Source organism: Triturus cristatus, chromosome 7 (assembly GCF_964204655.1).
Source record: "Triturus cristatus chromosome 7, aTriCri1.1, whole genome shotgun sequence".
In the NCBI taxonomy this organism is placed as follows: domain Eukaryota; kingdom Metazoa; phylum Chordata; class Amphibia; order Caudata; family Salamandridae; genus Triturus; species Triturus cristatus.
The window spans coordinates 704,214,823-704,286,911 of NC_140590.1; the positions used below are offsets into that span (position 1 = coordinate 704,214,823).

General features: G+C 46.7%; 1 protein-coding gene across 1 annotated transcript; it reads left to right on the forward strand.

The window, feature by feature from the left end:
• Positions 1–46,868: 46,868 nt before the first annotated feature.
• Positions 46,869–57,182, forward strand: RPL38 (ribosomal protein L38). Its single transcript, XM_085617357.1, has 4 exons — positions 46,869–47,109; positions 48,132–48,192; positions 56,751–56,873; positions 57,106–57,182. The coding sequence occupies exons 1-4, from the start codon at positions 47,107–47,109 to the stop codon at positions 57,129–57,131; spliced, it is 213 nt and encodes a 70-aa protein (XP_085473483.1). The 5' UTR covers positions 46,869–47,106; the 3' UTR covers positions 57,132–57,182.
• Positions 57,183–72,089: the final 14,907 nt, after the last annotated feature.

A 72,089-nucleotide genomic window follows, 5' to 3' on the forward strand; every position in this document is an offset into this window, starting at 1 on the left:
AGTGGAGCCGGATGGTCCACCTCTAATAAGCGGTCCGGGCAGAACCAACTACCAATCAGTGGGGAGAAGATAGGCATGACGGGTTTCAATGGGGACAAAAGTCAGCACTACCTATCTTTTCACTGCTTGCAAAGACTAGACAGAATATCTCTATTCCTCGTTATTTGTAAGCAGAGAATACCTCCAAAGAACCAATATCGAACAACTAGTGTTCGGACAATCAATCAATCAATCAATGGGGAGATAAAAATAGGCACGACGGGTTACAACGGGGACAAAAGTCTGCGTTACCTACCCTTCACTATTTGCAAAGACTAGACAGAATATTTCTATTCTACGTTATTTGCAAACAGAGAATATCTCAAAGAGCACTATTCTTCAAAACAATCAATGTTCGGACAATCAATCAGTGGGGAGATAAAGATAGGCACGACGGGTTTCAACGGGGACAAAAGTCTGCGTTACCTACCCTTCACTATCTGCAAAGGGAGAGAGAGAGAGAGTATTTCTACTCCTCCCCGTTTGTAGACAGCGAATATCTCAAAGAGAACAATCAATGAGCAATACTAGTATTTTCAAAACTTCAAACAATCAATCAATTATTTCGCAATTTGTCGTGTATCACGACCTTACCCGGACCGCGTGGACAGTTTCTCGTCTTCCGCCTCCAGCGCCCGATCGTCCTCTACTCTCCGTTATTGCTGCGGCACTCCTGATTGTTCCCAGTCAGGACCGTAGATCACTCGAGAGAGGTCTGCTCGGAACCAGTGAAGTTCGGATGATCGGCTGCCAGACGAGGGTCTATCGGGCAGGAGCTCTCCCGATCGTTGCAGTCGTTCACTCTGTCGTCAGGACCTCTCCCACTGGATCCACGTGTCTCTGATGGGCCCCACGCTTGGGACGCCAATTGTTAAATGGTAGCGGCAATTTCAGTCGATAACCCTTCAAGTATTGCCCGGCGGTAATCGCCTCTCATACCACTCGATAATTTACCAATGAAAGAGGCAGGCGCCGGAGACTGGAAGGCAGGAAACAAAGTTTTATTCCGTCGGAGCAGAACACATCAGATCAGACAGCAAGGTATCGTCACGAGGTGCTCTAACTGCATCTCTGAGGCCTGGCCTCTTATACACAGGTTTATTGCTTTATTACACATGGTACATTCTTATTGAGACTTTGATGTACAGAAAGACATCCTTGGAACCCCCACTTCAAGCTCGTTCCCACACATATCTACAGTAGAAGTCCCCACCTCATCTACAGTAGGAGATGGCTATCACGCAGCTGGACATTCCGCCAATTCCCGGGGGTGTGTGCAACCGGCCGGGTCTCAGGGGGTAGGGGCTTTGATCCACTGTAATCCCTTTGATGTGGGGTGTTTCCCTTACAGTAGGGGCAATAAACTGCATCCGCAGGGCTAGGTGATGGCCTGGGATCGGTTCGGACAATGGGGCGCAGAGGAAGGGGGTTATCAAAGAGAGGCATGACCATGTATGGGATGTCGGTCAGGCGTGGGATGTGGTTCCATGGCAGGGTCGCGCAGAATGAGAGGGTTTATGGCCCGTGTATGAGAGAGCGGGGGTGGCCGGCGCGCGGGGGATGCTCGCAGCGCCAGGGGAAAGCGCTGGCGATCGAGAATGAGCGGGGAGAGAGTGGGGTGCCTAAAATGGCGGCCGTGCATTCGCTGTGCGTGGCGCTGGGGAGAGGCAAGATGGCGCAGATAATGTTCAGTTACAAGCTAAATTTCCACAGCTTCCCACTCATCTGAGTTTTGTACTGTTTGCGTGACTATGGTTTCCGCTAGTAGAGATGGTGTGTTCAGAATCTCTGCTAGGACTTCATCCCCAAATGAGAGTTCGGTGTCCATCTTGAAACTAGGGTGGTTGTAGACGTGACTCTTAGTCAAATCTTGGACTCGGACCTTAGTGCCCAAGAACAGACACACAATTTGTCTGTTGTAGTTTATTCTATTAACAGAAGGCTGTATAATAGAACAAATCCCTTATTATAGGGAGAGTACCCCTTGGTTTGTTCCCACAGCCATCAGCTGTACATAATTTAATCACAAGAGAACTCCACTGGATGTGTGGAGGAGGGAACAAGAGGCATGGGGTTCTAGGAGCTCACAAAAAGATACGGACTGGTCACAGAAAACTTTTTTCAGTATGAACAGACCATCTACCATCAAATAACAGGTACTTCAATGGGGAGTACTTTTGCCCCCAGTATGGCCTGTCTGTACGTCCAACAATTTGAGGATGACTTCATTAACAATCCGGTGAACCCGTTTCTAAGTCATCTCAAGATTTGGAAACGGTATATAGATGATGTGCTGATTGTGTGGCATGGATCAGAGGGGGATGCAACCGCTTTCGTACATTGGGTGAACTCCCAAGACAGACATCTCAAGTTCACACATTCCATCCACAAGGACCACGCTATCTTTCTGGACTTGGACATTACACTCACCGGTAGGGGGTTAACAACTAAGGTCCACAATAAACCCATAGACAAGAACAGCTTACTTCTATATGAAAGTTATCACCCGAAAGCCCTCAGACAGAACCTTCCGGTAGGTCAGTTCCTACGAATAAGAAGAAATTGTTCTGAAAAAGAAACCTACAAAGAACAGGCAAAACATCTCGAGAACAAACTCATTGCACGCAACTACCCCAGAAAGATGGTGAAGAGGGCCAATAAAAGAGCAAGCAACAACCCCAGAGAAGCATTATTGGAAGATACTGAGCAAGTAAAAACAAATAGACCAGTATGTGTCACTACATTCACACCAGCATCGAACTTCATTCAAAAAATCATCAAAAAGAGATGGCATATACTGAACAGCGCAGGGAAACAATGGGAAACCCCCCTTTTTGCATTTAAACGCAACAGAAACCTACGGGACGAGTTGGTACATGCCCAGATGACTACAATGGAGGACACTGAACAATCTAGACTCTGGGACCAACCACGTGTAGTGGGTCATTTCGCCTGTGGTATGTGCAACTCATGTAACCTCACCAAGAACACCAAAGAGGTAGACATAGGCACTGGAAAACCCTGGAAACTCAAAACATTCAGTAACTGCAACACGGAGAATGTTGTGTATCTTCTAACATGTCCCTGCACGCTCCAATATGTGGGAATGACGACTAGGAAGATAAGAACTCGTATCAATGAACATCGAAGTACGATCAGGTGCAAAAAAACTAATACTAAATTGACTCGGCATTTCACCGAAGCAAACCACAAAGAAACAGACCTCAGTTGGACTCTACTTGAGGTCATGAGAAAAGAGAAGTCCAACCTCACCAAAGACCTTCATTTTAAAGAGCAACGATGGGTCTACCGCCGCCGTTCCCATGAGAAGGGTCTCAATGATGATATCCCCTGGCTACAGCTGATACGATAAAAGGAATAATGACCTTAGAATATACCATCCCTCGACCACGATATATACATGTTTTCGCCCAGACTCACGTTATATGCATGGTCCGGGCCTATACACTAAACTATAGTTCCTCAAGCCCTCCCTCCACACTCAATACGTTATAACCACGTACTGTGTACCTGAATTGAGCATAAATGAGATGTAAGACACACACGCTTTAATTTAACTTAAGGATGAATGACCGTCCATTCCAAGACCATTGATATGCCATTCAAAGGGCTTTAAACTCACTACAGCGCTTTTTGGCTGTTGAATGTTTCTCGTGGTATGGTAGTGTTTTATTGATACTGGAGAATGCTCATTGCACAGAGGAGTGTTTCGGGTTTGTGATCACACAAGCATCCAATGACAGAAGGGATCTGCCTTCCTCTAATGGCTCTCCACTACTCGTACGCGCCGCTCACCATTATTGTTCAGAGCCTCCATTATACATGCTCCAGCATGAGACCATCATAGCCTCTGTCTCCATGTTAACAAGCCACGCCCCAGCACAGAGTAACTTCCACTTCAATATCATCATCTGGACGATCGCGCCACTACCGCACGGGTACTAACTATGCATGCGTTTCCATGCCAACGATATAGTCACGAGTTAATTCTGAGGTGATCTATCCGTACTCGCCATTCAAACACACCCCCCGCCGTAGCCCTACCAATCAGAGCGGGCCTAACAGTCTCGCATACTGCTCATCCAATGACATTAATCTCCCTCTCTTTCCATTCCACAGCGCACTATCGCCTGCTCGAGCCTCTCGGTACCGCCCATTGGCTAATATCGTTTACCCTCCTCTTAACGAATAAGGCTCGCTTCTTCGAGTACTTCACACGCCTCCAACCGACATCTTTTCTCCAGGCAGTAGAAGCCCGGGACACCGGGAAACGCTCACATGTTAACAATTATTGCGAGTTGCTCCATTTACCTCCATTAAGCACCCGTAACTAACCTTTAAATACTCCGCCCGCTCCCTGCCATTTCTACCTTCGCGAGGACCGGGAGCGGACGTATAGGTTTTGGGACGCATCGATCACAAGTTACAGTAAGAGTGTGTTTGAACTGAAAGGCTGTGGAGTGTGGAAGATAGTGTGGGTATGTGCAAAGATGTAATAATGTTCACTCATCATATGAGATTGGATAAGATCACGACTTAGTTCGGTTTGGGAAATTTTTCTCAAACATAAACGCTTTCATCAAGAATTTATTTTTTTCATGTTTTCTCTTTCAGAGGAGACACAACTGTGGTTTCTCTCCCTCGCCCCTTCCCCCATGGGACAAGTTGTCCAATTAACTAGGGTGAGCCTGGTAGCAGCATCGCCTGCCACCATATTTTCACACTAGTGTACACAAATAGAGTGCCACGAAGTCACGTACACACTTTTTTCACGCACAACAATCAATGCATGCATTGTCTTTCTTCTTTCTTTTTTCCCTTACAGGTACAAATGACCCAGCGAGTTACACTATTGTCTTCCATAATCTTTATTTCAGGCTTCACTATTGGAAGCAGCTCAAATACGGTGAAGTGTGACCAAAGGTAACACCTTACCAAAATTGGTAAGAACGGAGCCCCCTCTTCTTTACTTTTAGGTCCTGATGAATGCCACGGACCCACCTGGGCCAATTAGGCAGAAACATGTCGACTATCCCTAGACGGTTGGGAACAATAACCATCCCAATCACCGTCACACCTTTATTTTAATATCATATAGTTTTCATTTCACATTAAAAAATCGCTACTGACTACTATAATGATTTTTAACTTCACTCACATAGTCACGGGCCCCCACTCAATCACTTAGAAGTGCATCCTTGTCGTCAAGTGTATGCCCGCCCTCCATCAAACGAAGGTTTTGGAGGGCGAGGACTGGTCAATGATGAAGCATGACACCAGGTGGTGTGTGAGACCAGTCCGTATCTTTTTGTGAGATGCCCACACTTACGACGTTCTTGTAACTCGTTTGGGTTATCACACTAGGAGCAGCTCTTTTGTGGTAAACATCTCTGCAAAAGCCCCAGGGCCAGACGGGGTACCCCTAGACATGTTTAAGGGCAATCTCCAATTATTGGCTCCATTTTTGGCAAATGTTTTTAAAGCAATAATAGTGGGTCGCATCCCTACTACATGGAAAGAGGCCGTGGTGGTGCCGATATATAAGAAATGAAAAGGTAAAGTGGGACAACCCAATACACTCTTGGAGGCTTGGGCAATTCTAGAAATGTCAGGTAAAGTGTGCAAACAAGGGATTTTATTCAAAAATGTCTTATGAGTTATATTCAAAACAATTCTTTGATAGTTCAATGTTAGCAAATCCTGAACCAAAAATCAAATAGATTGAATAACTTGTGCAATGAATGCGCAGAGGAACAAAACAACAGAAAAAACAGGGGAATATCTTGTAGCCAATTATAGATATATTTTCATATGTAAATCAAAATTAGCAGGGTACATTCAGAATTGAAATTGATTCAATGCATACACATGAAAAAGGTACAGTACAATTTAACCTATAATTCATGGGTAAAAACATCCATTCCTCGTTCAATCAGACAAGTGACTAATATCCTCATAAATAAAACAGTCACTTAGAATACATCAATTATTGGGGAAATGGACGGTACATATTAGTCACTTATCCGATTGAACAAGGAACTATTTTTGAATATAACTCATAAGAAATGTTTGGATATATAAGAAAGGCAACAGGAATGATCCTGTTTGCTATTGGCCCATATCCCTAATTGATGCAACATGTAAAGTGCTGGGGAGGATAATTCTCGCCCGTCTGGAAACCTGGGCTAATGACTCTGGTCTTATATCTCAATCACAATATGGTTTCCGGAAGGGAATGGGAACGAATGAACAATATCTCAACCTGTCCCAAGTTATGGATAAGTCCATGAAGGCCAAGGGTGGGTCAATCCACCTGGCCTTCATGGACTTATCTAGTGCCTTTAACACAGTCAATAGAGGGAAGTTGTGGACATTAATGGAAAGAATGGGCTTTGAGGAAGCACTTATTACTTTGTTGTGTAGATTGCACTCGACAACCTCTGTCTCTATACGCTATGGACCAGGGGGCGAATAAACTAGGCCTTTTGCGTCTACTGAGGGTGTCAGACAGGGATGCATATTGGCCCCCTTTTTATTCCTTTTATATACAAATGGGGTGGAGAAATTTTTATTGGATCAGCAGCTGGACTATCCGAGCATTGGAGGAAAGCGGGTTCCCCTTTTATCATATACGGATGATACGGTACTGATGACTTTAACTGCTAATAGCCTACAAAAAGCTTTAATGGCTTTTACTGACTTTATGATGGCACTGGATCTCAAAGTAAATTTTAGTAAGTCTTTTATTATGGTGTATGGCCCAAAACAAAAAAAAATTAGGACATTTGTGGTAAAGGAAAATACTGTAGACAAAGTACTTAATTTCACATATTTGGGGAACGTCTTCAACAATAAACTGAATTGTGATCATCTGATCATAGTGAGGGCCCAACTCACTTCACTAGCAGAATCATAGCGGGCTTGTTCCGCTTTGCATGCAAGTTGGGTCATAAGCCGGTCACGGAAATGCTTAGCTTGTATAAATCAAAATGCCGGTCAGTCACAACTTATGGGGCAGGAGTATGGGGCTATCAAAAATGTAGCAGGATACAAATTCTGGAAAACAAATTTTTAAAAAGACTATTGATGGTCCCTATTAGTTCTCCTACAAAATGTTGTCACTCCAAATTTGGAGTGGATTATGTTGAAGACCGAATTAAAATTGCCCCATTTATTTTATGGGGGAAAGTGTGTTCTTCAGAGGAATTGTCATTTACTAGAGAGATCATTAAGGACTGTATGAGCCTGGAAAATGTATTGTCCATTCCTTGGCTCTGTTACGTTAAAAATGCATTCAATAAGATTGGTCTGGGAAATTATTATGACAATCCCGAAAGCATACCAGCTAATATGAAACCAATCATAAAAAATGCTTATTACAAAGAATTAGGAATGCTTGACTCGGTCGACGAGCTTTTAGTTTATAGGCAGCCAAGAGACCAGGAATTTTATCTAGCTTTTAGCACCCATACACAATCACGCTTCATTTCTGCACAGTGCACTTTCTTCTGGCTTTTCCTAACCCAGTGAGCTGGTGTGAGAGACTGACTCCCTGTTCATGTAATAATTTAGCCAAAGAAAGCACAATGCACTTTATGCTCTTTTGCACATTGTATAAGGATATAAGGGCCCGTTTTATTGGGCCAATTTTGAAGGAAATGTGTCCTAGTTCGCATCAAGAGGGTTTTAATTATTTATTATCTTTATCTTCGATTGCCTTATCAATTAGGAAACTATATGAATTGTGTTAGGAAATCCAGGTAATGCGATTGAAGGGTTTAAATCCATGCAGTTATTTTCGAATAGTGATAGAATACGCTGAAAGCTTAAGATCATGTTTTAAATTTTTTATATCGTGAAATCTAAATATTTATCCACCCCAAATGTTGTATTGGAAAATTTTAAAGATGTTTTATGTATGATGCTTACTTTTATGATTCAATGAATCGAATAAAGTTTATTTGATGATGATGAGTGCTGCCTTTTCTTTGTTGAAAGATTGTGTACTCAATGCCCCTTGTTTAAAACCTTTTGTGGTTGGCAAACCGAGCATAGTGATAGTTGATGCCAGCAACAGTGGTTTGGGTGGTGTACTCATCCAGAAAGACAATGGCAGAGAGTGGGTAGTGGCCTATGCATCCAGAGCTTTCCGTGATGCAGAAAAAAAGTATTCTGTTATAGAAAAAGAACTTTTAGCTTGTATTTGGGGTGCCGAACATTTTAGGACTTTCTTATGGGACACCAAGTTCATTATAAAAACTAACCATAAACCATTGGTATATATGATGGCACCAGATGGATGGCGCACAATGTCTGCTAGGTTGGAACGTTTAGCTTCTAGGCTACAAAATTTCCGTTATCAATTGGAATATGTGAATGGAAAAAGAATGTACACGCTGATTGCTTGTCAAGGTTGCCGTTAGCCACTAATTGTTCTGAGAAGGATGACAAAACTGATTGTGAAGTAGCAGTCACATGTAATGATATTAATTTTTTGGGCAATTTTTGTCCTATTGTTCAAGAGGATAAATGGCTGGTTGAAATGGAAAAAGATCTTGAACTAAAAAAAAACTGCATAGTATATACTCCAAGGATGGCCAGAACAAAGGAAAATAAATAATGAATTGGCTGGTTTTTTTTTTAAAGTTCGTGAGGAATTAGCAATTATAAATGGCATAGTTGTAAGGGGAGATAAATGTATTCCTCCGTTTAGCTTAAGGAATTCCATTATTGCTTTAGCGCATGAAGGACACTTAGGGATGTCCAGCACTAGAAGGAAGGTGAAAGAATGTTTTTTGTGGCCAGGTATTGATGCTTGTATCGAACTGCAGATAAGGTTATGCCAACAATGCGCAATGAGTGACAAATCTGCTAGAGCTTTTTGTGCTGAGCCACAACCGGTGCAGTTACCTGATGGTCCACGGCAGAAATTAGGCCTTGATATCATTGGACCGGGCGCTGTTTTACCTAAACAAGAGGCTTATGGGTTAGTGCTCATTGATTAATATTCCAAATGGCCCGAAGTCAAGATGGTGAAGGATTTGCCCTCGGAGGTTGCTCTAAAATTCTTAGATAGTATATTCTGTAGGGAGGGTATTCCTCAAGAGTTGGTCACCAACAATGGACCACAGTTTGTTAGTAAACTCTTTCATGATTATCTTTCCATCTTTCCAATTGTGGTGTGCTACATAAGATAATAGCGGTTTCCATCCTGAGGCCAATGGTCAGGTGGAACGCTTTAACAGAGTTGTCAAGGAAGCTATACAACTGAGTGTCAAGGGTGGTATTAAGTGGGAAAATAAATTACGTTTTATGCTTTTGGCTTATAGAACAGCTCCTAATACTATTATTTTAATTAACCCTTTTTTTTTTTACCCAACCCTGTTCCTCAAATCTGCTTTATCAATTAGCCCTTTTGAACTTCTCAGGGGACGCAAACTTGGATCCAAGCTTGTGCCATGGTGGTTAAGGAACAAGTGTAACACTACCATTGATAGCTGTGAGTTGGATTTCAAGGAACTTAGACGCAAAATCAAGGATTATAAAACTATATCCTAGTCCGTGTCATTCAAATTTTCAAGAATGCTGTTCGTGTGGGGGGGGAGGGGGTTGTGTTTGGAATTTTAACAGAGTGTCTTTATTCAAGGGTAATATTGCAAAACGTGATTTCAGTGAAAGCAACGTATTTTTAGATGTAACTAGACCTCATCAAAGCATGGATGTGGATCGTATTCAGGTTGGTGATATCACTAGGCAAAGAATTGATAGAGTAAGACGCCCTCCTGCCAAGTTTGCTGATTGTGCTGCGTGTGTGAGAATGTTTCAGCCCTGTTTGCATTTGAAGTAGTAATAGAGAGGCGCAAGGGCATGTGTCTCTGTTACCTTTTGAAGGGACAAGTTGTTGTGGGGCTCGTGGGTGTTATGTTTTAAGAATGTACTACTGTATATATTGAGGGTGGTTGTGCAGGTTTGCATTCTACTGCAGAGACAGACAACTTGATGTCCATGTTACTGTAGGCTCAAATAAAATAAGAAAACTTCACATTACAGCCCTGCGCTTCGTATTCTTTTGTGGATTTATCTGGATTGCACTTTCCAACAGTTCCTTCAAAGAGAAAACAGGTACTCTAAATAATGAGTACCAGTACTTCTGTATTTCGATTTAAAGCATTGTACACAAATCATTTTATTCAGGTGTGTTAGTTCAATTCATGTGATTGAGCTAAAGGGAAACTAAAACTCCCAGAATGCTCAATAAAAAAATGAGGTGTCCCAGTAACACTAAGGGGCCGATTCCGATTCCGGCCGCAAAACGAACCGACCAACACGGACCCGGACCGAATACCGACTGACACGGACCAGCGCCGTACGACCCGTGCAGTACGATGCAACGCGAGTGAATTACAACCGACACGTACGGAATACAAGCCGTATGACCGAGCCGGAGGGAAAATAGTGATCCGGCCGGAAAAACCGACGCGATTTTCACCGACCGACACGAACCCGGAATCAACCCGACCGACCCGTACCCGCGATGTACGATTAGCGCAGTACGATGCAATGTATGTAAAACTAGACCGACCCGCACGGAGACCAAGCCGCACGACCGACACACACAGACAACCCGGCACACAAGCAATACAGACCGCCGCGAACAACGCCTACCAAACACAGAAGACAGGCAGCATGAACGAGGCGGAGAAGGCCGCACGAGACAACAGCAGCGTCCGTTTCTATCACTTGAACGTCTCCTTCATGCCTACAAAACACAAAGGAAAAAACACAAAAAAAGGACCAAACAAGCAATGACTAAGCCAATAAATACCCCCAAAAATGTAATTGGACAAAGACACACCCACAACTTCAACTATATAAAGGACTACAATCACTACCATCATCCCTTGCAAACAGGAGACACAGCCAGCAGCAAACACCAGTACACAGCAACCACAGACACACTCACACCTCACTCATCCCACAACTCGCACACCATCAGAACCTCATACAAAAGCACACACACATACACACAGCAAAACCAACACCAACCCACCCTCACCCTCACTTGCACCCTCACACACACATCCCCCACCACCACCACTCATCACCATGCCTCCAAAGAAGAATCCAAAGTTCACAGATAGTGAGTTAGAAGTGCTGGTAGACGAGATCATCAGAGTAGAGCCACAGAAAACCAAGATGTGGGCGAGGATTGTGGACAAGGTGAACGCACAAGCACCAACGTTGCGCACAAAGGACGATATCCAGAACAGGTGGTATGACGTGCGTAGGAGGGTCAAGAAACTCATCGAGAAAGATCACGCCTTGAGTCAGTGCACCGGCGGTGGCACTCCTGCCAAACCAGTCTACTTCAGGACCTGGGAGGAGAAGGTGCGGGACATCCTGCCACCAGAGAGCATCCATAGCCTAACAGACATCCCAGAGACTGGTGAGTACACAAACAACATACCCAAAATTGTGTGGCAAGGGGACAGTGAAACCATGCACAATAAGCAAAGCTACACTAACCAATAGATAATCAACCCAGGATGTGTATGACAGTCACACAAACACAATACCTGCCATCTCATAGTGACTGGGGACTGTGTCATGACATGCACCAACCTACAAACAAATAGAGCAAGCCAGTGGCACTAAGCCAAATACACCCAGCCAGACACTTTGCCTCCACAAACACACCACCTCACAGTGCAGCTGACTGTCAGGAAGGAATAGTGGGGATGCAGGTGAAGTGAGTGTAGACAAACGCATGATGGGGCCTTTAGTCACAGATAATGCTCCCCCTCCTGATTGGCCCATCAAGACCCCTCTGAAATATGCCCACATCACAGGGAGTGGAAAATGACTGACAAGATGGCTGACACTGGGTCCTGCTGTGGGGAGCACAATTCCCTGCTAGGGCTTGTGTGCAAATCAGAAGCAGGACACCACTGACTGACATCCTGAAAGACAACTTGCACGTCCTACAATGGAAGCACGTTTCATGATGGGAAGGAGAACTGACAGCCCTGACCATACTAATCAGCATGGGGAGACACCCCCCCCCCAACACAAACTCCACACAACTCACCGGTTACAATGCATTGACACACACCTCATTGAAATATCAGCAAAAGATACCCCGTACTGGGTGCTGCTGTGTGAAGCACAGGGGCTCACTTGGGACTTGTAGCCAAACAAACACCAGGATCTCACAGTCAGCCATCTTGCCATTGATCTCACACCCCCTCACAGGGAAGTAGAGTCAAGAGGGAGGAAGCATGGGCATGCTGGGAAGGGGGGTGTAGCCAAGAGTATGATGGGACTCGCAGTCACAGACAACCTACACCCTCCCACATGGCCCAGCAAGATCAAACTGAACCATACTCGCCTCACAGGGAGTGGCAAGGGACTGACAAAATGTCTGACACTGGGCTCAGTTGTGGGGAGCACAAGGCCATGCTGGGACTGGTAGCCAAACAAACACCAGGATCTCACAGTCAGCCATCTTGCCATTGATGTCACACCCCCTCACAGGGAAGCAGAGTCAAGAGGGAGGAAGCATGGGCATGCTGGGAAGGGGGGTGTAGCCAAGAGTATGATGGGACTCGCAGTCACAGACAACCTACACCCACCCACATGGCCCAGCAAGATCAAACTGAACCATACGCGCCTCACAGGGAGTGGGAAGGGACTGACAAGATGTCTGACACTGGGCTCTGTTGTGGGGAGCACAAGGCCATGCTGGCAAATGGCCAACAACAAGATCAAACTCTGTCCGTGACAAGCTGGGAAAAAGCAGTGTACAGGCAGGCATCTGTTTGAAAAGTAGAAAATGTCATGTTTGTGAACCAACAATGCATGTAGAAACATAAATCACATTGTGTGTCTCTTCCAAACACAGGTCGTGCTGGGCAACCAGCGCCAAATGACGAGGATACCCAGTCCCAGACTCTGGTGGACACTGAGCTCTCTGGTCTGACTCTCTCACTCTCCTCTTCGGATGACAACGACCATCCTGGCCCCTCCGGTGTGAGCCATCATGCAGCAGCAGCAACATCTGCCCCCCCTGTACCCACGCCTCCAGCATCTGGACACTGACCGGGCACCCCCGCCAACACGGACAGACCAAGGACAATCAACACCCACAGTACAGGGACACAGGACCCCCCGGAAGCTACAGCCAACACCACCAGCAACACTGCCCAAGGGGTCCCTGTGTCACCTGTGCGTACCGCCGCTGGTCCTGCCCGTGTGGAGAGGGGTGCTGGGAGGGGTGGGAGGCACAGGGCGCGCCTTGCAGAGTGGTCTGGACTGCATGATGACCCCCAACTGGCACGCATCTTAGATGCGTACCAGGATAGCACCGGGGGATTTGGCCAGGTAGTGGGGATCCTCAAGGACATCCAACACGAGCAGGTTGCCCACCATGCCCGCATGGAGGCAAAGTGGGATGCCCTTACTGCGGTGCATCGGGACATACTACAATGCCTCCGCCAGATCAACACCAACCTGTCCACACCCCCCTGTGTGCCCACAACATCTGTCGCAACACCATCTGCCAGCCCCACAGGGAGGGAGGACTCTGGCGGAGAGTCTCCTGCACCGCAGAGGCCTGCACATGAGGATCCTTCCCCCCCGGAAGAAGAGCAGTCGTCCGAAGAAGGACATGTGAGAGGCAGATGTCCCAGCACATCCCCCAGGGACTCTAAACCTGTTCTGGACAATGATCTTTGTGCGCAACTCGTTCACCTTGTCCAATCGCACACAACTCGCCCACATTACATGGAGGGTTCATGTTGGGCCAATGTAGCAGACCACTGTACAGCACCCACCATCCTGTGCACTTCACTCACACATGATTGTAAATAAACTCACCAGTACACCATACTTGCCTCTTTTGTTATTCCAACGTGTCATGTTCAGGGCGAAGTTGATCTGCTACACAACACAGAGCATGCCAAATACTGCAACAATGTGACCAACGTAAGGTGAGTCATGGGGATGTGACACATGTGAGGGAGACACACCACTATGGCAACACAAAACATACTCAACATGGCCATGTTACTCATCACACACAATGATGTTGACCTGAAACACATTGGCATGCACAGACACAACACCAAGCACAGTCAGTGGTAACAAGTCCACAGGTGAGGTAAGCAGATGTCACTCAGATGTGGGAAGACAGACAACGCACATAACAAAGCATAGCACAGGTTCATTACACATCAGCAACACGTTTATTCCACACTAGTTGCACGGTAATTCTACGTAACAGTGGACACATGCTCACAATGTGTTGGAGAATGGAAGTCCAGGGATGTGTGGTACATCAGTTGATGGGAATTGTCAACATCAACACTGGTGTTGGCTTCTGTGTGTTGGGTGTCAGTGTTGACCACACAACAGGCAAAGGACCCTGGGAAGGACAGACAAGATACAGTCAAAAGCACAGACGAACAGGGGAGAAATGCAATACACATGCACAAAACATGTTGCAAAACACCTACACAAACACTAGTTAGCAGGACAACCCTATTGTGGAGTACACACCACCTGAATGAACACATCACAGCACGCATCCAGTCAAGTGGCACACAGACACACTCAGACAGCAACAAAGCTGGCTCAACACATTCCAGGCTACCTCCATACATTCACATAACAACCCTGGAAACTCACATTCAGGTGAAGAAGTTGTTGATGAGCTGGGAGCGGACGTCACCATCATCTTCATCATCACTGGCATCTTGGCCCAGGCCGGGATCCTCCACAGGTGCCGGACGTTGGTCGTCGTCATCGTCATCCGGGATGAGAGGCACCTCCTTACACACCGCCATGTTGTGTAGCATGCAGCAGACCAGTATTAATTTGCACACGTTTGCAGGCTCATATGGGAGGCCCCCTCCGGTCTTGTCCAGGCAGCGAAAGCGGCTTTTCAGGAGGCTGAATGTCTGCTCAATCCCCCTCCTGCTCCGACCATTTGCCTCATTGTAGCGCAGCTCGGCTGCTGTCACAGGGTTCCTGAGGGTTGTCAGCAACCACGGCATGTTGGGGTATCCAGAGTCACCTACATACACAAACATGAACATGTAGCTAAGTTTTGCAGGAGTGCGGAATACAACACTGACAAACACACACAATGAGAAACAGTCAGTACACACCGACAAGCCAGGCATGCTGAGTTGGCATCTGTGACATCAGCGTTGCAATGTGACTACTCCTCATAATGTAGGCATCGTGCGCCGAACCAGGGAACCGTGCACACACATGTGTGGTCAACATATCAGCAAGACAGACCACCAGAGCATTGATCGAATGGTAGTGCTTCCTGTTACGGTATGCCTGCTCATGTGCCTGTGGTGGTATCAGGGCAACATGTGTCCCGTCAATGGATCCAGTGACGTTTGGCATCCTCCCCAGTGTATAAAAGGCATCCTTAATTTCAGGGAGTTCATCTTGGCTCGGGAACTTGATATACAGGTCGAGGAATTGCAACATCCCCTCCAAGACATCGCGCAGCACCCGACTAAACATCGTTTGCAACATACCACCAGCAGTAGCCACAGTGTACTGGAAGGTACCAGTAGCAAAGAAGTGCAGGGCTGCCATCACCTTCACCTCTGGGGTCAGTGCTGTAGGGTATGCCCGGCCAGGTAGCAGATGTGGCGCCAACTGCTCTGCAAACTCCTTAATCAGTGGCCTGGTGAAGCGGTACCGTCTGATGCAGTCGCGTTCCTGCATGGTTGCAAGGTCTGGGAACGGACGATGGACAGCTGGTGCACTGCAGAACAGAGATGCACAAAGGAAGATTGTCAGTACATTCACCCATGTGGCCATGACCACTATCACTATCACATGCTACTTCATGACATCACACAATGTACTGATGTGGGTGCTGTTGGGCATGGACACATATGTCACCTACAAGACCACCACCTCACATCTCAATTCCACATGTCCACATGCGTGCCATGTAGTGCAATGGGCCAATCATCTGGCTGTGTCACCCAACCTATGTGCTGCTGCAACGTTCAAAAAACACACCCCAGTGACAATTGAGGCCTGATGTATCCCAGGCATCACAGATCTTTGCCATGCAGAAACCCACAACACAGCAATGGACATGGCGTAGCACGTACACACCACAAGGCAAGCGTAAGTCCCACAGGTAGTGGCCACTGTTGTTCATGCCGGCCCTACATGTACGTCTCTTAGACACACACCCCATCAAGGTTGATGCATTTACCACAAGGATGTGGAGACTGTCACCCATTGGTAATATGTGATCAGACACATCTGAGACACAACATGCACACAGACTGTGGGTGCACATCAGTATTGGAGCTACAGGTCTCACTGTGACGTACATGCCATCACCCCCAGGACTCAGGGTGTATGGGAAATGTCTTAAACATATCCAACCTGACACTGTGGCCTTCACTCATGCCCATTACTGTCCAATTGCACATCACAGTGCTAATGTGCACAACACACAAAGGACTCTGGCCCCATGTACAAGATAACAGCCTGGGAGTGGCTGCACAAAGTGCCAGCCAAAAAATCACATGTGGCCCCCTCAAACACCCAGGGAATGCAGCCTCACATGCCATGGGACACTGTGTGGCCAATGCTATCGTGTGGCAGGTGTGTGCAGGTGTCCATGGCCAGTATATGTGTGTTGCATCCGTCTAATAGTCACACTAATGAGGTCCGACGCGGTTGACAATGTGTACGCATTGCACGGTTCATGACCGAGCTGTGCGTATGCCTTGTCATTGAATGCAATGAGGTCCGACGCGGGTGACAATGCGTACGCATTGCACGGTTCATGACCGAGCTGTGCGTATGCCTTGTCATTGAATGCAATGAGGTCCGACGCGGGTGACAATGCGTACGCATTGCACGGTTCATGACCGAGCTGTGCGTACGCCTTGTCATTGAATGCAATGAGGTCCGACGCGGGTGGCAATGCGTACGCATTGCACGGGTCATGTCCGAGCCCTGCGTACGCCTTGTCATTGAATGCAATGAGGTCCGACGCATGTGACAATGCGTACGCATTGCACGGTTCATGACCGAGCCGTGCGTACGCCTTGTCATTGAGTACACACCACCTGAATGGACACATCACAGCACGCATCCAGTCAAGTGGCACACAGACACACTCAGACAGCAACAGAGCTGGCTCAACACATTCCAGGCTACCTCCACACATTCACATAACAACTCTGGAAACTCACATTCAGGTGAAGAAGTTGTTGATGAGCTGGGAGCGGACGTCACCATCACCTTCATCATCACTGGCATCTTGGCCCAGGCCGGGATCCTCCACAGGTGCCGGACGTTGGTCGTCGTCATCGTCATCCGGGATGAGAGGCACCTCCTTACGCACTGCCATGTTGTGTAGCATGCAGCAGACCAGTATTAATTTGCACACGTTTGCCGGCTCATATGGGAGGCCCCCTCCGGTCTTGTCCAGGCAGCGAAAGCGGCTTTTCAGGAGGCTGAATGTCTGCTCAATCCCCCTCCTGCTCCGACCATTTGCCTCATTGTAGCGCAGCTCGGCTGCTGTCACAGGGTTCCTGAGGGGTGTCAGCAACCACGGCATGTTGGGGTATCCAGAGTCACCTACACACACAAACATGAACATGTAGCTGAGTTTTGCAGGAGTGCGGAATACAACACTGACAAACACACACAATGAGAAACAGTCAGTACACACCGACAAGCCAGGCACGCTGACTTGGCATCTGTGACATCAGCGTTGCAATGTGACTACTCCTCATAATGTAGGCATCGTGCGCCGAACCAGGGAACCGTGCACACACATGTGTGATCAACATATCAGCAAGACAGACCACCAGAGCATTGATTGAATGGTAGTGCTTCCTGTTACAGTATGCCTGCCCATGTGCCTGTGGTGGTATCAGGGCAACATGTGTCCCGTCAATGGATCCAATGACGTTTGGCATCCTCCCCAGTGTATAAAAGGCATCCTTAATTTCAGGGAGTTCATCTTGGCTCGGGAACTTGATATACAGGTCGAGGAATTGCAACATCCCCTCCAAGACATCGCGCAGCACCCGACTAAACATCGTTTGCGACATACCACCAGCAGTAGCCACAGTGTACTGGAAGGTACCAGTAGCAAAGAAGTGCAGGGCTGCCATCACCTTCACCTCTGGGGTCAGTGCTGTAGGGTATGCCCGGCCAGGTAGCAGATGTGGCGCCAACTGCTCTGCAAACTCCTCAATCAGTGGCCTGGTGAAGCGGTACCGTCTGATGCAGTCGCGTTCCTGCATGGTTGTAAGGTCTGGGAACGAACGATGGACAGCTGGTGCACTGCAGAACAGAGATGCACAAAGGAAGATTGTCAGTACATTCACCTATGTGGCCATGACCACTATCACTATCACATGTTACTTCATGACATCACACAATGTACTGAGGTGTGTGCTGTTGGGCATGGACACATATGTCACCTACAAGACCACCTCCTCACATCTCAATTCCACATGTCCACATGAGTGCCATGTAGTGCAATGGGCTAATCATCTGGCTGTGTCACCCAACCTATGTGCTGCTGCAACGTTAAAAAAACACACCCCAGTGACAATTGAGGCCTGATGTATCCCAGGCATCACAGATCTTTGCCATGCAGACACCCACAACACAGCAATGGACATGGCGTAGCACGTACACACCACAAGGCAAGCGTAAGTCCCACAGGTAGTCGCCACTGTTGTTCATGCCGGCCCTACATGTACGTCTTTTAGACACACACCCCATCAAGGTTGATGCATATACCACAAGGATGTGGAGACTGTCACCCATTGGTAACATGTGATCAGACACATCTGAGACACAACATGCACACAGACTGTGGGTGCACATCAGTATTGGAGCTACAGGTCTCACTGTGACGTACATGCCATCACCCCCAGGACTCAGGGTGTATGGGACATGTTTTAAACATATCCAACCTGATACTTTGGCCTTCACTCATGCCCATTACTGTCCAATTGCACATCACAGTGCTAATGTGCACAACACACAAAGGACTCTGGCCCCATGTACAAGATAACAGCCTGGGAGTGGCTGCACAAAGTGCCAGCCAAAAAAACACATGTGGCCCCCTCAAACACCCAGGGAATGCAGCCTCACATGCCATGGGACACTGTGTGGCCGATGCTATCGTGTGGCAGGTGTGTGCAGGTGTCCATGGCCAGTATATGTGTGTTGCATCCGTCTAATAGTCACACTAATGAGGTCCGACGCGGTTGACAATGTGTACGCATTGCACAGTTCATGACCGAGCTGTGCGTATGCCTTGTCATTGAATGCAATGAGGTCCGACGCGGGTGACAATGTGTACGCATTGCACGGTTCATGACCGAGCTGTGCGTACGCCTTGTCATTGAATGCAATGAGGTTCGACGCGGGTGGCAATGCGTATGCATTGCACGGGTCATGTCCGAGCCCTGCGTTCGCCTTGTCATTGAATGCAATGAGGTCCGACGCAGGTGACAATGCGTACGCATTGCATGGTTCATGACCGAGCCGTGCGTACGCCTTGTCATTCAGTACACACCACCTGAATGGACACATCACAGCACGCATCCAGTCAAGCGGCACACAGACACACTCAGACAGCAACAGAGCTGGCTCAACACATTCCAGGCTACCTCCATACATTCACATAACAACCCTAGAAACTCACATTCAGGTGATGAAGTTGTTGATGAGCTGGGAGCGGACGTCACCATCACCTTCATCATCACTGGCATCTTGGCCCAGGCCGGGATCCTCCACAGGTGCCGGACGTTGGTCGTCGTCATCGTCATCCTGGATGAGAGGCACCTCCTTCCGCACCACCATGTTGTGTAGCATGCAGCAGACCAGTATTATTTTGCACACCTTTACAGGCTCATATGGGAGGGCCCCTACGGTCTTGTCCAGGCAGCGAAAGCGGCTTTTCAGGAGGCTGAATGTCCGCTCAATCACCCTCCTGCTCCGACCATGTGCCTCATTGTAGCGCAGCTCGGCTGCTGTCACAGGGTTCCTGAGGGGTGTCAGCAGCCACGGCATGTTGGGGTATCCAGAGTCACCTACACACACAAACATGAACATGTAGCTGAGTTTTGTAGGAGTGCGGAATACAACACTGACAAACACACAATGAGAAACAGTCAGTACACACCGACAAGCCAGGCACGCTGAGCTGGCATCTGTGACATCAGTGTTGCAATGTGACTACTCATAAGGTAGGCATCGTGCGCCGAACCAGGAAACCGTGCACACACATGTGTGATCAACATGTCAGCAAGACAGACCACCAGAGCATTGATCGAATGGTAGCTTTTCGTGTTACGGTATGCCTGCTCATGTGCCTGTGGTGGTATCAGGGCAACATGTATCCCGTCAATGGATCCAATGACGTTTGGGATCCTCCCCAGTGTATAAAAGGCATCCTTAATTTCAGGGAGATCATCTTGGCTCGGGAACTTGATATACAGGTCGAGGAATTGCAACATCCCCTCCAAGACATCGCGTAGCACCCGACTAAACATCGTTTGCGACATACCACCAGCAGTAGCCACAGTATACTGGAAGGTACCAGTAGCAAAGAAGTGCAGGGCTGCCATCACCTTCACCTCTGGGGTCAGTGCTGTAGGGTATGCCCGGCCAGGTAGCAGATGTGGCGCCAACTGCTCTGCAAACTCCTCAATCAGTGGCCTGGTGAAGCGGTACCGTCTGATGCAGTCGCATTCCTGCATGGTTGCAAGGTCTGGGAACGGGTACCCTGCAGAACAGAGATGCACAAAGGAAGATTGTCAGTACATCCACCCATGTGGCCATGACCACGATCACTATCACATGCTACTTCATGACATCACACAATGTACTGAGGTGTGTGCTGTTGGGCATGGACACATATGTCACCTACAAGACCACCGCCTCACATCTCAATTCCACATGTCCACATGAGTGCCATGTAGTGCAATGGGCCAATCATCTGGCTGTGTCACCCAACCTATGTGCTGCTGCAACGTTCAAAAAAACACCACAGTGACAATTGAGGCCTGATGTATCCCAGGCATCACAGATCTTTGCCATGCAGAAACCCACAACACAGCAATGGACATGGTGTAGCATGTACACACCACAAGGCAAGCGTACGTCCCACAGGTAGTGGCCACTGTTGGTCATGCCGGCCCTACATGTACGTCTCTTAGACACACACCCCATCAAGGTTGATGCATATACCACATGGATGTGGAAACTGTCACCCATTGGTAACATGTGATCAGACACATCTGAGACACAACATGCACACAGACTGTGGGTGCACATCAGTATTGGGGCTACTGGTCTCACTGTGACGTACATGCCATCACCCCCAGGACTCAGGGTGTATGGGACATGTCTTAAACATATCCAACCTGACACTGTGGCCTTCACTCGTGCCCATTAATGTCCAATTGCACATCACAGTGCTAATGTGCACAACACACAAAGGACTCTGCCCCCATGTACAAGATAATAGCCTGGGAGTGGCTGCACAAACTGCCAGCCAAAAAAACACATGTGGCCCCCTCAAACACCCAGGGAATGCAGCCTCACATGCCATGGGACACTGTGTGGCCAATGCTATAGTGTGGCAGGTGTGTGCAGGTGTCCATGGCCAGTATATGTGTGTTGCATCCGTCTAATAGTCACACTAATGAGGTCCGACACGGGTGACAATGCGTACGCTATGCACGGGTCATGTCCGAACCGTGCCTACGCCTTGTCATTGAATGCAATGAGGTCCATCGTGGGTGACAATGCGTACGCATTGCACGGTTCATGACCGAGCTGTGCGTACGCCTTGTCATTGAATCCAATGAGGTCCGACGCGGGTGACAATGCGTACGCATTGCACGGTTCATGACTGAGCCGTGCGTACGCTTTGTCATTGAATGCAATGAGGTCCGACGCGGGTGACAATGCGTACGCATTGCACGGTTCATGACCGAGCCGTGCGTACGCCTTGTCATTGAATCCAATGAGGTCCGACGCGGGTGACAATGCGTACGCATTGCACGGGTCATGTCCGAGCCGTGCGTATGCCTTGTCATTGAATGCAATGAGGTCCGACGTGGGTGACAATGCATACGCATTGCACGGGTCATGACCGAGCTGTGCGTATGCCTTGTCATTGAATCCAATGAGGTCCGATGCGGGTGACAATGCGTATGCATTGCACGGGTCATGACCGAGCCGTGCGTACGCCTTGTCATTGAATGCAATGAGGTCCGACGCGGGTGACAATGCGTACGCATTGCTCGGTTCATGACCGAGCTGTGCGTACGCCTTGTCATTGAATCCAATGAGGTCCGACGCGGGTGACAATGCGTACGCATTGTACGGGTCATGTCCGAGCCGTGCGTACGCCTTGTCATTGAATGCAATGAGGTCCGACGCGGGTGACAGTGCGTACGCATTGCACGGTTCATGACCGAGCTGTGCGAACGCCTTGTCATTGAATCCAATGAGGTCCAACGCGGGTGACAATGCGTACGCATTGCACAGGTCATGACCGAGCTGTGCGTATGCCTTGTCATTGAATCCAATGAGGTCTGACGTGGGTGACTATCATGCATACGCGTCGGACAGGCATGGTCCCAGACAGGCGTACGCCTTGGCCATTGAATCGTATGGAGACGGGTGCATTTGTATATTCAGAATACGCGTTGTACAGTCAGTTGAACGACCCGGGTGCACCCATTGGCTCAGGACTGTCATGGAGACCGATGCGGATTCAAAACTTGTACGAGTTGTGCACTGGAAATTCAGTTGGATGCCTACAACAATGTTGCAATTTCAAGTGTTCCATGAAGGTGAAGATTTGAACGATGCGGAAGGCGTGGACGAGTCGTACTTTTAAATGGATTGGCCAGATTCATAGAATGCAACCGTGTTGGACCTATAACTTGGGACACATGGCACAGAGTCTGCCTCTGCAGCACAGATATAAGGCTGGATGGCCCCCAGGGAGCTCACTTGCCTGCACTACATGCTACTGGACCACATCCCTGCTACCACTGCTGCTGTCTATGCATCCTCTGGCTCCTGCTATGGCCTGTACACTGGAGAGGGGCCCAGCCTGCACTAAGGAGGAGAACCAGGCCCTGCTGGACGGGCTCCTTCCAGAGTACAGAAAGCTCTATGGGACACCAGGGGAGCAGGTGAGTGTGCTGTCCACTGCCTTCCTAATTATGCATGTTGTCTGACTAGCAGTACTAGCAGTGTGTACATCAGTGGCAAGCATTCTCACTGACTACTTTCATCCACCAAAGTGTGTAGGTACATGTAATGAATAGTTTTCCTGCTGCTAAAGTGCATTATTGCAAGCTTAAACTATCCAGGCATTGTTAACATGTCAGACATGCATGTGAGTTTTCATTCCCCATGGTTGCACTACCTGTGTAATTTATTTCCCTTTGTGATGATGACATGTATATCCAATTGTGAGCTGCACAAATCTGGGTCATGTGTGTTAATGTACTTTTCACTTTGTCATCCTCACAGGTTGATGCCCACCAGAAGCAGGAGATCTGGCTGACCATCGCCCGGGCTGTTCGTTCTGTGGGGATCTACCAGCGCCGCATCCGCAACTGCCAAAAGAGGTGGCAGGACCTTCGGGGCTGGACCCGGAGGATAGCTAGAGTCCAGCTGAAGCTGTCACCTCCACGCAGGAGGGGCGGACACCGGACCCTGACTCCCCACATGCTCTGGATACTGGCGGTGGTCTTCCCGGACCTGGATAGGCAGCTGAAGGCCAGACAGCAGCAGGAAGGGGGTAAGTCCATGCCTGATCTGTGTACTATGTCTGACATGCAAATAGCAGTCTTTTGTCCGGGTCACACTTCCACATTACGTAGGTCTTGTAGTCCCAAAATCAGGTCCCTCATCTGTGTGATGCACCCTCCTCATTTGTTCCACAGGTGTGGCCCCTACAGTCTTTTGCTTGTGTCACTAGGGCACTGTGTCCCTGCAGTCAGCTATGTATCAGGTACCAGTCAGCATCAGTTCCCTTGACTCTGTTGTGCGTTTCATGGGTGGTTCAATTGTTTACACAATGCCTGAGATCTGACATATGAACTGTGTGTGCCCTTGAGATGTGTACCAATTGCTGGTCTGACTCGCAACATGTTTCTGGGGTATTCAAAACAAAACCATGCAGCAGGGGACTCCACATTTTGGGCATCAGGAGTATGTATATCAAGTATGCCACAATTGCTTAGCCACCTGACTACTGTCCGGGGCAAAACACTGTTTCACTTAGTCCTGCCCAGTCATGCCCCCTCATGGGCATTCTGAAACACTCTGTAATCCCATTCCTGTGTATGAAATTGCAGGTTGTGCTTCGTGACATGTGCCCTCAGGTGTGTGCCTCTGTGTCATTAGGGTGTGGCTTGTTGCTACGTACAACTGGGGTGTCCATGATTCTGAGGGTCAGCATGACATCTGCAATGTGACTGTGTGAGACAAGACCTGTGTGATATATAGGTGTGTGATCATCTGACTGCGCACAATGGTGTATGCAACTCTGTCCCTCATGAAGCTGGGTTATATGCATGGCAGACTGTGATGTGTTAATGTACATGGATTTGTGTTTGCTGAGACTCATATGAATGATTTGCATGATGTGGGGTCTTCTGGGTTCTGGATATGTTGTTTGCATGGGATGGGCAAGTGCGCCGGTCATCTGCAGAGTCAGATTTACCCCTGAGCTAGGATTGTGAGTCAGTGCATATTGTTGTTGTCTGGATGCCCTGCCCCTGTGACAGGAGACAGTGTTGACTGACTTTCAGGGCATCCCAGTGCCATGGCATTGAACTTGCTATGTGTGAGCCTGCGTTGTGTTCAAGTGTGCACCATGCACCCCATTGCGGCCTTGCCCATCAGGACATGAGTACATCATAGTGTGTGTTGCTGGCATGTATCCCAAGCAACTGAACTTAGTCTCTGCCCATCCCTTCGTCCGGACACCTGTACTGAGTCAGTCACAAGAGATGTGCTGTGGGTCTAGCGACATACTCCTACATGTTCACTTGCATGTACAACTAATGTGTGGGTGGTGCATGTTGACACATTGGTGTGTTAGCATCCAACATGCAACGGACATATGTCTGAAAGTCAAGGAGGGATATGTGTGCCATGGTTGATGTTGAGAATGACATTTGTCTCATCCTAAACAGTGTTGGCACTTTGAGCTGTGTTCAGCTGATGATGCCAGGGCTTGCCCTGTGATGTGATGTACTCACTGTGGTGTGTGCAGTTGGTGCAGGTGACTGATGTTGTTCTGAATCCAATTGGTCGCACACTGCTCGTCCTACCAGCGTGTTACCCCAAAGCATTGTGGTCCATGAAGTCAGCATCAGCGAGTGCGCCTCTGCAAGGGTATTGAGCAAGAATCAAAGTCGCGTTGGCCATCCCTGGACACGTGTTTTGAGGTCATTACCTCTCGTCAGCAGGGAATAGGCATGTGTGTAGGGTTGCTGCGTAGGCTGCCAAAAACATTTCTCAGGTCCGGTACCGCTCGTGGCACGCAGGTGCGTAACCATGAGCTCGTCAGCCCCACCGGCTCAAGTGAGCCTGAATATAAACATGAATCCAATTGGTCGCACACTGCTCGTCCTACCAGCGTGTTACCCCAAAGCATTGTGGTCCATGAAGTCAGCATCAGCGAGTGCGCCTCTGCCAGGGTATTGAGCAAGAATCAAAGTCGCGTTGGCCCTCCCTGGACACGTTTTTCGAGGTCATTACCTCTCGTCAGCAGGGAATAGGCATGTGTGTAGGTTTGCTGCGTAGGCTGCCAAAAATTGTTCTCAGGTCTGGTACCGCTCGTGGCACGCAGGTGCGTAACCATGAGCTCGTCAGCCCCACCGGTTCAAGGGAGCCTGAATATAAACATGAATCCAATTGGTCGCACACTGCTCGTCCTACCAGCGTGTTACCCCAAAGCATTGTGGTCCATGAAGTCAGCATCAGCGAGTGCGCCTCTGCCAGGGTATTGAGCAAGAATCAAAGTCGCGTTGGCCATCCCTGGACACGTGTTTCGAGGTTATTACCTCTCGTCAGCAGGGAATAGGCATGTGTGTAGGGTTGCTGCGTAGGCTGCCAAAAATCGTTCTCAGGTCCGGTACCGCTCTTGGCACGCAGGTGCGTAACCATTAGCTCGTCAGCCCCACCGGCTCAAGGGAGCCTGAATATAAACAGGAATCCAATTGGTCGCACACTGCTCGTCCTACCAGCGTGTTACCCCAAAGCATTGTGGTCCATGAAGTCAGCATCAGCGAGTGCGCCTCTGCCAGGGTATTGAGCAAGAATCAAAGTCGCATTGGCCATCCCTGGACACGTGTTTCGAGGTCATTACCTGTCGTCAGCAGGGAATAGGCATGTGTGTAGGGTTGCTGCGTAGGCTGCCAAAAAATTTTCTCAGGTCCGGTACCGCTCGTGGCACGCAGGTGCGTAACCATGAGCTCGTCAGCCCCACCGGCTCAAGGGAGCCTGAATGTAAACATTAATCCAATTGGCCGCACACTGCTCGTCCTACCAGCGTGTTACCCAAAGCATTGTGGTCCATGAAGTCAGCATCAGCGAGTGCGCCTCTGCCAGGGTATTGAGCAAGAATCAAAGTTGCGTTGCCCTGGACACATGTTTCGAGGTCATTACCTCTCGTCAGCAGGGAATAGGCATGTGTGTAGGGTTGCTGCGTAGGCTGCCAAAAATTGTTCTCAGGTCCGGTACCGCTCGTGGCACGCAGGTGCGTAACCATGAGTTCGTCAGCCCCACCGGCTCAAGGGAGCCTGAATATAAACATGAATCTAATTGGTCACACACTGCTCGTCCTACCAGCGTGTTACCCCAAAGCATTGTGGTCCATGAAGTCAGCATCAGCGAGTGCGCCTCTGCCAGGGTATTGAGCAAGAATCAAAGTCGCGTTGGCCATCGCTTGAGCCGGTGGGGCTGACGAGCCCATGGATCAGCACTTGCGCGCCATGAGTGGTACTTTACCTGAGAATACGTTTTTGGCAGCCTACGCAGCAATTCTACACATATACCTACTCCCTGCTGACGAGAGGCAACTACCTCGAAACACGTGTCCAGGGATGGCTAACAAGACACATACTTTCACTTAAAACTTTGGCACAGGCGTATTCGCCGACGCTACTTCATGGACCACAATGCCTTGGGGTAACACGCTGGTAGGACGAGCAGAGTGCGGCCAATCGGACTTTTGTTTGTATTCAGGCTCCCTTGAGCCGGTGGGGCTGACGAGCCCATGGATCAGCACCTGCGCGCCATGAGTGGTACTTTACCTGAGAATACTTTTTTGGCAGCCTACGCAGCAACTCTACACATATACCTACTCCCTGCTGACGAGAGGCAACTACCTCGAAACACGTGTCCAGGGATGGCTAACGCGACACTTACTTTCAATTAAAACTTTGGCACAGGCGTATTCGCCGACGCTACTTCATGGACCACAATGCCTTGGGGTAACACGCTGGTAGGACGAGCAGAGTGCGGCCAATCGGACTTTTGTTTGTATTCAGGCTCCCTTGAGCCGGTGGGGTTGACGAGCCCATGGATCAGCACCTGCGCGCCATGAGTGGTACTTTACCTGAGAATACTTTTTTGGCAGCCTACGCAGCAACCCTACACATATACCTACTCCCTGCTGACGAGAGGCAACTACCTCGAAACACATGTCCAGGGAAGGCTAACGCGACACTTACTTTCACTTAAAACTTTGGCACATGCGTATTCGCCGACGCTACTTCATGGACCACAATGCCTTGGGGTAACACGCTGGTAGGACGAGCAGAGAGCGGCCAATCGGACTTTTGTTTTTATTCAGGCTCCCTTGAGCCGGTGGGGCTGACGAGCCCATGGATCAGCACCTGCGCGCCATGAGTGGTACTTTACCTGAGAATACTTTTTTGGCAGCCTACGCAGCAACCCTACACATATACCTACTCCCTGCTGACGAGAGGCAACTACCTTGAAACACGTGTCCAGGGATGGCTAACGCGACACTTACTTTCACTTAAAACTTTGGCACAGGCGTATTCGCCGACGCTACTTCATGGACCACAATGCCTTGGAGTAACACGCTGGTAGGACGAGCAGAGTGCGGCCAATTGGACTTTTGTTTGTATTCAGGCTTCCTTGAGCCGGTGGGGCTGACGAGCCCATGGATCAGCACCTGCGCGCCATGAGTGGTACTTTACCTGAGAATACTTTTTTGGCAGCCTACGCAGCAACCCTACACATATCCCTACTCCCTGCTGACGAGAGGCAACTACCTCGAAACACATGTCCAGGGATGGCTAACGCGACACTTACTTTCACTTAAAACTTTGGCACATGCGTATTCGCCGACGCTACTTCATGGACCACAATGCCTTGGGGTAACACGCTGGTAGGACGAGCAGAGAGCGGCCAATCGGACTTTTGTTTGTATTCAGGCTCCCTTGAGCCGGTGGGGCTGACGAGCCCATGGATCAGCACCTGCGCGCCATGAGTGGTACTTTACCTGAGAATACTTTTTTGGCAGCCTACGCAGCAACCCTACACATATACCTACTCCCTGCTGACGAGAGGCAACTACCTTGAAACACGTGTCCAGGGATGGCTAACGCGACACTTACTTTCACTTAAAACTTTGGCACAGGCGTATTCGCCGACGCTACTTCATGGACCACAATGCCTTGGGGTAACACGCTGGTAGGACGAGCAGAGTGCGGCCAATTGGACTTTTGTTTGTATTCAGGCTTCCTTGAGCCAGTGGGGCTGACGAGCCCATGGATCAGCACCTGCGCGCCATGAGTGGTACTTTACCTGAGAATACTTTTTTGGCAGCCTACGCAGCAACCCTACACATATACCTACTCCTTGCTGACGAGAGGCAACTACCTCGAAACACATGTCCAGGGATGGCTAACGCGACACTTACTTTCACTTAAAACTTTGGCACAGGCGTATTCGCCGACGCTACTTCATGGACCACAATGCCTTGGGGTAACACGCTGGTAGGACGAGCAGAGTGCGGCCAATCGGACTTTTGTTTGTATTCAGGCTCCCTTGAGCCGGTGGGGCTGACGAGCCCATGGATAAGCACCTGCGTGCCATGAGTGGTACTTTACCTGACAATACTTTTTTGGCAGCCTACGCAGCAACCCTACACATATACCTACTCCCTGCTGACAAGAGGCAACTACCTCGAAACACGTGTCCAGGGATGGCTAACGCGACACTTACTTTCACTTAAAACTTTGGCACAGGCGTATTCGCCGACGCTACTTCATGGACCACAATGCCTTGGGGTAACACGCTGGTAGGACGAGCAGAGTGCGGCAATCGGACTTTTGTTTGTATTCAGGCTCCCTTGAGCCAGTGGGGCTGACGAGGCCATGGATCAGCACCTGCGCGCCATGAGTGGTACTTTACCTGAGAATACTTTTTTGGCAGCCTACGCAGCAACCCTACACATATACCTACTCCCTGCTGACGAGAGGCAACTACCTCGAAACACGTGTCCAGGGATGGCTAACGCAACACTTACTTTAACTTAAAACTTTGGCACAGGCGTATTCGCTGACGCTACTTCATGGACCACAGTGCCTTGGGGTAACACACTGGTAGGACGAGCAGAGTGCGGCCAATCGGACTTTTGTTTGTATTCAGGCGCCCTTGAGCCGTTGGGGCTGACGAGCCCATGGATCAGCACCTGCGCGCCATGAGTGGTACTTTACCTGAGAATACTTTTTTGGCAGCCTACGCAGCAACCCAACACATATACCTACTCCCTGCTGACGAGAGGCAACTACCTCGAAACACGTGTCCAGGGATGGCTAACGCGACACTTACTTTCACTTAAAACTTTGGCACAGGCGTATTCGCCGACGCTAGTTCATGGACCACAATGCCTTGGGGTAACACGCTGGTAGTACGAGCAGAGTACGGCCAATCGGACTTTTGTTTGTATTCAGGCTCCCTTGAGCCGGTGGGGCTGACGAGCCCATGGATCAGCACCTGCGCGCCATGAGTGGTACTTTACCTGAGAATACTTTTTTGGCAGCCTACGCAGCAACCCTACACATATACCTACTCCCTGCTGACGAGAGGCAACTACCTCGAAACACGTGTCCAGGGATGGCTAACGCGACACTTACTTTCAATTAAAACTTTGGCACAGGCGTATTCGCCGACGCTACTTCATGGACCACAATGCCTTGGGGTAACACGCTGGTAGGACGAGCAGAGTGCGGCCAATCGGACTTTTGTTTGTATTCAGGCTCCCTTGAGCCGTTGGGGCTGACGAGCCCATGGATCAGCACCTGCGCGCCATGAGTGGTACTTTACCTGAGAATATTTTTTTGGCAGCCTATGCAGCAACCCTACACATATACCTACTCCCTGCTGACGAGAGGCAACTACCTCGAAACACGTGTCCAGGGATGGCTAACGCGACACTTACTTTCACTTAAAACTTTGGCACAGGCGTATTCGCCGACGCTACTTCATGGACCACAATGCCTTGGGGTAACACGCTGGTAGGACGAGCAGAGTGCGGCCAATTGGACTTTTGTTTGTATTCAGGCTCCCTTGAGCCGGTGGGGCTGACGAGCCCATGGATCAGCACCTGCACGCCATGAGTGGTACTTTACCTGAGAATACTTTTTTGGCAGCCTACGCAGCAACCCTACACATATACCTACTCCCTGCTGACGAGAGGCAACTACCTCGAAACACGTGTCCAGGGATGGCTAACGCGACACTTACTTTCACTTAAAACTTTGGCACAGGCGTATTCGCCGACGCTACTTCATGGACCACAATGCCTTGGGGTAACACGCTGGTAGGACGAGCAGAGTGCGGCCAATCGGACTTTTGACTGATGTTGTTCTGTTACTTCCTATTCCTATCCAGATACATCCACGGGCACAGGAGGGGACAGCTCCACGGACCAGGAGGAGCCACAGAGCCTAACAGGGACAGGAGGAGAGGAGTCAGGTGGACCCAGTGGCACGGAGGGCGAGTTGAGCCACACAGAGGAGTCCTCAGCACCATCCACCCCAGCTGAAGGCCAGAGCAGCTCTGAGGATGACTCCCCTGTGGAGGCGGGTTTCAGCAGCCACCAAACACCAGCTAGTGAGGCTGTTTCCGCCACCGCCACCATCACCACCCCCCTCCCATCGGATCCCATCCCAGAGGTCCCTGTGGGCTCCCGTGTTCGTGAGCATGTCTACTTTGTTCCAGGCACCGCACCCCTTGCCACTGTGTCCCCTGCTGCCCTGAGTGAGGAGCCTGTGGACTTACTTAAACAGGTGCATGTAGGGCAGACGTCGATGCTGAAGGTCCTCCATGCACACACAGGTCTGTTGACACAACTGGTGTCATTCATGGAGGGCATTTCCTCGGGCATGTCTACCCTACAAAGGCCCAACCAGTCCGTGGCCTCCTCCCTGATGGCAACAGTGTCCCTCCTCCAACAGTCCCACACCCCTCCTAACCCTGCACCACCCACGATTCCTAGCACACTACCTGTCCAAAGCACAGAGTCCCCCAAACCAAGGGCTAGACATGCACACAAGCAAGCGCAGGGGACTGATTCCACACTCACAGGGGCTGGTTTTCTGACACACACACAGTCATCCACAACCACGCCACAGTCCTCCGAGACCTCTCCCTCCCAGCCCCCTTCCCTTGCCTCACCTGCAAACCCATCCCCCCAGAAGCTCTTCCTCTGTGACCTTGGCCTATTCCCCACCGACCCAGCAGATCCTGATTACAAGGGGAAGAGGAAGTCCCCACACACAGAAGGGAGTACCCCTCACACCCGGACACCCTCCCCCAGGCGCAGTCAGACCGAGACGCCCACCCGCAAGTCCCCCCGGCGCAAGAAGAGCAAGAGCCCCCCACCAGCACGCAGCTCCAAGGCAAAGTCTCCGTCCTCCATCCCCCAGGCCACCACTCCAGAGGTACCCCCGCCACTCCCTGCCCCGGGTTCCCCCACACACAGATACACCATCCCCAAAATGCTAAGGCCATCCCCCCCTAGCACTTGCTCCTCCACACCTGGTCAGACAGTTGGTGCCACTGATGTGGGGACCGTGTCCCCACCCCCTGCCCTGCAGACCTCACCTGTCCCCCATTCCGCTCCCATGGATGTAGGCACTGCTTTGGAGTCCACGACCACCCCGTCTGACTTCGGCACTGCAGTGGTGGGCCAATCCACTTCATCTGACCTGCCCACTGGAGTTGTGCCGGCACCCACCCCATCTGACTTGTGCCCCACAGTTGTGACAGCATCCACCACTTCAGTCATCTCCACTGCAGTTGCAAGTGTCTCGCCTGCATCCCCCCAGAAGCTCTTCCTCTGTGACCTTGGCCTATTCCCCACCGACCCAGCAGATCCTGATTACAAGGGGAAGAGGAAGTCCCCACACACAGAAGGGAGTGCCCCTCACACCCGGACACCCTCCCCCAGGCGCAGTCAGACCGAGACGCCCACCCGCAAGTCCCCCCGGCGCAAGAAGAGCAAGAGCCCCCCACCAGCACGCAGCTCCAAGGCAAAGTCTCCGTCCTCCATCCCCCAGGTCACCACTCCAGAGGTTCCCCCGCCACTCCCTGCCCCGGGTTCCCCCACACACAGATACACCATCCCCAAAATGCTAAGGCCATCCCCCCCTAGCACTTGCTCCTCCACACCTGGTCAGACAGTTGGTGCCACTGATGTGGGGACCGTGTCCCCACCCCCTGCCCTGCAGACCTCACCTGTCCCCCATTCCGCTCCCATGGATGTAGGCACTGCTTTGGTGTCCACGACCACCCCGTCTGACTTCGGCACTGCAGTGGTGGGCCAATCCACTTCATCTGACCTGCCCACTGGAGTTGTGCCGGCACCCACCCCATCTGACTTGTGCCCCACAGTTGTGACAGCACCCACCACTTCAGTCATCTCCACTGCAGTTGCAAGTGTCTCGCCTGCATCCCCCACCTCTTCACTGCCTCCTTCTGCTGCGCCATGATCCTGTCCCTGCGGTGCCTGGCCTGCCCCATGTATGCCCCTCCGAGGTGATGACCCCGGTCCTTAGCAGTGCAGGCAAGCAAGGTGTGACAGTTGTCACTCTAGTTCACTCCTTGGCATTTTGACATGGACTGGCCATTGGCTTTTTGGTTGCACAGACGTTTAGCATTTCATATACTGAATTTGTCACTCTAGTTCACTCCTTGCCATTTGGACATGGACTGACCATTGGCCTTTTGTTGGAACAGACGTTTCACTTTTCATATGCTGAATAAAGCTTTTTACTTTGTCCCTGTGAACTTGATTTAGCTGTACATCATGTTGATGTTGTTTTACATGCCCTTGCACCTGTAATGCTTGGTTTAAAATGTTGCATACTGATGTGTTGATGTGAGGTACTCCCTGTGGTCCATGAGATGTGTATCCTATTCTGGTGGGTATCCATGTCATCCTTTGCAGCTACCTGGGTGTGTCTGGTTCAAGTATTTGTGTACATCTCTCTGTGAGCATTTCATTGCCATGGTCACATCTGTGGCTTGCACCCCTACACATATGATGTCCTTACCATTGTCCAAATTGTCACTTCAACATACTTCGTGCTCATCACTACAGGTCCTACAGGTGTGGCCATCATTGTAATAGGAGCAACTGGGTCCTCTGTGCAACTTGCTAGACATATGTTTGGGGTATGTGCAGTTGACTTAGGGGAGACTCCCATACCCAGGCTGTTCTGACCAGAGCCTTCATTGTGTGGTAACTGATGGCTGACTGGCCAAGTGTTCTGCAGACATGAGTGGGACTTGCGGTGAATATGTTTGGCACAGCTGCCCTCCCACAGGAGTTGTGTCCCCTCAAGTTAGTATGTTGTCCAGTGACATGGCTTGGGCCCATGGTGTGTGTTGTATGTGCATGTGTGTGTCCACATCCCTGTTCATACACAGACAGTGTTCCCTTGATATGTTCCTGTTGTTGATGCTAGCTGAGTGGTACTGGGTTAATCCCACTACTTTTCCAATGGGCTACCAGATGTGTGGGTGCATGACTCACTACTGTTAATTGGTGTATCATCATTGTGATTTGTCAGTTCTGAGTGTTGATGATGTTGTCAGACACAGATGGGACACAGTCAGGGTTCCTCAAGGCACTTGCTTGTTCACAATATCATGTAGTTGTCCCTAGGTGGTAGTTCTCAGTGATTGAGACATTTATATGTGTGTGTGACTGCTCCCACTTGTCGGGTTCATGGCAGCGATGCTGGCAGGTGTCAGCATGGGTGCCTTGTGTTCCTCCTTAGCATCTGCATAGTCCTGGGACTGTGGCAGGGATTCTGAAGGTCACATGACCTTTGAGGTCACGGCCATGTACCGCATACTGTGCAGTGTGTCTGTCATTCCCCAGGGTTGTAAACAGTCCTTGTGTGATGAGTGTGTGCACCTTAGTTCCTGGCAACATTCCTGTGTTTGTCATGGGTGCATGTGCAATGTCACCTGTCCATGTGGACTTCACAGATACACATTGTTGCAGTTCAGGTGTGTGGTGTTGATGGTGGACTGATGTGAATGTTTGCATGGATGGTCCCCTAGCTCTGTTTGTCCATGGATGAGGGGCCATGGTGAGTGATTTGTGTTTGTGTATGTGTGATGTACGTTTGTGGCACAGGACACAAGTCTGGGTTTCCCAGTTTGTACGACATCTGCCTTTAGCATCACAGTGGAGGTGTCATGCATGCTTGTGTCACCCCACTGTCTGTTCCCTGGGGGTAGTGGTGTTGTGTGTCAGTCTCTTGCTGTGTTAGTTGGTGTTCATTCCAGCTTGTGTCACATGTGTCTGTTGTGCTCCCTCTCATCTCCCAACGCCTGATTGCCAACTGAGGGTGTCCCAATGATGGTTTACTTTTGTATGGCACTGTGTCCACATCTGTGTCACTGTGGTTCAGCCCCCCTCATGTGTTGTGTAGTTACCTGGGGATACTGTGACACACACACACATGTTGTGTCCGATGTGCAGTGTGAGTTTGCCTGTTTGTGCATCTGCACCAGTGCATTGGTATTGCTGTTGTGGGCCTTGGTCTGGATGCTGTTTGTGTGATTTTGCATGCTGTCCCTGTGAGACATTTCACATCATTGTACACATTCATCCTGGTTGTTGGGTGCCATTGCTGGCATGGAATGTGAGTTTGTGAGCTGACACCTACAGTCTACACATGTTGTTTTGATTGGTGTGTCTATTTTCGAGATGTGTGCATGCTTGGTGATGGTCACTTCTGCTGTTGTGTCATTGTACGCTGTGTGCATTGTCAGCCGCCATGTGTGGTGCTTGTCTGCACATGGCCGAGAGTGTTATGTTTTCACAGCACTGTTAGCCTCACCATATCTCTGTGTGTATGGGACACAACCACTAGTTTGCCCTAGAAATGTTTGATGTGTTGGGAGCAGGGATCATACATGCTGTTTGTTATTTGCAGCTTTTACCATGATGACACTTACCTTTTGGTCACTGTGTTGAGGGGGGTTTGGGACCATCACCACAATGCTCCACATTTGCTGCATTTTGTGAGCCCCCACTTAACTTCTGCTCTACACAGTGAGGGGGTGTTCTTTTTACATTGCCACAGTGCTATGGTGACGCTTGCCTTGTGTATGTCACACTCATGTGTTCGTCACACATGTGCTGTTACTTACATTTTCTGCTCGTAGCCATAATCACTGTTGTGGGCATTTGTCACAGACTACACACTGTTGTCATGATATCATGGGGGATGTATTTTGCGGACATACCTGATTTTTGGGTATGCTGGATGTGTTGCGCATCACCCATCCTATGGGTGGGGGTGGCAGTAGTGATAAGCAACAGGTCCCCTGTGAGTGGGGGTGGCAGGGGTGATGGGCAACATAAGCACTATAGGTGTGGGTGGCAGGGGTGATGGGAAACAGGTCCCCTGTGAGTGGGGGTGGCAGGGGTGATGGGCAACATAAGGCCTATGGCTGGGGTTAACAGGGGTGATGGGCAACATAGTCCCTATGGGTGTGGGTGGCAGGGGTAATGGGCAACATAAGCACTATGGGTGTGGGTGGCAGGGGTGATGGGCAACAGGTCCCCTGTGAGTGGGGGTGGCAGGGGTGATGGGCAACATAAGCCCTGTGAGTGGGGGTGGCAGGGGTGACGGGCAACATAAGCACTATGGCTGGGGGTGGCAGGGGTGATGGGCAACATAAGCCCTATGGTCGGGGGTGGCAGGGGTGATGGGCAACATAAGCACTATGGGTGGGGTGGAAGTAGTGATGAGCAACAGGTCCCCTGTGAGTGGGGGTGGCAGGGGTGATGGGCAACATAAGCCCTATGGCTGGGGGTGGCAGGGGTGATGGGCAACATAAGCACTATGGGTGGGGGTGGCAGTAGTGATGAGCAACAGGTCCCCTGTGAGTGGGGATGGCAGGGGGGATGGGCAACATAAGCCCTATGGGTGGGGGTGGCAGGGGTGATGGGCAACATAAGCCCTATGGGTGGGGGTGGCAGTAGTGATGAGCAACAGATCCCCTGTGAGTGGGGGTGGCAGGGGTGATGGGCAACATAAGCCCTATGGGTGGGAGTGGCAGTATTGATGAGCAACAGGTCCCCTGTGAGTTGGGGGTGGCAGGGGTGATGGGCAACATAAGCCCTGTGAGTGGGGGTAGCAGGGGTGATGGGCAACATAAGCACTATGGGTGTGGGTGGCAGGGGTGATGGGCAACAGGTCCCCTGTGAGTGGGGGTGGCAGGGGTGATGGGCAACAGGTCCCCTGTGAGTGGGGGTGACAGGGGTGATGGGCAACATAAGCCCTGTGAGTGGGGGTGGCAGTAGTGATGAGCAACAGGTCCCCTGTGAGTGGGGGTGGCAGGGGTGATGGGCAACATAAGCCCTGTGAGTGGGGGTGGCAGGGGTGATGGGAAACATAAGCCCTGTGAGTGGGGGTGGCAGGGGTGATGGGCAACATAAGCCCTGTGAGTAGGGGTGGCAGGGGTGATGGGCAACATAAGCACTATGGGTGTGGATGGCAGGGGTGATGTGCAACAGGTCCCCTGAGAGTTGGGGTGGCAGGGGTGATGGACAACATAAGCCCTGTGAGTGGGGGTGACAGGGGTGATGGGCAACATAAGCCCTATGGCTGGGGGTGGCAGGGGTGATGGGCAACATAAGCCCTATCGGTGGGGGTGGCAGGGGTGATGAGCAACAGGTCCCCTGTGAGTGGGGGTGGCAGGAGTGATGGGCAACATAAGCCCTATGGGTGGGGGTGGGAGTAGTGATGAGCAACAGGTCCCCTGTGAGTGGGGGTGGCAGGGGTGGTGGGCAACATAAGCCCTATGGCTGGGGGTGGCAGGGGTGATGGGCAACATAAGCCCTATGGCTGGGGTGGCAGTAGTGATGAACAACAGGTCCCCTGTGAGTGGGGGTGGCAGGGGTGATGGGCAACATAAGCCCTATGGGTGGGGGTGGCAGGGGTGATGAGCAACAGGTCCCCTGTGAGTGGGGGTGGCAGGGGTGATGGGCAACATAGTCCCTATGGGTGGGGGTGGCAGTAGTGATGGTCAACAGGCCCCCTATGGGTGGGGGTGTTAGTGGTGCTGGCCATGCAACCCCTATGGTGGGCTGTTGTTAGTGGCCAGGATATGGATCCCCTGTGTGTGTGTGCCATTTTGCGGGTATGTGTCGTTTGTTTATGTGGTAGGTGTCTGACTTACCGCCTGCGCCGTCGGCGTCGGTCCCTGATCCGGTCATAGATGTAGAGTACTGGTATGACCTGCGCGATGGGATTTATGATGTATTCGTGTCGTACACGCTGCTTGTTGCTCCGTCTCGTACCCTCTGCAAGCTGATCCATCTCGTAGCCGTGCATTGATTTGTGGCGCGAATCGTAGCTGATATTTCTTGTTTTCCGGATGCTGTGACGTGCCGTACGTGACGATCCGTCCGGAGCGTAGGAAGTACGCATCGTACTTGTCATGCCGGAAACTGCTATGGATACTGCTTCCGGGCAACACGGTTCCTCTTTGGAAGTTACGGCTCGGACGGAGAATGGGGCTTGATTCACAGCCTACGCGTCGGTCGTTTTTTTGGCAGTTATGCGCATCGTACTTACTCTACAGGACGGACCGGCTCCGGGTACGTGTCGGTCGCAGGGTAAGGCTACAGACAGCTGTCCGACCGGCCATCGGAATCGGCCCCATAGTAGTTTACGTTAGTAGCGGGATAACATTAGGGTGACCAGCCGTCCCGGATTTCCCGGACGGTCCCTGCTTTTGGAGAAGTGTCCCAGTGTCCCGACAATTTTCTCCAAATTGTACAAATGTCTGGGTTTTTGGGTAGTGCCTGGGTTATGTCCTGGTTTTTAAGGGAGGGTCGGGTGAACCTGCACGTTAATCACAGTGTTGTGCAGGCTCACATTTCGACCAGCTCTCTTAGAAACAGGAACAGCGTTCAATTCTTTAAACTCTCCTGCGGTGCTGCTTCATCTCATTTAAGCAGCACAGCAGGATTTAATGAGGTGTGAATCGGGGCTGCAGAGGCCATAGGGCAAGGCCAGGCCCACCAGCAACCGGACCCTGGAGCTCTTCCCAGAACGGGAAGTAAAGTAATGAAGTAAAGTGAAAATATATATTTTTTTAAAACACAAATATATATATTATGGAAAATGCCTCGAAATTTGTTGATTTCTTTTTACAGGAGCATGTCAAGAAATTACCTTCTTACATACAAGATACTGGGGATTTGATTTTCTTGGCAAAATCAATCATGTAAAATGGGAACCAGGATATGTGTTAATCTCCTAAAATGAGACTTCGCTCTATACGAGCATTCATCATAAGGACGGTTTGAAAGCTGTGGAACATTTCTTGAGTACACGACCCATTAACAGACATTTACATAACAAAATGATCTTGAATATGATTTCTAATTGTCTGGAAAACAACTTTTTTTTGTTCCACAATCAAATTTATCAACAGCTCAGGGGCGTTGCCATGGGGGCTTGCTTCTCTCCGAGTTATGCCTGCTTGCATATGGGACTCTGGGAGGAGCAGGTCCTCATGGCAATCCACGGAGATATTTTAAGAACTCAGATTGTTTGCTGGTATAGGTATATCGATGACTTATTTTTAATTTGGAATGGCACGGAACAGGCAGCACAAGATTTTATTGTGAAATTGAACATCAATGATTTAAATCTTAAATTTACGGCTATGATGAGTAAGAGCAGTATATTTTATTTGGATGTGGAGGTATTTGTATCTAATAACAGATTAGAAACACGACTTCATAGAAAGCCCACATCCGGCAATACAGTCCTACATGCACAAAGTCATCATCCTGCACACTTAATCAATAGTATACCGTTTGGGGAAATGTTGAGGATTCGTAGGATCTGTAGCTCAGACAGGGAATGCATCTCAGCTCAGCTGGAGAGTAAAGAGAGATTTCTAGACAGAGGATATTCTGAAAATATCCTGAACCAAGCTATGACTAAGGCTAACAAAATACAGAGATCGGATGCATTGAGGAATAAAGCCACCATTGATATTGATCAGGATCAGCCTACTCGACTGATATTAACCTACAATCTGCAGCACAAAACATTACGTAGGATTATCAATAGGAGTTGGCCATTGGTCTGCAATGACCCAGTCTTGGGTAAAGTGATGATGAAATCCCCCAGTATCGCATTTAGAAGAGCGCGATCTATGAGCAGTTTCCTAGTTAAGAGCAGTCCAGAGGTCAGACTTACTAGCACATGGCTTAACAATAGAAAGGGTTTTATCAAATGTGCCACATGCAAAGCCTGTAAGTACGGGATTAGTACACAACTATACCAATCGCCATTTCAGATGAATCCAGTGAAAATCACTAAGGCTCTAAACTGTCAAACGGAGTATGCGATATATGTGCTGGAGTGCTCTTGTGGCCTGCGGTACGTTGGGAGCACGAAACTGCAGGTTCACAAACGGGTGCTCCAGCACATTAGAGCCATCACTAACAGCGATGCTGCATACCCGGTGGCGAGGCACTTTAGGGAGTGCCATGAGAATAATTTGTTGCATCTTAAATATTTTGTTATTGACACGGTTTTGCCACTGAGAAGGGGTGGCAATCGTGAACGAATATTGTGCCAAATGGAAACAAGATATATACTCAAACTGGATAATAAGACACCCCAGGGGTTGAATGCTAGTGAGGACTTTTTTACCTGTCTTTAATAATGAATAATTACTGGCAGATATCTTAATTCATTGAAACTGCTGCCTCCTGATACAAGTTTTTAAAGAATCTGATGATTTTAAAGCATGTGCATAAGTAGAGGGGACCAATGATAATATATTCATATGTTTACATACCATATTCACGGCTGTGATTGGATGTAAAAAGGCGTACTTTGTACATCACCTTTTGCACTTTATATTTTCCCACAAGAGGGTGTTTGGGCCCACCGGGGCGGATAATTAGGAATTTTTATGCATGTAATGAGTTCTCAATGTTGCAATAACTCGGTTAATGTTCCTCTGAGCTATTGATATTATTATTCGGCATTTAAGTCTAAATTGAATTAATGACAACCAAGCTATATATGTTTAACTGTGTACTCTAGAAATGATTGGATTCGCAATTATGCTGCCAACTCTATGAGGTTCATTGGTTTTAAATAACATAACGTTTTAGCTGAGGATTTTTTAGCATTTTTATGGTATTTTATCAATGCTATGACTCCAAAATAACTTTAGATCCCCAGTTGGTGATTTTCGGAATCTTTGAGGAGGTCTCCAGCTTTGCGAAGAAGCTAGTATTTTACGTTATACTACTGGCTAGAAGGGAGATATGCAGAAAGTGGAAGGACCCTTCACCTCCTTCTATCAATGAATGGTACGCCTCTGCCCTGCATGTTTCTAAGTTTGATTTGGCTAGAGCAGGGAATCCAGACAAAAGATCTTTTTGGCACCTTCTTAAATGGGATCAGTGAGACTCTGGGTTTTTTTTTTTTTTTTTCCCCAGGTCCAATGATTAAGCCATCTATCCCACTGCTTGGTATAAGCGGTGCTCTGATTCCTTTTTCAGCACTTAGGTAGCACCCTGCCGGAACTCCTGAGGTTATGGTATGGTGATCGCTGGTATGTCAAGCCCTATTGCTGTGGGACGAGGCCCCCGTTCCATGTCTGTCCCTCCCAGTTGGTATGAACTGTGACAGCATATTGCTTGTAAGCCTATTGATTGCGCATATAGAACCTTGGTGGCATATGAGGACAAAAAAAAAATAATGAATAATTACTGGCAGATATCTTAATTCATTGAAACTGCTGCCTCCTGATACAAGTTTTTAAAGAATCTGATGATTTTAAAGCATGTGCATAAGTAGAGGGGACCAATGATAATATATTCATATGTTTACATACCATATTCACGGCTGTGATTGGATGTAAAAAGGCGTACTTTGTACATCACCTTTTGCACTTTATATTTTCCCACAAGAGGATGTTTGGGCCCACTGGGGCGGATAATTAGGAATTTTTATGCATGTAATGAGTTCTCAATGTTGCAATAACTCGGTTAATGTTCCTCTGAGCTATTGATATTATTATTCGGCATTTAAGTCTAAATTGAATTAATGACAACCAAGCTATATATGTTTAACTGTGTACTCTAGAAATGATTGGATTCGCAATTATGCTGCCAACTCTATGAGGTTCATTGGTTTTAAATAACATAACGTTTTAGCTGAGGATTTTTTAGCATTTTTATAGTATTTTATCAATGCTATGATTTTATTCATGAATATGTATATATTTATATATTTATTTATGTATATATTTACCGAGTTCAGCGCTATTTTGCACACTGATATTCATCATTGTACTGTAAGGCGTTGTATTTTGCACAAAAGCATCCGAACCTATTACCAATGCAAGGACAATCCGGGTCTATCTTCGTCTTGTGGAATGGATGTTGGTGACGGAGAAATGGAAATATATATATATAAGTATATATTATCTACTGGCGGTCGCCAGTAGATAGTTATAGTTACAACCTAGTTTCCATAGGAAATCTCAAAATTCTATTTTGAATAACTTTGGCGCCGGTTGACGAATCCTCGCGAAATTTTCAAAACTAATGGGGCGCTCCATTCAGCTCCTACCCTGAAAGTCTCGGGGTGATTCGTCAAGCGGGGGCCGAGAAAAAGGGGGGGTCCCAAAATGCGTTTTCCCCATGCATTTTTCCATAGGACCTTTAGTCGCAGCTACAGCCCGAACGGCTGAACAGAGTTACGTGAAATTTGGCAGAGAGGTAGCCATAAGGTCAAGGAAGTGCCTTTTGCAGGTCTGGTCTAAATCTGTTCAGTATTTCCTGAGAAAATAGCATTTAAAAGCATATCAATATCTAGACGCGCGCACCATGCGCGCACTGTGCACGCACCCTGCCGTGCGCGAGCGCAATTCTGATTGGTTGTTAGATGTCGGTAAACATTCGAATCGGTCGAAACCAGGAAGTGTCGGCCGCCATTTTGTCTCTCGCAGTCTGAGGGGGTGAAAAAAAAGGTGGAGAACGTGAAAAGGGGGCAGAGTGGACAGTTCCTGACCCCCTACCCTTGGTCATGGGGTCACAGAAGGACCGTGGGTGCGCGCTCCGAGTGCCCACAGCGCGCGCACGGTGGGAGCACGGTAAAAAACCTGAAAATAAATAAATACATAACTTAGCATTTAAAAAAACGTACAAATTCACTAAAAAAACATAGGTTTCACACACGTTATAGTTACGAATTAGCATTTAAAAAACCTTGCAAATTCACTTAAAAAACCATAGGTTTCACACATGTTATAGTTAGCTGGACATTTCCCTCGTAAATACCAATGAAATTCCCCCGTTATAGTTAGTGCAGGCAACTATAACTCACGCGACCGCAATCCTCTGCTGATGATGTCAGATATTACATCACTGATGACATATGTGTCTTTATGAAAAATAAATATTTGTAATATATGTATAGCTAAAGATTAATGGAAGAAGACATGGGTAAATAAGTGTCTAAATACAGTGATGTAATATCTGACGTCATCAGCAGAGGATTGTGGTCGCGTGAGTTATAGTTGCCTGCACTAACTATAACGGGGTAATTTCATTGGTTTTTTACGAGTGAAATGTCCAGCTAACTATAACATGTGTGAAACCTATGGTTTTTTAAGTGAATTTGCAAGGTTTTTTAAATGCTAATTCGTAACTATAACGTGTGTGAAACCTATGGTTTTTTCAGTGAATATATTACCTACTGGCGGTCGCCAGTAGGTAGTTATAGTTAGGACCACGTTTCCATAGGAAATCCGCAACATTCTATTTTGAATAACTTTGGCGCCGGTCGACGAATCATCGCAAATTTTTCAAAATAGGTGGGGCGCTACGCTCCGCTCCTACCCTGAAAGTCTCGGGGGGATTCGTCAAGCGGGGGCTGAGATAAAAGGGGGGTCCCAAAACGCGTTTTTCCCATGCATTTTTCCATAGGACCTTTAGACAGGGCTACAGCCTGAACGGCTGAACAGAATTACTAGAAATTTGGCAGAGAGGTAGTCCTCAGGTCAAGGAAGTGCCTTTTGTAGGTTTGGTGTAAATCTGTTCAGTAGATTCTGAGAAAATAGCCTTTAAATCAATATATATATCTGAGCCAGCTTACGGTGCGCTTACGGTACGCTTACCGTACGCGTACGGTGGCGTGCGCGAGCGCGATTCTGATTGGCTCTTAGATCTTCTGCTGATGACATATGTGTCTTTATGAAAAAAAATATTTGTAATATATGTATAGCTAAAAATGTATGGAAGAAGACATGGGCAAATAAGTGTCTAAATACAGTATTAGCATCAGCAGAGGATTGCGTGAGTTATAGTTGCCTGCACTAACTATAACGGGGGAATTTCATTGGTTTTTTATCAGTAAAATTTCCGCTAACTATAACATGTGTGAAACCTATGGTTTTTTCAGTGAATATATATATATATATATATATATTATCTACTGGCGGTCGCCAGTAGATAGTTATAGTTAGGACCGTGTTTCCATAGGAAATCTCAAAATTCTATTTTGAATAACTTTGGCGCCGGTTGATGAATCTTTGCGAAATTTTCAAAACTAATGGGGCGCTCCGCTCAGCTCCTACCCTGAAAGTCTCGGGGGGATTCGTCAAGCGGAGGCCGAGAAAAAAGGGGGGTCCCAAAACACGTTTTCCCCATGCATTTTCCCATAGGACCTTTAGTCGAAGGTACAGCCCGAACGGCTGAACAGAATTACTTGAAATTTGGCAGAGAGGTAGTCCTCAGGTCAGGGATGTGCCTTTTGCATATATGGAGTCAATCTGTTCAGTAGTTCCTGAGAAAATTGCAGTTAAAAGCACATACATATCTATAGCCGCGCACCGTGCGAGCGTAATTCTGATTGGTTGCTACATGTCAGTCAACGTTCGAATCGGTCGAAATCAGGAAGTGTTGGCCGCCATTTTGTTTGTTTTCAGTGCGAGAGTGGAAAAGGAAGGTGGCGAACGTGAAAAGGGGGCAGGGTAGAGAGTTCCTGACCCTCTCGCCTTTGTCAAGGGGTCCCTGAAGGACCCCGAAGGCAGAAAAAAACATTTAATTTTTTTTTTTTTTAATCGCGGGGGTGTGCGCACCGTGCGCGCACGGTGAAAAACCATTTAAAAAAAATAATAATTAATGCGTAGTTTATTGAAAAATAAATATATAAAAAAAATAATAATACATACATAACCTAGCATTTAAAAAACCGTACAAATTCACTGAAAAAACCATAGGTTTCACACACGTTATAGTTCGGAATTAGCATTTAAAAAACCTTGCAAATTCACTTAAAAAACCATAGGTTTCACACATGTTATAGTTAGGTGGATATTTTACTCGTAAAAAACCAATGAAATTCCATCGTTATAGTTAGTTCAGATAACTATAACTTGCGCGACCGCCACTCTATCACAAGGATGATGTCATCAGTGATGTGAAGAGTGATGCCACTGACCATGTCATGAGTGATGTAATATGTGACGTCATGAGCAGAGGATTGCGGGCGCGCAAGTTATAGTTATCTGAACTAACTATAACGGTGGAAATTCATTGGTTTTTTACGAGTGAAATATCCACCTAACTATAACATGTGTGAAACCTATGGTTTTTTGAGTGAATATATATATATATATATATATATATATATATATATATAAATAGTACAGTCTCCACACTGTCACGCAGTTTCTGCTTTCAGCTTCCACAGCTTTCACAGCTTATCCCAACGCGAAAGAAAAGGAGAAACGGACCCTCACGGCTCAGGCAGGAAGATTTTATTTCATTTACCTCCCTCTGCGACGCGTTTCGAGCACTGAGTGCCCTTGATCACACACAGGGTATTACATCCGCCATTACTTTTAACCAATTGCATCATATATCACGTGACCATCACCAAATAAACATAGTAGAGATACTTCGCTTCTCACATCATGTGTTAATACGAGGTTGGTGTTTGTTAACATTCATGAGGTAAAACAGACTTAATTGCACTTGTGAGCTGTTATTTTAAACTGCTTAAAATGCAGTATTGTAAAATACCTTTTTACAGTGGATAATATAAATACAATAAATACATAGAAATATCGCTAAGAACATTTTCTGTATAAAAATATATATATATATACTTTTTTGTATTAAAAAAATATATAAAACCACTTAAAACTACAGTGTAGGGCATAGTCACTTGTAAACATTCTTGATATATATATGTAAACAAATCATTTGTGCAAAATAGATCAAATGTGCAAAATTTCGCAAATTATGTAACTGCCCCTTTCACATTCTTTGTGCATCAGTTTGGTTCCTTCTCAAATGTAATTTTATATTGGCATTAATACGTAACACCTTTAACCTCATAAATCAATCTGTTATAGCGAAATCAACTTTCTAGTTTTATATTTGTGTTTGCTTCTTCTGACTAATCTCAAAAACTGTGGGGTATTGTGTGTGTAATCAAAAAAAACTTTATTGATACACATCCCTCACCATTTAATCCCTACTACCATCTCCGTGCAGAAAAATATATATATATATATATATATATATAACCTTCTACTGGCGGTGGCCAGTAGATAGTTATAGTTAGTGCCTATTTTCCATAGGAAATCCGCAACATATATATATCGATATATATTTGTATATAAGAAGCCCTGAGACCTAATAGTACATTTAGTCCTATATCTATTTCAATGTCTTTGCCCGTCCCGGTTTTTCATTCTGAAAATCTGGTCACCCTAGATAACATGCAATCATTGGGCATTAGTCTGTGACACCCAACGGTTTCGAAACGCTATAGTAACGATTACTGCTGCGCTATGAAAAAAAGTAAGGTAACCGTGTTTAAAGTCATTCCTCTTCAAATATTGCTTAGAGTTATAGTACCAAACCCTTATTTGAGTTTACAACCGCTGTCATCGAAAATATAGAGTTACTGCAGTAATAATGTGCAAAACAAATCCACTATCATTACAAAACTAATCTGCCGTTTCCGTAGTACTGCAGCTTTAACCACTGATCGCGTTTCTGTCATGCATTACTTTTGTCCTTCTGCAGCAACCGTAGTTGGTTGCTTTTGGTTGGTTTAAGGTACCGGATGCGGAAGTGCCGATCTTTTCCTCTCTGGATCGCTGGCAGGTACGGAGAGTGTTCTCGTGGTCTTGTGAAACGATCGTATTCCATCCTTTATATGGGGGGTCCGATTTTTTTCGGGGTCGCTGTTGACGCTCTTGTCGTAGCGCTCGGGTCCCGCCGCTGCCAGTATGGAGCGGCGGAATGTAATGATTGAGGGTAACAAACGGACGCGAGCCTTCTGCGCTCTTTAACTCCATGTTTTCTGTTTCTCTTTTCCCGTAGTTCCCGGTCAGCACTAACTTCCAGACATGGTGAGTATCCGGTAACTTAGTGTTTTCATGTTCGAAGTGTGCGTGTGCGTTGTTTAGTTTCTGGGGCTGTTACTAACGTGTTTTTGGATTCAATTTCTGTGTAGCTGTATATAACGGAGCGTAGTTTACCATTGGGTTGTAGGTGTATTCCGGGGAAGGATTATTTTACACCCGGCTTGGGACTGGCTGTGTTTTAGACTAATACAGGAGTTATTATAACTTGTTGTGAGTGAACATGTAGATCTTTGTGAGGCTTCCTGTGTAAAAGTCAACATTCTGTATTTTCCTGGCGTATGGGTATGTCATAATATGTATAGGTGTTAATAGTTTATTATCGCGGTCATTATAACTGCAGAATTTAAGGGTCGAATTATGTCTCAAGAAAGACATGCAATGAATGCAGCGTAGCGTGGCATAAACTGGCAGTACTTATTTTTTTTTAATTTCAGCAGTTTAATCATGGGCAGTGATGTAAATCCCAAGCACCCATTTAACCTATGGAAATCGCAATAAATAACTGAAAGGTGATCGGTTAACCTCTGCAAAGTATGCGTAGATCTGCAGCATTATAATTCCAGTTGGTGGTGGTAGGATGCGGTTTATTTGCGGAATGGTATACTGCATAAGTTTGCGTGCTACGGTAGGGAGTCTACTGAAAGTGAAGGCCATTGGGTGTTATTGATTTCCTATTGCAATTGCAGAAAGTGCGGTTTTTTCCTTTCTTCAGTGGGTTGGAACCGTGACTTTGATTTAACAAACTTAGATGCTGATTTGTTTCTGTTTACGTTTTGAGTTTTTAACGTAAATATTTTGAACGTTTAGATTTGTTTGCAACATAAAAATCTAAATGGTAAAAGTCCTATTGATTTATTTAAATGTTTAACTTGGTATTCCCTGAGAGCCACGATGAATTGATTAGATATACTCCCAACCTCTGCTGCTATTGGTTATTTTGAGGTATGTACCTGGTCATGAATAGTTGACAATCGTTCAGGAAGTTTATTATTTTCACTACCTTTCAGCCTCGCAAAATCGAAGAGATCAAAGACTTCCTGCTGACAGCCAGGAGAAAAGACGCTAAATGTAAGTATACTATTCGGGGTGGGCAGCAGAAAATCGTGTAATTCTAAATGTTGGTAATAAAAGGAAATGTGGCAAGTATGTTCCATTTTGGTAAGGGAAGACCTGAGTGCAGAGACCCGATCATTAGGCAATTTCTGATCCTTTATAATTATTGGCTTGTAGGTTGCATGGCTTAATGAACTGTCTAAAATATATACCCTAGCCTATACACACGTCTGCCTGTTTTCTCACCTACTCAGTACTTTTTTTGCGTGTCCCAGAGCTACATTCATATATTTGGTATTTGTGTTGCACAAACCTAACCAAAAAATTGTAGAGCTGCACAGGGTTAAAAACGTTGATATAATCGAGTGTACTGTTCGTAGTGATGGAGAATCATTTAAAAACCTCTTGTGTTCTTTCCTAAATTGGAGCAGTCATGATGGAATAGATCCTGGGTGCAAATATGGTGAACAGATGTTGACTTGTATTTTTTGCTTTTCCTTGTTTCCTATTGGTGTTCAAATGTCTGGAATGCTAAGAGTAACCAATGAGGGCAGCTTGTCAGCCAGATAGGTGGGTCTTCCATTGGTGATACTTTGTAGATTTTACAGCTGGTTTCGAAGATGATAGGAGCGGTTAGTGGGAACCAGTGAAGTTCTATCAGGGTGGAGGTGATAGCATTTTCTTTAGGGACTAGACGTGCTGTGGGTGTTTCCTGAGGTTGGGCAAACGGGTGTAGGAGTCCATGGAACAAGGTGTTCCACGATCCAGATGCAAGAGTACAAGGGCTTGAACAGCAGTTTTGAAGTCTTTCTGGGGGGGGAAAGGCTACATATTCTGAAGTATTGACAGCTGATACTGGCAGCCATGGTTTTCTTCAGAAAAGGTTTGAGGTTGAGTTTGTGTCCCGTGTAAATCCAAGTGATTGGCGTTAGGTGATAGTTGGGGTTGGAATATGTCGTCTTAATCTTGCGGTCGGAGTAGTTGCTTATTTTTAATAGCAGGACGTTTGGTCTTCAGTTAGTTGGAAGATGTCTGGATGAGTGTGTAAAGCTTGGGGTGCTCAAAGCTGATGGGACCTTAAGTAGTTGTCATAGGTCTAGAAGTGAATTTGTCAGTCAGGTGGCTTAATGTAGAGGTTGAAGATGTCCATGTGGGAACCCGGTCTTGCCCATGTAAACAAACTCTGTTGGATAGGTAGTCTGTGAGTCAGTGGAGCACCCTGGCAGTCGGTTCAATACGTCGGACTGTACGTTAAGGTGGGAGGGTGTCAAATGTGGATTATAGATCAAACACTATCAATCTTTTGGTCAGTAGGGTGACCTTTATGATGTGTATTGAGACCGCTGCAGCTTTATCTGGAGCTGCATTCATCATAATGAAGATTGTCATTCATGTGATCGTATAGTTGTGCGGACTGCTGCTTAGAGCTTGCTTGTGAATGATATGTGAGGTGATCGCCGGTCTGGTGTCTGTTTCTTCAGGAGAGCATTTGGCCTCTTTTTACCTTCTTTTTTGTTTTAAGCAAGAATATTTAAGTGATGGAGATGTTAAAAAATAAGCAGTGGTGAGCATTTTGATGGAAGAAAGTAAGATCTTATTATGAGATGGCTTTGAGAGACTCGAGTTTGTCAACAAGGTTTGATGGATGACTATGGGTGTCAGCAGTAGTATTGCTGTTGGATTTTCAGTCTTTTCCCCCTACTTAAGAAGAGGTTGATGGCAGCATTCATGTATAGTGTATGGGGTTGTAGGCTTATGCAAGGGGTTGATTCAGCACTTGATTGTCTTCAGTATTCCTTCTTTTTCTCCTGCCGCCCCCCCACCCCCCCCCCCCCTATTTGTTGGGTTAGCAATTGGTTTCAGATGATAGGATGGGTTATGTGTCTGTTGAGCACATGGACCTAAGTAGTCTGAGGTCATCCTAATTTAGTTTCTTTTTTGTGAGATGCAGATGGGGTGCTTGTTTGCCGTCTTTAGGGTGCCCAGTTGCTTAAGAGTTTGGCTTACACCCGCGCATGTTAGTTGGTATTCGTATAGTTTTCCAGAAATTAGTTAAGTCTGATGTAAAGTTCGCACAGCGAGGAAAGCGTTTGAGCTTCCAATTTTCAATGAAGTAAACAAATGACTATGGTGTATCAGACTACATTCATACATCAATTAACACGATAAAATAAAACTGTCAAATTGAATTAAATGTGGAGCCTACTTTTCAGTCTGCTGTAGTTGGGCTAGCACACTGCACCCATAAGCACAATGTTAGTTGGCCTATCAAGCATCAGTCAATGAGACTTGTAATAAGCAGTTGCTAAAACTGATGCACAGCAAAGCTTGCCAATTGAAATTGCTGCCACCTTTGTGGTGTGGGTACAGTTTCCATCAGAGGTATCTGCTTCAGCAGTTAGAAAATGATAGTTGCCAATTAAGAAATGCCTCTTAATTATGCCTCTTTTTTTTTTTTTTTTTTTTTTTTTTGTTGCAAAGAAAGTCTTAAATTGACTGCAAATGCTTTGTACATATGTTTAAGATTAGAGAGCACTTCAAATGAGGAAGGTGTAGCAGGTGCCATTTGCGTTTATCTAGTTAGTATGCTGCACTAAGCAGCGCGTTGTCTGCTTTCTTCTAATAGAAGTAACCTCAAAAGGGGTTTCATTGTGAGCACTCAGTACTTATTGCTTTAGAAAAAAAATGCTTTAAAGTGTGTTCATGGTGGCCTTTTGGTACTACTGAGTGAGCAATAGCTTTTAGAGCTTTGTTTTTAACCTAAGAAGTAGCGTCCTTAAAACAACCCAATAGGATTTATAACTTCTGAGAAATCAAGAAAGCATGGCCCTTAAGGGGAGACTGGGTGTTGTTGTAAGACAGAAGGTATTATTGATTCTGCATGTCTTATTACCCAATACTTTGGCTAAATGGCACTATTCGATATAGACGTAGTGGTCTTTATAAAATTGGTTCTGCTGATCTCGGTCAGTGAAGTCCACGTGCTGATTATTTGTTGCTTGATTATGATAATATAAGGCTAATCTGCAAAACTTAGTGTAAGGAAAGTTTTTTTTTTTTTTTTTTTTTTTAATTTTCTTTCTCCCCATTGTTTTAAGAGCTTACTGTAATTAGTCTTCAATTGCTGCCGGAGCACCTACAGCCCCCCTTTTTACCTATCGGCAGTAACCAAATGGTGCTGTATGCCAAAGGGAAGAAGAAACGTTAACCTTACTTTGACAGCTTCGGTTTGGTCATGAAATTTATCAAGAGTTAGAATGTATTCCTGGCTTGTATCCATAGCAAACTGTAGTTTTCTCGTACCTGCTTTTAAACCATATTAAGACACTGTCTTAATAGTTTCTTAAGCACAACAATACCTCTATTTATCTCCACCTAGTGCTCAATAAGTGTAAGTACTGGGTATCAGTATCAGTTTATACCTGGGGCACTACTCTACCAAAATGTGGCCACCTTCCACACCAAATATGTCCATGACTTTGCAGCTAAAGCTCAATTGGATGTATTAGATTTGCACAAGAATTGGACAGTTCCAGTCTGCTCCTTTCTAATTACGTGCTGTAACCTCCTTGAACATCTACTCTTTGAATCTCCTCTAGAGACTACTAAAGCCCAACAGTTCCTGGATGGCTTCACTGTTACCATTTGTCTTCAGATTCCACCCCCAAAACATTATTTCACATCCTTCCCTCTTGTGCTCAAGTCATAATTGCAAAGCTTCACATAATCCACCAGGAAACTAACTGTACCCCAAAAGCTATTAGCGTCCTAAGGTACACTGGAGACATAAAATGTGCAGTGTGCTATGATGAAAAATCCATCTTAAACCCGCTCACCTTGAAGGCTTCCAGCATCTGCTAAAAAATTGTCACCCCCAGAAGACCCACTACTACCCAAGTCGCATGGCTGAATATCTAGATGGGAGTCTGAACCCTCTTCAATGAGATAATGAAATCCATCTCTTACCTTACCCACACAAATCAAGCACTTGTATTCAACATTCAATAAAACAAATTGTGCTGCTCACCTCAATCCTTTCTCCCAAAATATCCCATCTGTATCTCCTAAGCCATTAGCAGGCAGAAAAATTGGACTGTCTTGATAAAATATCAAACTCTAGCTTTTTTTTTTTTTGTTGATATTTATATGGCATGAGCTAGACCCGAAGGTATCCGAGCGCTTTACATGAGCGCCAGTTGCATTACAGGTGGAAACATTTGTTTTTATTAGGCACAGGGAGATAAAGTGATTTGCCCAGAATAACCGGATGTTGAGCGTCCCTGCCTAGATTCTAACCTGGTTCCCCAGCTTTGAGGTTGGCCGCCCGAGCCGTGTGGCCACATCCTCTTCCCCTCTTATTGATTTGGCCAGTGGTGCTTCTCCCTCATGCAAATGTAGGAGTAACTGTCGCAAACTTAATGTTCCCTCGAGCTCAGCTGACGCTGGGGTTCTTGGCCGGGGCTAGGAGGATGCAGCACGCTTAAACCCGGTGTAGACCTACATTGAGGTAGGTGGGCTGGTGCACAATGTAAAATTGTTCGCTGATTGAAAGCTTAACAGAGTACTTCTTCAAATGTAATCTGTGAAGCCAAGTATGTAAGAATCGAAGACCTGGAGGAAATCAAATGCAGCAGAAAGCGCAGATGTAATTGCTGTAAAGATAGACCTTTATAGAGATGGCCTTCCAGTCTTTGTATGTGTTGCATGCAATAAACTAGTGTTTTGTGTGTTGAGGGTGGATCCTCTCGTACATCGATATTTAACAGACCAGTTTGTTTTTTAAGTTTATACTGGCTGAGATGGGTGGCCAGTCTTTTCACTTCTTTGGAAGATGGTGCTATATTGCTCTCTCAGATCTGCCCAGTACATGATTGTCTGGCTCATTTACCTCCTGGCTTTCTGCAACACTTTTTTTTTTTTTTTATATTAGGTCTAGCGTCTGAGATTGTTGTATACAGTTTGTGGACTTGCTGTCTTTTTAATTTACTGCATTGTCCTTCCAAAATGCATGCTTGCTAGAGGTAACTTTACTCTTTGTCCCTTATTGTCTTCCATTCCCTCCCACGGAGCAGGGACCAAGTACTGTATGCTTATCTGTTCGTTTACGCGACCATGTATATTTTTTTTTCTAGGTTTCCTGCTAGTGTTACTGTTTGATGTTCAGCTTCTACTCCATAGCTGCTTGCATTTTAATGCAGCATTCAACCCTCCAACCTACTCCCATGTTGCTGCATGCCCCTCCCACTCTTCCTTGTGCTTGGTGCTCCTGACCCTAACCCCTCCTGCCACGTTACATGTTCTGATTATGGTGATCTTGGTCTAGCGCTCCCAGGTTTCATCACACTGATAAATGGAAAGCCAGCACTGAAAAGTTGCTGATAACGTGTAGTGTTGGCATTTGGTGAGTGCTTGCCAACCCATTGCAAGCCTCACAGCACTTTCAGGGTGTTTGACTTAGTAGTAACTCCGTTTGTAAATACATTTCCATCTTTGTTTTGGTTAGTTTTAAAACTTCACTGCATAAAATAAATCTTTCACACAACACTCATGAGAACTTTATAGGAGAATGTGTTAGCGAGATGGATGGATGATCCCGATTGAGGCAGATAAACTAAGCTTGAACTGAATGTTATGTACGGCCTTTGTCGAGTTGTTGTTTTTTGACTCCTTCATAACACAAACTTTACTTTGAAGCGGTTGGAGGCCTTTTTTCCTCTACTTGACATCCCAAGTCTAGTGTAACCGGACTGTAGTCTTTCTGCTCGGGGATTGGGTTGCAGGGCTTGAGGCAAAACGCCCGAAGAATGCTCTTCTGTCTTGTGTTCAGCTTCTCTGCCCAGTGAGTTGTAGCTTTTAACTGCTATTTCTTTAACTTATGGAAGAAACCTTGTCCACTGTCTGAGCCACAATAAACATCACCATTTCACTTTCCTTCCCATAACCAAAATAAATGATGGTGTAACTGCTGATCATCATTACAGAACGTTTATCGGCTATACATTTGTATACATCTAGCTAAATCGACTGCAGGCAGGGACTTTGTAATTCCAGATAATCATGGGTTTGCCACAATCATCCATTGATTGCAGATTTTAACTACCATTTGCTTCTAGCTCAAACGGATCAAAAGTTTTTTTTAAAAGAAATGCGGCAACACGTGTTGCTGCGCAGTGGAAGGTAGTTCACAAAGGTTGGCTGATCACTTCTCAGTTGGCTATCGTGTTTTAGTGCTGACACAAAAATGCTGAAGTAATGCGATCAGAAAATGTGCTACGTTACGCCACATAATTTGCTTTTTCTTGCCACATATAGTCAACGTGCTGCATAATTTGGTTCAGCTTAAACACATAATTCCTGTGGCTCTGGTGGCCGGTTCTAATAATTAGCCTTGTGAAGAGTACTCCTTGTGCCCAACGCCTTACATGTGGCAATTTTTTAACCTAAAACTACTGGCTTCAATCTCTGAAGATCAATCACTAGACAGTATATACACATGAAGCGGGACTTCAGCACATTCTCGTGAGTGGGATCTCTGCGCAGTTGAAACTTTTCCTTGTTATACCAAAGCTTGCTAAAACGTAATTCGTTTAGTTACTATTTGAGTAAAGTAGGAGGACCGGGCATTAGGAGTAGCCTAACCGTAACGCTCTTGTCGGAATTATTGCTTGGAGTTGGACATGGGTGTCGAGTGCTGGACAATGCTACGGTTATGTGTGGTTACAGTTGCAGAGACACCTTATGTTGCATCACGAGCCCAGCGGCACAAGGCAGTAGTCCAGAAGAGTCCTCTTTGACAAATTATACCCGCTTAATTGCTAATGCAGTATCTGAATCACAAGATGGCTCTGAGTCTGATCTGCTGCAGGCTGGAGCCAGAAGTTCTGGGAACAATGTTTGCAAAACTTAACACCCTCTGTTTTGTTTTTTTTTAAAATCCCTCAGCCTCCTATAGCTGCTTTCAATTTGCCCCCACCATCCTGTTGCTTTTAATTCTCAAATGCTGCCCAGGAAGAAGTGAGGCAAGCATGTATTCTTGAATCGGACTGCATGACCCAGTGTTCAGTAATTGTATAGCTATTTAATCTCTGGTGGCACAGCACACATGATGATGTGCTGCATGGGTAAACACTTGTAATGTCTGGGCTACGGACATTCTCATTCCCTGAATTTGGCTGCTTTATTTGCACACTGTTATGGTATCTTGAACTCTTTGCTCCTGTCAGTGGAAGAAGTTGCTGATGACAGGTGACTGGCCTAATCATTTTAGAATGAAGGAGGCAGAGTTTGAGGGTTGGGTAGTAAACAAACACTGGCGATTAAGGCAGAAACTAGTATGGTAGGTGGCAGGCGGTGAAGGAAAGCTTGTTGATGTTGGGTCCCCCAATTTGTGCATCCCAAAACTTTACCTTCACAGAACACCCACAGATTTATTGAATCTGTGATGGTGTTAAACCTCAGTATTATGAGGTAGTCCCTGGGGTAAGGCACTACCTAACGCATCATAAGCTCATTATTCTAGTCAATTATGTAAAGGGCCCACTCCGTAATAGTTCTTAATCGGCGGAATACATTTAAGGGTTTTGTTACAGAATTCAAAATACGCAGAACAGAGAAACGCCATGAACATTCCCTGTTAACAGACCATTAAAGAAGGGGAAAAATAAATGAGTCAAAAGTCAAACAGACCGCATTTCTAGTAGCATTCAGTAAAGCGCTGGCTCTCCCCATATCAAGTTTATATACCCTGTTTTTGTATACTCCTTGTTAAAACTTAACCTTTCTGATCACTTTAAAGACTTATCTTCTCTGCAGATCACACAACTGTTTTATTAAGCGTCATATCGCCCAAAAAAAGCACAAGCTCTAATCCGCTACAAGCACATTGATTCTGCTCACTCTATGCTAATGCCAACCAGAGGTGGTGGAACAAAGTAGATAACATGTACAACAGCAAACTATTAAAGTATAGTGTATAGTGAGCTAACTAATCTTGGAATAATTTAGTTTTGTCACCAAGCTAGGGAGTTTGCTTCAAAAACCATTCCATTGGAAATAAACAGGACTCCGCTTGACTCTCCTGTAACCGTGAAATGTGCTGAGGGAAGACATCTATTTGGAACAAGATGGCTGCTAAGCCAAATTGCTACCTAGTTAGCAAGGGTCTCAAAAATGCATTTGTCCTAGGAATGAATTTTCCTTAAAATAACAGTACTATATCATAGAGTACACTTGTAATGGAATATTAAACCACTTTTTGTACATTGTCAAGTCTCGAACAAGAATGCATAATAATTCTTAATGGGGGTTGGAGGGTTGCAGACACAGAGCTTTGAGTGGTTCAAGGGCAGAAGATTGGCCAGTGAATGTAAAGTGCAGTGTTGTAACTTTTAGTAATGGGCTGATGTTTTCCTCCACCCTTGATGTGAATTGCCAACCGGATTACCTGATAAGCACTTATGTATGCAGATTCTGTTGTACCTTGACCAAAATATTTCTAAAGTCTGTCAAACTTTTGCCACACAACTAGCTCTTAATTCTGAAATTCTATAACCAGTTGTTACCGCCTATTTCAGCTGTGAAAATCAAGAAAAACAAGGACAATGTGAAGTTCAAGGTACGCTGCAGCAAGTACTTGTACACACTGGTCATCACAGACAAGGAAAAGGCAGAGAAGCTGAAGCAGTCCCTTCCTCCCGGTGAGTGTCCTGAAAAAGCAGTTTGTTGAATATAGACCACAGAAACGTGGCATATAAATGAAGCATTTGGTGTTTTTTTTTTTTTTTTTTTTTTTTTTTTTTTTGTGAATTTGCTTGTAAAGATGATCCATAGCCTGAATGTCAATTATGGTTCATGCGGAACAGCTTTAACTGATTTATGTAACCGTTTCACTCCTAGTTAATTTTTTTAACTTATTTTTTTTTAACTTAGGTTTGGCCGTAAAGGAGTTGAAGTAATCCGGACGTGTAAAGAAATCCAGTTGTTAAAATAAACCACAAAATCCAAAATTTCTGTTGGTGTTTTTTTTTCTTTTTTGTCGCAGAATTGAATGCCCTTAGTATGCAGTCTTGCACCACAACTGAGTGAGCTACAGATCACAAATAAAGGGAATCACTAATCTTCAGAAATACCATTGCAACCACTCATGATCAATTGAATGGGAGCTGTATAATTATTCTCTTAACAGCAAACACCTACTGCAATACTCTCTCAATAGAAAGGGCTTGAGATTGTAGCAGAAGATCCATGGCTTGTACCTCCATTACAAACCCAAATTAAAACCGTGTTTTAATGTTCTTGATTCACTGGCACGTACAAATGTGTTGTAGAAATTGATGGTCGGAGCCTTTTATAGTTACGAGCTTGGATGGCTTTCAGTCTGCTGTACAGTGGTAGCTGGTAATCCTAAGCAAAGTTTGTGTGGTTGATGCGGCACTGAGCGTTCTGCAGGACACAGGATCTAATCTTGATCGGTTTTAGAGCTTGTAAGGAGTGAGTCCCTTAAATTTCAGAGATTTGTTACGTTTACTAGAAAAAAACATCCAGCACCATATACTGTTATTGACCTTTTCAATGTAAGTACATTAAAAAGAAAGAAGGTAGAATTTACTTTGGCAATGTTGTAAATATTATATAAAGGTGGAACGTCTTGATTGCGATTCACTTTATTTTTATATGTATTTATATTGTGCTGGTTTTGATTGGGAACCTCCCCCCCCATCGGGGCTGGTCGATAAAAGAATTGCTTCTGCACACAGGAAACTGTATTACCGGCAGCTCCCTGCGTGCAACTGCAAGCTCCGTGCGCGTAACTGTAATGCCAGCTCTAGCAGGTGGCGGGCAGCCAACTGGGACTGCAAGGGTCTTGAGGCTCCCTCTGCAGTCCCGTAAGAGGTCAGAAGGGAGCAAAAAGAGACAGAATTAAGATCAGAAAGAGGCAAAATAAATGTCAGCAACTAGCAGAAGGACAAAATAAAGGTCTGCAGAAGTAGGCAACATAGAGGCGAAGAATGAGCAGAAAGGCAGAATAAAGGTGAGAAACAAGCAGGAAAAGGCAATATAGAGGTCAGTCCTGACATGCAAGAGGCAGAATAAAGGGCAAACTAGCGGAAAGAGACAAAATAAAGGTCAAACGAAGAAAGGTTTTATAAAGGTCAGGAGCGAACAGAACAAGGTAAGATAATGTAAAACGTGAACATGGCACCCTCTTAAGGGTATTAAGGCTCTGGGGGGGGGGGGGGGGGGGTCTAGAAGATTAAGTGATTTATGTCCAGTGTCTCCTGATGCTGCTGGTGCCAGGGAACGAACAGTGAGCCCTGCGATCCGAATTCGGTTGCTCTGGCTGCTGCGCCACACCTCTGGGCAGAAAGGTAAAATGGGAGTTCGAAGCAAGAGGCAGACTAAAGGTCTGGATGGAGCAGAAAGGGCAGGAGCAAGGAGAGAAGAGTCACAATTGAAGGTTGCGGATTGCAGGAAAGCTGGACAGGAGAACAGTTACTTGGGGAGCTGGCATGAGGACCTGCTCCTGGCCACTTTTTTTTTTTTTTTTTTTTTTTTTTTTTTTTTTTTTTTTTCTCCTCCTGCGTTCCCACTCGGACTTGCACCCACAGACCCATTCAAGCACTCATTCACCCTCTGAGAGCTATGCCCTTGAACACACCCCTCACAGGTATACTCATGCACCCAATAAGACTTGTATGCTCACACAGACCCATTGACACTCCTTCACAGACCCACTCAGTCATGTTCTATTAAGATTGTGACTCGTGCACCTCTTTCCCAGATCCACTCAGCGACTTGTTCACCCACTCCTACACCCACCTCCTCAATCATCCATCCACTCGCAGACCTTTGAAGACAGTAATGCAACCACTTGGACACTCGCGCATCCACTCAGACCCATATATGCACTCTACACCCACTTACACAGCTATGTGCATGCTCATACAGCCACTCGCACACCTCAGGCCCATACAGCCACACACCCACTCACCTACCTATACAGCCACTCGCACCACCTCTCAAAGGTTGCAGGTTACAGTAAGGAAATAATTTTAAAAATGGCAATTTACTGAAAACAAGCATTGGCATAGCCAATAGGTCTTGCCTTTAGAACCTTTTAAGTGTTTAGCCATGCAACAGTTTATGTTGTTGCACCTAGGATATTGTGCTGCATAACTAAATACTTGAAAGGCGAGACCTTTTGGCTATACCAAGGCTTGTTTTTTTTAGTCCCAGTGCATGTCGGAGACTTGGCTGTGTTTACTTTTTAGACTGAATAGTGGCTGAGGAAACAATAGAGAGGAAGGGATTAAAGAACAGAAGAGGGTGAAAGAACAGGGAAGAGGTCAGGAAAAGGTGATGCAAATGGAGAAGGTGCAGTGACACCGGGGTGTGTTGGGTGCTGCACCTCATTTATGGCTGCATTTTAATACCGGCTGGGAGCTTACATTCATTGCTTGCACTAGGGCCCATGATCCCCAGGCTGCCACACTGCCAGTCTCAGGTGGCTGTACGTGTCTAATTTCACTTTCACTTTCACTTGCTGTGTATCAAGCTCATCAACCATAGTACTACATCCACAAAGCCACTGATACCCCAAGGCAAGGAGGGAGAGAGTAAGAGAGGGGGAGGGAGACTGGCAGAGAGGGAGAAACGGAGAGAGAGAGGGGAGAGTGAGGAGGGGGGGAAAGGGGGATAGGTAGAGAGAAACAGTTGGCGAGAGGTAGAAAGGGAGAGGGGAGAGACAGAAAGAAACAGAGACTGAGAGGTGGAGACCGAGTGAAAGTGGGAGAGAGGGGAAGAGAGAAGCTTCCAGACGTCTCCGCGTCTCAAAACGATTGTGGCGCTCTTCAGTGCAGCTCAGATCTAGCTTTAATGTGCTAATGCGTGCTTGCGCATGTTGCAGTCCCTAAGCTTGTAGTGCTAAAAAAACATGGCACAGGTGTATGAGACAAAGTACAAATAGCCTCCACATATTGGTGCATTCGTGGGTCTGAATGTTTGCGCATCAAAACTAACCAATTGGTGGGTTTAAGTGAGGCAAAATATTTTCCATAAGCTTAACCCCTTCGCTGCCAGGCCTTTTCCCCCTCCTGTGCCACGCCCTTTTTTGACTATTTGGGGTAGTGCGCGCTGAGGCCCCTGTAACTTTTTGACCACAAGGTATCCACGCCAAATTTGCGTCCTTTTCTTCCAACATCATGGGGATTCTGAAGGTACTCGGGGGGGGGGTTTGCGGATTCCCCTGGAGGGGTCACAGAAATGAGCCAAAATACAGCAAAATTTAGTTTTTGGGGGGGGAAATGGGAAAAACAGGCTGCAAATGAAAACATCTGGGTTTTTCCCTGCAAGTGTTATCAAAAAAGGGTTTGTGGGACTGAAATCGCCATTTTCCCAGCTTTTAGGGGATACCAGACTTTTGTCAGAAACCCAAAATCTTTTACAGTTTTGGCATTTTTCTGGGACATAGCCTATTTTTTTGTGCTTTCAACCTCCTTCCAGTTAATGGTAGAAATCGGTACAAAAGCAATAATGGAACCTGGAAAGCTATACATTTTAGAGAAGTAGATAAAATTCTGAATTCAGCAAGGGGTCATTTGTGTAGATCCATCCAGGTTTCTTTATAGAAACTAACAGTTAAATATGGGATAAATTGAAAATTTGTTGGAAAAAAGCGCCTTTTGTGTCAACGTTTTCACCTGTAACTTCTTCTAATTTTGACAGCTGTTTGAAAGCAATATACCGTAACATCTGTTGGACATTACTGGTTGTGGGGATATATAGGACTTGTAAGTTCACCAAGAACCCGACGAACCCAGAGCCAAAAACTGAGCAGCAACTTGCAATGGTTTTTTATTATGTACCGGGTATATAGTAATTCTGTAAAAATGTGTACCTGGAAAAATCGGTATGAAAGACACCTATGTATTTCTGAAATGGGAACAAAATATAGAGTTTCGAAACAGTAGATATTTGCACATTTCTGCAATTGGGAATACTCCTACTAGCATGAGAATTATCAGTCATTTTTTAGAATGACTTTTTTTTTTTTTTACACAATGTCTCATTTGGAAGGCAGAAATGGATCGAAAGTCAATAGGTAATAACATTTCCTTTACAAATCTGAATTACCCTAAGTCTCCCGATAAAAATGGTACCTCACTTGTAGGGGTAGGTATAGTGCACCCAACGTGAACACACATTTTCACAATGCAAAATTACCCTTTTTTTAGCAAAGTGCCTAGCTGTAGTATTTTAACCCTAGCCCTGCCGGCACCTAGGGAAACCTAGCAAACCTATACATTTTTGAAAACTAGACACCCAGGGGAATCCAGGATGGGGTGACTTGACTGCCTCCCGCCAGGTTCTGTTACAAACGCATTTTCCCCACGTTTCTCTGGTGGAAAGTTCTGGAATCTGTGGATCCACAAATTTCCACCCACCCCGCGTTCCCCAAAGTCTTCCGAGACAAATGGTACCTCACTTGTGTGGGTCAGCCTAGTGCCCGCGACAGGAAATGGCGCAAAACGTAACGTGAACACACCTCAATTTTGTTGTGAAAAATTACCCTTTTTAGGCAAAGTACCTAGCTGTAATTTTTGAACCATAGCTCTGCCGGCACCTAGGGAAACCTAGCAAACCTATACATTTTTGAAAACTAGACACCCAGGGGAATCCAGGATGGGGTGACTTGACTGCCTCCCACCAGGTTCTGCTACTCAAACCTAAAAAAACTGCCAAAAAAATGTTTTCCAAAGGTACCATTTTTTTCTGAAGACTTTGGGGAACACAGGGTGGGTGGAATTTTGTGGACCCACGCAGATTCCAGAACTTTCCACCACAGAAATGTGAAAAATGTGTTATTTGGACACATTTTTAGGTTTGCAATGGACTCTGGGTAACAGAACCTGGTGAGAGCCAGTGAATTCCCCCCCCCCCCCCCCCCCCCCATCCAGGATTCCCCTCTGTGTCTAGTTTAAAAAAAATGTACAGGTTTGCCTACGTGCCAACTGCGCTAGGGCCCAAAATCCACAGGTATGCACATTGCTAAAAAAAAAATCGGAGCCCAAAGGGCTTTCTGCCGCCCTGGGGGGAATCTGGGAAGGGGGTTTCATCCTGATATGCCCCTAAAGGGGCAGAAAGACTGGCTATTTTTTTTGTGGGGGTGTGGGCATTGGTATGACCATTTTGGGCAGCCCCCACCACCGCGCATAAAAAACTGCGTACTCGCTGGAGCCTAGTGGGCTTTCTTGCGCGACGTGCGTGCTGATCGTCAGTACACTGAAAGCGGGGGGGGGGGGGGGCCTCGGGAGCTGGGGAAGCTCTTCCCCCAGCTCCCGAGGCTATTTTCACTAAAAGGGAATCCCTCTGGTGCCCGCACCAGAGGGATTCCCCAGGGAATGCCTCATGACGAGCTGGACTCGTCATGGGCACAGCGCGACTGTGCTCCATGACGAGTCCAGCTCGTCATGGGCTCACGGGTTAAATATCATGCATGCAGCGTACAATTCAACAGATTTACGGTTCTGTTGAATTATCCAAAAACCGTGTGCCTGAATGTTCTTGCATTTTCGAAATCCCGCTGTTGCTCAGGTAGCTTTAACTCAATTAGACCAGGTGCAGCAGTCATAAACCAGAATGTTGTGGGTTTATCGTAGAGCGTGTGTGTACCCCGCATCACCATCACAATTTGTGCTGCAGTAAGAGTTACACTGCGAGTTTAGGTGAGGCAAGAACGTAAAGGTCTTGAAAGATTCAGCTGCTGGTCTGTGAAGTGTTATTATTCAGCTATGCTTATGCATCTTTGAAATCTCGCCAGATGCATTAATCAATTATACAACAAATTGTCGCACACTGGGCAAGTCTGCGTAACCCCTTTTAACTGAATATGTCTGCGGGAAATACTTTGACTGCTATTTTGCCACCCACGGGATGCAGTTTTGAGACAATGCGGAATAGTTTTCTTTTTGACCTGCTGCATTTTTGAACAAGCAAAAGTGACGCGGCCGTCCGTGAAAGCGAAACTGGTCACAATCATGTTAAAGAGAAGGGGGGGCAAAATTGAGTTGGAAGAGGGTGGGGGCAAAGAAGGAAGAGAAAGCCGGGGAGGTGGAGAGCGAGGGCTCTCTGTAAACATACTGAGGGAACCACACGTGTGTGGCCATGAAAGTAATTAGGCCAGTGATGCGGAGGAAGAGATTAAGGCAGATTGTGGCGTGCACGCAAGCTTTATGCCAGGAAAAGCTTGTGGGTAGCACTTTGAAAAGCCCCTTTCTAAAAGTCGAGCTGCAGCGCACGCACTTCTCTAGGCTCGACCTAAAAAACTGTAAATCAGCCCACGGTAATCCTAGCCCACCCCAGAGATGTGTGTTCAGAGAGCCAGTTCTAGCAGTGAGAGGGGGTGGGAGGAGACCGCTCATGAATGCATGAGCAAAACAAGAATTACAAGCCTATTTACAATCGTTAAATCTAAAGGCAGGGGGAGCAGCATTGTGGACGGAGAGCCTTCCCATGCCGCTGAAGACACCTCGCAACAACACTACAAAGGAAGTGCCAAAAACGAAACCCATCAGATGAGCATGTTTAAATCCGAATAAAACAAACTTTACAGTTTTGGCATAAATAACCCCCCATAAACGCACGGAAAAAAAAAAGAAAGCCTAAACAAAGGACATTACAATACCACTTTTTGTATTATTAAAAAGAGCTCCCATTGATCGCGTTTTGGCCAGAAAGCAAAAACAAAATCTTGACAAAAGCTACAAACTGGAAGGTTTACCAATACACAAAGCAAGGCGAACAGCAAGATGTACTATATGCGCTTTCACAAAAGTTTATTTTAGGTGACAAAGTGCCCTTTTACTTTCACAGCACACCAGAATCAAATGTAAGCATCAAAAGCTTAGCATGCAGACAAAAGTTATTATATTCTGAAAACCAAAACCCGTCAAATGAGCATGTTTAAATCTGAATGCAACAAAAGTTTTGTGTAATGAAAACCCCACATGTAATGTCTTGCGAACTGTGGTAAAGCATGAGTGTGTAGAGCGTATGATAATTCAGGTGGAGTAAGTAAAACTGACAAGTAGGCACGTTAGTGCAAATTGCTTGCATGCATTAGTTTGAGAATGTGTTACTGGTTATACAAGAAAATTATGTATTTACACATGTAATGTCTTGCTAGCTGTGGTAACTGAGGGGTGTATGGGTAGAAGTTCACAAAGCTTACACCAGAAGACCACCTAATAAAACATTTATTTGATACACGTGCTTTAGCTTTTGGGAAGACTATCCCACCCCCACCAGCCTCCGGCTCTGCCTAGACAAGTAATCTGGACTAGAGGAGGATGAGTGTAATTGTGACAGATACTCTCATACTTCAGGGTTATAAATCTAGCAGAAGGGCGGATGATGTTCCATGGAAGATGCCGTTTTAGAAAAAGGTTCAATAGAAGATTTTTCGATTGGGGCAGAACTTTGATCTAAGCAGATGATTTGTGTCCCGTGCGAAGTGGAAAGTGCTCAGTCTGAGGTAACACTTTAGGGAAGTGTTCGATTTCATTAATGCTGTTAGTGGGTCCCAAAAAGCATACGCCTACATTAAAAGCAAATCGCACAAAGCAGAGCGTCCCTGAACTGAGTTTTGTGCTAATAAAGCATGAACAAAGCACACAAACCCTTGAGTGAAGTGGTGGCGGTGAACCCTAAAAGCATACACACACATTAAATGCTGAGGGAACCACACGTGTGTGTGGCCGTGAAAGTAATTAGGCCAGCGATGCGGAGGAAGAGATCAGAAAGTTGGATGGCAGCGTGCACGCAAGCTTTTTGCCAGGAAAATCTTGTGGGCAGCACTTTGAAAAGCCCCTTACTAAAAGTCGAGCAGCAGCACATGCGCTGCTCTAGGCTCGACCTAAAAAACAGGTTAGAGGGACCATATATTAAGGAATAGTATTGGGGAAAAAAAGTTACAGGGAAGTTATAGTTGGGCTCAGATTTCACACGCACAAAACCATAGTAATTCAGCAGTTATAGTGAACTGAGCTAACTTGTGCTTCCACAATGCACTGCTTATGACCTCACATTGCATCACTCATGACCTGGTCAGTGACGACATTGATTTAATCACTGACATCATCCACAGAACCACTCACTCCCGTACAACCTCTTTCAGTCACACAACCACTTACATACCCATACAACTGACTCACCCATACAGCAACTCGCAAAGCCACTCGCACACCCACTCAGACCTATTCAGCCACTCACTTGCTCATCCATAAAATCACTTGCCCATTCACACATCAATGCAATCGCTAACATATGTACTCCCTCATCTATATAGCCACTCACACAAATACTTATGTGGAAAACTGCCACTCGCACACCTACTCATTCATACACCTAGTTGGTCACTCTTACCCATACATCCACTTACATACCCAGTCACTCACCCATAGACCCATTCACTCAGCCACTTGCATGCACTCGTCCACCTGTCACTCACAGCCACCAGTCACCCACACATCCAGCTAATCACTTACCCATACAACTACTTGCACACCCCTGTATTCACCCCTACAATCACTCGTACTGATATAGCCACTGACTCCCACACTGATAGTCACAGTGCCACGCAGATGACATGACAAACGGTATCACTCAGAAGTACAAAAAGAATAGTAATTTAATGTATGCAGTGCCTTAGTATTGTAATTGCATAGCACTTACTACCCCTCTTTTACTCATTTTTATAACATTTACACTCACTGGAGGATGTAATCCATGTCATTTGAGATGTCATCAATAAAGTAACTGGCCATGTCATGAGTGATGTAATATGTGGGATCAATGCATTGCGGGGGAGTAAATTAGTTGGCTCAAGTAACTAGAACTGCTGAATTTCTATGTTTTTTTTACAAGTGAAATGTTAGCTAGTACTTCTCTGTAACCTTTGTGTGTTTTTTTGTTGTTGTTAATTTCAAAGGCTTTTTAAAATTGTATTTCCTAACTAACCTTTTGAGTGGGTGTGAGTAGCTATATAGATCTGTGACGGTGGGTGAGTGTCTGTGTTCAAGTGTCTGAGTGTCAGTCTGTGAGTCTGAGTAGGAATGGTTCTTCTGTGAGTGGTTCTGAGCAGGGTACTTGCCTGAGGGGATGCATGAGTTTAAGTTGGTCTGTGAGAGGTGGTGTGAATGTCTGAATGGGTCTGTGAGTGGGTGTATCAGTGTCTGAGTGAGTGTGTGCGCCTGAGCGGGTTGCTTAAGTGTCTGTTTGGGCTGTCAGTGACTGGGCCACAACAGAACCACACCTGCCCCTTGATCCAACAAGGGTCCGGTTTGCACAAAATATCTATTGAAGTGGAGTACTTTCTTTTTGTTAATTAGTAACTGCTACCTTGTTGGGTAAATGTCTAGTGCGTATCTACGCTTATTCTGTGTAATGGACCACGTGGAAATGTCTCCAGTGACCTTGTGTGCATTTCGACAATGTGATTGTTCCTTCTGCTCCTTTATCTGGAAATCTGAGGCGACGAGACTGATTGTTCCTTCTGCTTCTTTATCTGGAAATCTGAGGCGACGAGACTATAAAGAGGTAAAGCTTTATCAAACGAGGATACTTTCTCTTCGCTATAAGAACTTCTTTGTTTGATGTACATGTCCTCCTATTCCCCAAAATCGAAGGAAACTTGGGCCCTTTTGGTAAGCTGTCCATAATCCTGGCAAAGGGTGGAAAGACCATTGCACACTACTAAGGTGGGTGTGGTGTAGCCTGCCCAATTATTAGGAGAGGGAGCTGTGCAACCCCCCTAGCTGGGGTTCGGCCATAATTGAGTGTGGAGGCCCTGTGACACCCCCTGCCCCTGATTTTTTTGGTCCCGGGAATCCCACCCAACGGGGCTTGGCTGTTCCCTGTATATTTTGAAAAGGGGATGGGGACTTGCGTGCCGCTATCCCCTGGGAGCCTGAGGGTCCCCTGTGGTTCTAACTTGCTCCCTACCTCCTGCAGTCGACAGCATTGCTGCTGCACTCATGCAGGAGCAATAATTTAATCTTTGCAGACCGGGAAAGAAAAACTCATTTTCCAGTGTGTGGGATCACTGACAGCTCCTGCCCACTGGAACCGAAGTGTTTGCTTTCGCTTGGTAGGAGGTTGCTGGTGGCTCCTGCAAAGCAATAGCAAGCAGCTATGTCCCAGGGGTGAGCAACCCAGGACATAGCAGTAGCCTGGGGTAGTGATCCCCAGGGCCATAATTGGTTCCAGAAAGGGGGGGTCATTGGCCTTTTCAGAGGGGGGGGGGGGGGATGTTGTCTGTGCAGCCCCCTCCATTATTTAGAACCAAACCCTGGTGATGTGGTCCCAATGGCTCAATGAGCCTTGGGAGGGGAGCCCCATGCGGCCCCCTTTAAAAATAAATAAATAATGCAGCTGGTCAACCAGGGGGCTCCATTCAAAACCAGTGCAGGAGACCGTGCCTTTTTTTTTTTGTGCTGCAGATTTGCTGCTCCATCTCTTTTCCGCTGCAAACACACACATGTGTATATATATATATATATACTTTTTTTAAATGCCTATTGCCCTAGCAGGTTCTCTCTGGGACCTAGGACCAGAGCTAAGGGGTTAGGGTATTTCTACCATACCCCCTTTTATATATATATATATATATATATATATATATATATATATATATATATATATATAATCGCTTTTGTGGGACTCTGCTGAAGCAGTCTCAAGATGGCTGCCAACCCTTCCTGGTTGAAGAGTTGGCAGCCAATCGGATTTCAGCACGGGGAATGTCAGATCCTCAGAGGATCTGTGTCCCTAGATAGCCAGATTTCTATTTCTTTTAATATCTCAAACTACTAAATGGATATGCACCAAATGAAAAAGGGTTCTTTCTGGACCAAAGCTACCTTTCTGCCAAATTTGGTGCAATTCCGTCCAGAGGTTTGTGTTGTAGTAGTATGTGACTTTTTTGTTTCTGCCCCCGCCCACCTCCCATGCTTGACAGATAGCCTTGAAGCTTTCCATGCACAGCAAGAATGACAGACATCTTTTGGGAAATGTTTGTGAAGATTAGTCAAAATGTGCCAAAGGTACAGACTAGTCAAAATGCTTTTCCTATGGAAACCTTCGCCTAACTAGAACTACCTACTGACTACCGCCAGTAGTAATCTGCCAAGATCTCCTCATCGAGTTTGAACAAAAGCAGCCCTCCAGGCATTGATGTTTCTCCCCCTCCCATCAAGTTTTATAACCATACCCTGGTTCTCTTGTTTTGCCCAAGAGGGCAACACCCTTTATATGTTTAAACTTTAAGTGGTGTACTGTAAACTTAGCAGACTGCCTCATGGATTTTCACTTGAGTGCAACTCGTTCAGATTCTCTCGTGTCTGCCATTTATCTCGACTGTGCACCTACAACAGAAAATGTGATAAAAGGGTTCATCAATAGTGCAGTGACTAGGATAAAATCTTTAAAAACATGGCAAGGTTCAAAGTTGCACTAAAAAAAATTGGAATTTCACAGGTTCCACAGAGGAACATACCCTTGTTGTGAGCAAAGTAGTATCCTCCTCTCCCACATGAATGCCACCGAAGATTGCTGCTGGAGGATCGGAAAACCGACAGTGCTGACTCATTCTGTTGTGGCAGGGACGCAAAACACAAAGGAGGAAATTCTCCTCACCAGAGGTGACCATAAGACGTGCCTCTGGCTCTCTAGCAGTGAGAATGCATGCCCTAATGCAAGAGTGGGACCTAAGTGGAAAGGCGCCTCGGACTCAATCACTGACCCAGTGATGGATGGAACCGGGGACTCAGATCTGTCCCACAGCCTCGCAATATGACTAGTAGCCCCCTCCCCCGGTGCGGTGGGTGTGGGAACGCATCAGCCTTGACAGCCACAAACCTTTCCAGACGTCTGTCTAATTAGGAGTGAGCTGAGACGGTATTTCCAAATTAATTAAGGCAGAGTTACTTCCCCAGGCACGTTATGTGCAGCCAGTAAGGTGACAATCCAAGGTTTTGCCAAATGGGAAACACACCAGGCCCGGGGCTAGCGCCTCTCCCTGTTGTAAGCCTGCACAATCCAACTAAAGCAGGCAGCAGATGCTGGGGGTAATAATAATGTGTCAGCTTGACTTAATACGTGAAGAAATTTGTCGTACTTAGAATCAGCCAGGCAGATGTGGAGGTCCTCCACTGTCCAGGTCTACGAATGGGGCGACAAAAACGGCAAGCTTATTTATTGACTAGCATCTCACCCCTTAGCCAGTTGAATAATTCCCCAATTAGTGGATGTGGACGGAAATACCTAATGTGTGTCAGAGGCGATTGCCCAGACATTTGCATCTTACTACAATCGTCTCCATTCCAGAGCGCGTAGTCCAGACTCAGATGTTGGGTCTGACTTCTTAGGAGATGTTCTGTTCCCACGGCACCCAAAGCGGAGAGTCAAGTGCTTAACCACCTTCTCTCATTGGAAGAGAGAAACCAGGCCATATCGGCACTAGCCATAGGTAAGACACCAGGTCCTGACAGATACCCAGGGGAATACTACCTGGCATTTAGGGAGATCCTAGTACTGCTGCTTGAGGCACTATACACTGAGACAATAGAGGGAGGGACTTTCCATGAGACAGACATGGCTACAAAAGTGGTCATTCCTAAAACAGACCTTCCCTCCAACCTCTGCTCAGAGTATCATCTGATTTCATTGATCAATACTGAAGTCAAATTATACGCCACGATTCTCGATACCCATCTCAAAAGAGTAATCGCAACCCTAATACACCCTGACCAGTGTAGGTTCATGCCCCGCTGTAGGACGAGACATTGCCTGAGATGCCTGCACGTGTCCCTGGCTCACCGTCATCTCTTATCCCTGTATCTGGCCCTCTTATTGATCGACTTTGAAAAGGCCTTTGATAGGGTGGTCAGGTGCTACCTGGAGGCCATACTAATCCATTCAGGATTTGGCCCTTACTTTAGAGGACTTGTAAAGGTATTACATTTCAAGCCATCTGTTCGCGTCCTAGCCAATGGAGTCCTTTCAGATGAATTCAGCATCGGTCGAGGGATGAGACTGGGCTGCCCCCTTGTCCCCTACTATTTGCTCTCACTATAGAACCGTTAAGTGGAATTATCAGGTGTGGTGCCCAAATCCGAGGTTGGCAATGGACTGCGTCCCAATCACCCTATACGCAGATGATGTGCTCTCATTCATGGCTGACCCTGCTTGCTCTGGCCCCCGTTGCCTGCAAATCCTGACACTCTTCAGGAAGGCTTGCGGTTTGAAGCTTAATCTGGCCAAATCAGTACTAATTCCACTGCTTATCACCCGGGAATGTGTTGAATGGCAAACCAACAATATGATCAGACTTCTCAGCTTTCGCTACCTAGGGATCTGGGTGGCACTTCACCCAGAACTAACCTGGTCCCTCCATCTCACCCCATTACTTAAACACCAGATACGATCTTCGGAGGTGGCAGACCCTCACACTGAACCGGACGGGGGTTCTCACGGATCCAAGCAATGCTGTACGGTTCACCAGTTCCTACGACATCCCGAACGTAACCAGATCAGTCTTCCTTGCTTGGTGCTTCGGCACCCCCAATGGTAAGCCAGAATCACACTGCAGGGCAGGGCACATGGTTGAAATAAGTGGCCCGTCTGGAGGGGTTCCAAAAATGGGACCTCATTGGTATCACTCAAGTAGGTGATGTGTGGAAAGGGGGTCAACTTTGAACGTTTCAGGACCTGCAAAGTATACACTCCCTTAACAGCACACAATTTTATAAGTATCTCCAGCTCTTGCATGCCCTTGCGATGCACCTCCCCAGGGGTACCACTCTGCCTGAGTTCAGTCCCTTAGAGGCCAAACTCCCTATGGGAGAGATGGGTGCGGGAGGTGTCTCCCAGATCTACAAGACTCTTGTTAATAATTCCTCCGCCACCTTAGATCATCTGAGAACCCGATGAGAAAGATGGATGGGACCTCTTGCGGAGGAGGACTGAAAGGACGCCCTTATGGCTCACCAGGTAATCACTATCTCAGTTCAGCTGAGATTGAACCAAACCTACTATCTCCTCTGTGCATACCTTACCCCAGTCAGGCTATACTGAGCAGGGTGTTTTTCAACCTCAAGGTACACACGATGTATGGAAGACTGCACAGACTTCTATGGCATGGTCTTGTGCTATCATATCGAGATACTGGGCAGAGGTGGTGGGTGAGTTGAGTGTGGTTTTGGGCTGGGACGTTCCACTCATGCCCCCAGTTCTTCTTCTGGGGGTCCGGGATAGCATTGGGAGCTCTAGGGAGGACAAAACATTTCTGGGCACGGCCACAATGGTATCCTAGAGAGACATAGTGGCCAGATGGAAAGACCCAAAGCCCCCTACAATTACCCAATGGCAGGGAGGTCTGGACTGGTATTCTGCACAAGAAAAACCTGTATTTGAGGTATGGGGTTGCCCATCCGAATATAAACGAGTGTGGGGTAAATGGTTGGGATTGTTGGAATGAAAGGGTGGGGCACAGGGGATTGCATTCTTGATCTTACTCCATAACTGTAAAGTGTTCCTAAGATTTTTTAAGGGCTGACAGCCCAGCAAAATAGATGTGATCGAAGACAAATGGGTGTGATCTATCATCAACAGTGTGTTTGTTGGAAAAACAATACATTTGATTGAAAAAAATTGGAATTTCACAGATGTGTGAACATTTCTTCATCAATGTTCAGTTCGATGGGTTCCTTGATATACAGCCTGAGGATGTATCTGGATTCTAGTCTTCGCAGTGCTTTCTCCCCCTCTAGATGTTTTAGGTATGCAGTCTATTACACTATACAGGAGTAGATTGGGATCGCTTTTGTGGAAACTCTTCAAATGTCTTGCTGTGGGAT

Coding starts and splice junctions, on each gene's coding strand:
- RPL38 (XM_085617357.1), top strand. Junction 48,193..56,750: donor CAGGAGAAAAGACGCTAAAT/GTAAGTATACTA, acceptor CGCCTATTTCAG/CTGTGAAAATCAAGAAAAAC. Junction 56,874..57,105: donor GAAGCAGTCCCTTCCTCCCG/GTGAGTGTCCTG, acceptor TTTTTAACTTAG/GTTTGGCCGTAAAGGAGTTG.